Below are 72089 nucleotides of genomic sequence, written 5' to 3'. Positions count from 1 at the left end.
GCCTTGTTAGCCAGAAGATCTCTCAGCTCATCATCATGTGTGCATTGCTCGCCAACACTTTTAACTAGGTTGAATCTTTCCTCGCTTATCCTGGATCAATAAACCGCAACAAGATAAGGCTAAAGGACGCGTCTTTATCCCTAAATTTACTATGCAAGAAGCTAGGTAAAATATACACAACTTACTGTATTACGGAAGCCTGAGTTGGTGGTGCATTGTCGGAAGAAGCCTCCATCTCTAACGACACAGCTGTTACTGAAAATCAAATCACATAGACTCTTTTGAACTTTATGCTGAGAAAAGTAACACCTTATCCAATCTCTATTCTAAATATTTGACTATCCTATATCTTCTTTTACTTCCTCACACATCAGCTCATTGTCACCACCAACACATAAACATTTATGCAAAGTTCGTAGCTTTAGATTATAACTCGATCTGGGTTTTGTGCTTAATCAATCTGGGGCGTTGACTAATAAAAAATCAGGAGTCCTAATGAAGAATCCTTAACTATAATAAGCTAACGGAGAAACGAACGAAATCTGGGGAAGCAAACGAACACATAAAGTTAATCGAATAGGTGAGACGAGAGAAACTGACCTCCCTGCGATTGATTCTCGTAAACAGAGCAAAAAACTGTGACCCCTTTGGGCTTAAAAGAAGAAAAACAGAAACCCGGTTTACTAGGTTTAGTCGTTTAAAGACTGGTTTTAGTCGAACCAACCAATTTTCTTTTAGTCACGATTCATTTGATCAAACCGGTCAAGAACCGGAAACTTTCTAACTTATTGAGAGACTGTTTGGTTTTGGTTTGGCTTAAGAGATGGAGTTTATTCTCGGACATCCTTATGGAAAAAAACTATTCTCTTCATCCTCTCTGTGTTCTCAACATCCCTTTGTCTTTACAAAACCTAAACTAACTTTCCATTTATTTATTACTAGATTTCGACCCGCACAACCATGTGAATTAATGGTAAGTAAAGAAAATCAAATGTTTAGAATTAAAATAATAGGATTATATTTAATAAAGAATCAAATAATAATAAGGAATCAAATATCAGTTTGTTAACCAATTCGATTTTATAGGTTGTGACTTCTTTTTTAATATATAAGATTTTATACATGTATTATATAGTTTGCTAATGTTAACCCGTCTACCAATGTATTAGTTTTTATTTTTGAACATAAATATTTTATACTTACAAAAATAAAATATATAAAACATATAAATTTATCAATTTAATACAATTTTATTATATTTATCTTAACATAATAGTTTTCTTTAAATATGATTGATTGATTATATAATAGGTAAAATATGATATAATATGATATAATAATATTTTTTAAACTAATTTCGAAATTAGTAAAAATATTTAAATATATTTTTGAAAATGAAGATCTTGTAAAAAAATCTTTAAAAACAGATTGTTAAAACAATTTAAATAAATATATGTATATTCAAAATGAAAAGATATCAAAAGATATTGTGATTAAAGTATTTTAAAGTTTATATATAATATTAGTCTTAGTAAATAATTTCATAAATTTTCTAAGTGATGGTCCAAATTAAAAAATCACACATAAAAAAAAGTCATGACTTCTGTTTTAATATAATAGACTAGATACTGACCCACCCTTTCAAAGGGCGGGTATATTTTTTGTTTTAATTTTTTAAAAGAAATTTAATGTTATATTTGTATTTTTTGTAATTATATTTGTGTTTTTCTTTGTAGTCATATCTGTATATTATTTGTGTATATTTTTTTAGAAAAATATTAGTAAAAGTTTTGATAGTTGTATTGAATTTGTGATGTTATATAATTATAAATTTGTACCCAGTGTTTTGAAACCCAATCTGTACCAGCAGTTGAACCGATAAGTCCGGTGATTCGGTATATAATCTGATTTGAATTTTAGAAAAAATTATTATTTACTAATCCAGTAAAACTCACGAAAACCCGCTAAAACCCGTAACCCGGCTATCAGTTGAACTAATACGTAAGTTTTAGTTATTAACCTTTTTTCATTTTTAGTTATACTATTATAATATGTTTGTATTCTAATTAGGAAGTTAGATTCTGACTCGCCTTTTTAAGGGATTGATATATTTTTTGTTTTACATATCTTATTTAGAAATTTAATTTGTATATTTATGGTTTTCTTTGTAATCATATTTGGGTAAATTTTTTTTTTAAAAAAATGTTAATAAGATGTTTGATAATTGTATTAAATTGGTGATGTTGCATGATTAAACATTTGTACCATAGCCATTTTATACATTACTTTGTAATTTATTTTAAAAAGTTATTAATTTTTTTAAAAAATAACAAAATTAAAACAATTTTGTTTAATAAACAAATAGTAATTAAATAGATAAAATTATATGTTTTCATTAAGTTTTCGTGATATATAATGAAAATAACGTTATTATGATACATAATAATTTGTCATGTAATTAAAAATATGTTTTTAAAATTTTGAACGAATGTAAATGGAAAGACACACTTTAGTTATGTCATCTTATTCCATTTTTTTTATATTACACGTAATTTCAGCTTGTTTCAAATTTAAGTTCGTTCTTATTATTGTATATGGTTTCAAATCACGAAACTTTTTTCAAACCATATACCTAGTTGGTTGTTATTATAGTATATGGTTTTTTGGTTATGACTCAAGCACGTAGAAATATAACATATATAATTAATAATTTGAGATGATGGAGGAATATATAATGATCGGAGTGAAAGTAGGAACAGTTTTTTTTTAAACATAACTGTCGTCTTATATAAGAATTATTAAAGAAGTGGCTTCCTATAATTGTGGGAAAAAAACAGAGTAAATAAATGAAAAGTAATACCAATTATGTAAAAGGTTTTATATTGGTTGGTAAAATATTCTAAATCGTTAGATATATAGGTAGTTTAGTTGGTCAATTTTTCATTTCTCGTTTTACCCCTAATGAGCTTTTAAATATTAGGCAAATCCATAATGGCATGAAAAGTAATATTCCAGGAAAATGTAGGGGTAAATCCAAAAAAAGGATCCTGATTTAATAGTATTGATATCTCATCCACCTCATTAATACATTTACTTCTTCAATTAAATAAATCACACATCCCCATAGACCACAAGACAACCTTAACCAATCATGATCCACATATCTTCATCTCTCCAACAGGTTCCCTCTTCTCCCGTACAGATTTTCTTCTTCTCCATTCTCCATAGCGATTTTGTAAGTTCTAAAACAGGTATTTAATTTAAGTCCGTTTTTGATGAAATTATTTTAAGAAACATCGTGTAAATGTAGAGTATATCATGATTAGTGTTCAAAATATATGATTTCGTGGAAAAATGGAGATTTTATAAACGGTTTTGAATACTGTGTTATTTGATTTTAGGTATATTTTATGTACTTTTCTGATGAAATGTTTTTAAAAATATCATTTAAATGTAGTGTATATGATGGGTAATGTTAAAAATGTAAGATTTCATGAAAATGTGGAGATATTATGGACGACTATGAACACTGTGTTTATGAATTTCAGGTATATTTTATGTGTTTTTGATGAAATTATTACTGGAATATTATTTAAAATAAGTGTATAACTCGGCTTGTGTAGAAAAGTAATTGTTGATGAAAATTAATAGAGATTTAAAAGGAAGATTTTGAAAACTATGTTTATGGGTTTTGGATGGAGATATATATTTACGTACGTTTTTGATGATTTTTCTTTGTGTAATTTCATCAAGATAAGTATATATCACTACAAAAAGTCCACATTGATAGCACGTTTTACCGAACTGCTGCCGAAAATGAATTTGAAATTTTGGTATTATATAATGGCATTAGATAAATGCCATAAAAGAGTTTTAAGTAAGCGGGAACTAATTCCGCCCATACTTGAATAAAAATTAGGCAATCGCCAAATAGATATTTTTTCCCCTCGGTGTAATAACACTTTTGATACTTAACTTAGAAAAAAAATTATTTTCTACAGACTTGAAAAAAAAATCTCACGCTCTCTCAAAACAGAAACCCTATCAAAACACCATACTCTACCTCTTCCTTTTTATCCTCAGCCGCATAATAATGAGATTGACAAGAGGAGGATGACCGAAGTTATGAACGGATACAAGTTGAGTTGGGTCGGATTGAGGAAGAAACCGGATGACTTGAGTTTGTCTCGCCGTAGTTCTGGGTTAGGGCTCGAAATCACTAGTGGCTGGAGTGAGGGTTTGTGATGGAGTTCGATACGGCATCAGATCTACATGTATTCACCTTTGTTGGTATTAGTTTTCAAATTAGGGTTTTAGTTTGTAGAAGCTATGGCACTTCCATTACTTTGCAGCAGGAGTCTTGGGAGTGAGGAGAGCGGTGAGGCGGAGATGAGCAGCGGTGTTGAGGAGACATAGCTTAACTTGTACTTCCATGGAGTTTTTGTGTTCGTGCTCGAGGGAAAAGAGAAAGGAGAAGATTAGATTTGGTTCAGAGACGAGGGAGGAGATGGAGTAAGCTTTTCGTGTTCTGCCATGTGACCATGTCCATGTTCGTACAGTAAAGAGATTCACTCAAACTCGGTTTTGAGGGTAATAGGATCCAGCAAGGATGATAATTCAACCAAGTCCAAGAAGACAAAGAAAGTCCAGTTAGATCCTTAAGGTTTGAGCTTTTTGCTTTCTCCTCGCTTTGTTCCTCATGAAGTCCCCAACTTTATCGTGTTATGTCTATAAACTGTTCATCTTTTGTGTTCGTGCTAGTCCCAAGGGATTCCAAGTACACATTTATTCAAGACTCTGATGATTAGATTCAAGGTTCTTCTGCTAAAGGTGTCAACTTTCTGCCTTGGTTGTTCACATTGTGTCTTGTTTGCTTTAACTCTTGCCTTATTGGATATAGGTAAGAAGGGAACCAAGGCTAGGAAAAGTTCTCTGTCTAAAGAGTCTCAGCCACTTTAGCTTAAGAGTTAGTACATCTTCTACTTTCTCTACTAATGCCCTTTGGCCCTTGCTATATATGTTGTGATTTTGTTTGATGGTGTTTGAAGAGTTTTCGGAGATTGCAAAGTGCTTAATGGATTGTGAAGCTTTTGAGATTCTACAAGGAATCAAGGAACAATTGGCTGTGCTATCTGAAGATCATAAATTAAAGCTTATTTTGTAAGTAAACATTCACGACATTGTGTTCTCTGTTTCCATGCGGGAAAGGTCTTTGGATTCACTAACGTGTAATTTGTTTTTCAGGACTTTCGACAGAGGACTGGAGTATGCGAAGGATGGTCTTTGATACATGAATCCTCAGTCTGTTAGACATATTCTTGAGTATTCTTTTGCAGCTGTCTTCATTTATCTTTGATGCAGATTATTGATATTCTCATATGTGATTCTGTTATGTGTTTATAACTTAACGAGTATGATATCAGGCCTCTGAAAAAAGCATGGTGTCTCTGAAAGCGAGGTACTTAACTTAACCAAAGAGCTTCAGTTCAGACGACTGGACTAGTATCGTTGCTAATGAGAAAGAAGAGTGGAAATCTGATACACTCTGTGATCTTTATGAGACGCTTACTATCTGAATCTGCTTCTACGGGAGATGCCGCTGTGCCCTTTGTCGGGGCATCTTCGGCGGAAGACTGAGTGCGCTTGCGTTTAACCGTAGAGGTTGTCGTGATCTGTCTTAATTTATGTTCCGCTAAGAAACAAAGTCGCGACTGTTTTTGACAACCCCAGATTGCTGCGATTCCAGTTCTGGTTGGAAATTTGACGCCCATGTGATAAGTTGAAGGAACAGCCTTCATGGCGTTTAGCCATGGAGTTCCCATGACCGCGTTGTAAATAGTTGGGCTATCTACCACTGCGAAGTCAACTATCTTGGTGACGTTTTTTGCCAGGACGGGTAGCTGGACGGATCCTAGGGTCATGGATGTTTGTCCGGAGAAACCCGTAAGCGATTTCGGTACCGGGTGATTTCCCCGAGCTCGATGTTCATCCTATTAAGGGTGTCACGGAAAATTATGTTGATCGTGCTTCCGGTGTCGATGAGTATCCTTGCGACCTCGAGATCTCTTATTATGAGATCTACGACTAAGAGGTCACAGTGAGGCTGGTCGATTCCGCCGGCTTCTTCTTCCGTGAACGTCACCGAACCATTCCGACCATCTCGAGGAGGAGACCGTGTGGGGTACTTCGCACTCGACTCGGCTTTTGGTTGGTAGTCTTTGATGGCCGAGACCGAGTTCTTGCAGTACTGTGATCCTCCGATGATCATGTTTACCCTTCTGCGGTTATTATCGTTCCCCCTGTCATCCGGTATCCTCTCGCGTTTATCTCCTACCTGATTTTCCGCGGGAGGGTTTTTATCGGGTTTTGGCGGACGGTCGGTGTTGAGGATTAGATCATTGACGCTGGTTACTCCAGAGAGTTCTCCAACAAGCAGCTTCGCGGCCAGCCTTGCCCCCAGGACTTTACAGTTAGTCGTGGAGTGACCCTCGGTCTGATGAAACTCGCAATAGACGTTTTTGTCGTAACTCTGGTTGCAGTTCCACGTATTCCCCGAAGTTCTGCCTTGCTCCGGGTTGATCACGTAGTTGTACGCGCCTTGGAGTTCTTCTCCCTCGTGATGGACGTACTTGTCGTTACGAGAGGTCTTCTTCCTTGATTTTGGATCCGCGTCTTTCGAAGGGTTCTTTGTCGGCTTATGTTTTTGCGACAGGACTTTCGTCTCTTCTTCGATTATTATGTAGTCCGAGGCTTTGTGGAGGGCGTCCTGGATCGTGCGAGGTTTTTTGAGAGTTATCCACTTTCTGAACTTCGACTTGTACCATAGTGCTTTTCTAAGCGCGTTAGTAGCGACTTTGTTGCTGATTCTGCTGACCTTTGACATGATCAGTTTGAACCGGCTCATGAATTCTCGGAGGGGCTCGTCCTCTCCCTGGGCTAGGCTCCAGCGATCGACATCGGAAGTTTCTCTATCTATGAACATAGAGTACATAAGGAGGAATTCCGATGCGAGCTGGCGAAAGCTTCCGATGGAGTTTTGCTTTAATCGAACGAAAGACTCGAGCGCCGCCCCTTCAAGATTTTCGACGAACAGGCGGCAGTAGCCAGCGTCTTTCTCGCCCTCTTTGAGTGTAGCTCTTCCCATAGTGATATGGAATGCTTGGAGTTGCGCTTTAGGGTCGGTTGTACCGTTATAGATCAATATTTTGAGCTTCCCCGGATTAGACACCTTGGTTTTGGAGATGCGTGCAGTGAAAGGCGTTTTACGAGTCCCCTCGAGTAGCCTATCGATTTCTGGGGCAGCACTCGTGGCGTGGTGAATCTGCGATTTCACGGCCCTTACTTCCGCAGCGGTTTTGGTGATGTAATCGCGGAGATCGCGGATATCCGGATTCTCTTCAGCGGTCTTTCGAGCTTGTCGGCGTTCGCGGCGAGTATTCTCAGTTTGCCTTTCGGCTAGTTCTTCCTGTTCGACCCAATAGAGGTTTTCCTCTTCTTCCGTCATGGGTTTGTCGAACGGAGAATTCTCCCGAGCTGACTGGATGCGGGTTCTTCTTGGATGGACGTCGGCTTCTTCCTCGAAGTAATCTCTGGGCTCCAAGTCGATGCGCTCGACTTCATCCACCTCGGTGTCCTTTTCGGACGCGGAGGATTTTTTGAGTTGCTCTTCTCGACAAGAGATGTTTCGCTAGGGTTTTGTCCGTAAAGACGTTCCTGCGAAGTTCCAGGCCTATCGCGTGGGGTTGCGAACTCAAGTCTTTTCCACGGAGCTTCATAACTCCGCGAGGGAGGACTGCGCAGGTCCTTGCCGTTAGGGTTTGAACCTGTTTGGTTAAGGTTCCCACGAGTTTATCCTGCTCTTTCGACCTCTTCTCGTAGGCGGAAAGCATCTTTTTGAACTCGTCGAGCGTCGCGGCGTTAGTAGGTGCGTTGGCCGCGGTTACATCCGCTGTTGGAGTGTTCAAAGCGTCCTTGTTTGCTCCGTTGAGAGGAGTTTGCAAGTTTGTTGTATCGTCAATAATCATGTCTGGTCGAGCGTGTGCTGGTTGTGAGTAAGATTGATCCGTAACCCCCCTCCTTCTAGCGCCAAACTGTGGGAACCGAAATTCGCACCGTCAATAAATCGTATAAATTAGAAAACTAGGAAAATCCTAATTTTCCAGAGGTCCCGGATATCTGAGAAACCACACGCCAAACAATCAGAACACGAAAATAAAACTAGAATAATAAGAAATCGTAAAAAAGTGCGAAAGAAGAATTTATTCCGAATCTGCGTATGAGCGTTACAACAAGGTAAGAACGCTTTGGCTAGGAGAGCTGTCGGCGAGATTCCTCGTCTAATACCCGAAGGCGGCTAAACCCTAATTGAGTCGCAGCTCGAAATAACAAAAAACAGAAAAAAATCCTAAAATCGCTTCAAGTGCTAAGTCTGCTCTGAAAAAGTCTCTCCATATGCCTCTCGCCTTGAGCTCCTTATATACTCCCTCCTAAGTCGGTTTACGCCTTCCTCTTTTGCCATTAAGCCGTCATAGTCCGAAAAATGGAGATATTCCATTTTTCCGATCTTCATGATTATCTGTGGAAACTATCCATTTATCTGCAGAAACTGATGTTTATCCTCCAAGCATAATCTGTTGCAAGGTTTATGGGATTTTAAGAAATCGTAAGTGAGCCTCGAATCAAGTTTAGGACCATTTGAGCCGTCTTTTGGTTTGAGACGTTCTTTACGATTTCTCTGATAAAGTTAATTTTCCGCGGTTTCATCGTAAACTAAGCTGATGCTCCCATTTGATCGAGAATTCAAGAAATGTATAGCCGTGGCTTGCGGAGGTTTGTTATAAGGATAGTCGAGAGTGCATAGTTTTACGTCATTTCAGAAGACTTTGGACGTTTCGGAAAATGGTTGATGCACGTATGCTCGATCGCTATAGCAACCGAGCTCTTGTTCGTGACTCGGACGCCATTGCGACCAAGTTTGTGCCGTGGACTGAAAACCATCGTCCAAGCGTCCGAAACCATCGCGATGCTACAATGCTTTTAAGATGTTTGTTTGCGGATGTTTGGACCTTCGATAATATCATATCGATAAGATTTTCCCGCAAGTTTTTTTGTATAAGTTTTTCGTATAAGTTTTCCTTTCTTGAAAACGTAGAAATTCTTAAGTTAATAATTTTTTTACGGATATTTGGATGCCAACTTTGCCGTGTCCGATTTCGACCCCAACAAATACAGAATTCCATTACAAGCCAAAGTATGAAATTAGAGCTTATGATACATATCAGAGAAAGAAGAGAAGCTGGACAGATACAACACAGGATCCAGCCACTCAACAAGTAAAAGCTACCTACACCAAGAAAGAAGTTGACAAGATGATAGTTGAGATCTATGAAGCCTTACAGTATTCAGAAGATGATTACTACAAGAAGCTTGATGATATCTCCTTCCCCTTTGACAGCAGCATCAATGCTCTACACTCATGGACAGAGAGGATAGACAAGGAGATCAAAGCTATTCAGAGACAACTTGCAACTCGCCCTTCACCGTACAAATCGACCGACATGCCAGCACATGCATCGATCGACGAGGGCAGTACGACATTGATCGACATGGACATTTCGGAATCGATTGATACTGATACACCATCAGTCCGATAGGAACCCATCACGGATGGCATGAGTGTGATATTTCTAATACATGAGGAACTGACAGATCTATCAGCGTATGCCTATGATAAGTTTGGAAAGCATCAGTTCAACATTGAGAACTTTGAGAGGAGGCTACAATTGCTAACATATGAGATAGTAGATTTGCAAAAGAGATGGACCAGATAAGATGATGCCACAAGAAGCTTCACTGCAACTCAGTCCACAAATGAAGGAGATGTTTGCTATCCAGCAAACAACTGATTTCACCACCACTAAGCCATTCTACCTCCAAAGTCAAGCTAAATGACTATAACAAAGCGCTGAGTGGAAGGCAACTCACTATTAGGTAATACTTATTATTATCATTCATTACTAGTATTTATTTTCGTCCTTATATTTATGTAGGTCTTATAAAAAGATCCGAGTAGACGTTTGCTATCTCTATCGACCGACGCGACCAAGTCGACATTGATCGACGACACTACATCCGCCACGATTGACACTCATTCAACTACATCGATCGATATTGTATCGGTCAGGTATAATGTTCTAACTTGTTAATTTAACATTTTTATTATATGGTTTTTATAAACTTCGGCTGTTTTATACTGGGGACAGTGTAATTTAAGTCTGGGGATTACTAATGATTATCTACTATTATGAGTCTTATTTAAAAATATTTTCAAAAAGTTTTTATTGAGTCAAGAAGGGGCAATGATCTTATCTAGATTTATTACTTGTCATTTAACCACTTTCTAGACAAGTCTTAGATTTACTGATTACAGAAGTACTAGAGATACTAAAGTGGATCAACCTGCTAACTATGTTTGCACTTACTAAGAGTGTTTGAAGGAACTAAAGCTGGTCTCCAACCTAATATTGACATTACTTGCTTGTCCTGTGACTTGGCATACATGGGATTGGATTCTTCAAACAAGTCTGGAAGGTAAAGCCTTGTGTAGATATATCTCTCTCTCTCTATTTCGAAATTTTTAGATTAGATAGTTTTATATATGTATATTTAAAAAAACGAAAAAAGAAAAAAAAATAGAGATATTATAGCTAATATTTAGAAAAAAAATTCGAACATGACTTGGTGGCTGCAACCATTAAGGCTTGGATTCATAAGAATTTTATATGTAAAGGATTTGAACAGGACTTAGTGGCTACAACCATTAAGGCTTGCTTCATAAAAATCCTAGGATATAGGTCAAAAAGAAGTGAACATGATTTGGTGGCTAAAACCATTAAAGCTTGATTCATGGAAGCATGTCCAATCTTGGTCAATGAATCTGCAATAAAGTAGACTTTGACTGAGAGAGAAATTAGTAGAGAGGGAGGAAAGGAACTTCTTTTTACTTGAAGGTCCAGATACTTGTTTGAGCATCCTTGCATCATGTGATTGATACTCCGAAGGTAAAGCCTACACATTTATTTTATGCAAGAAATGAGGTTAGAAGAGGAGATTGTCAGACAAGATTGATTGAGTTGTTGACTAGGAGAACTTGGTTGTTATACTAGGATATGGTATAATGTACTTTTGTAGTTAGGATGTTTATGACTTGGCTTGCACTACTAGGAAGATATGACTGAGATTTTTAAACTTTTTGAGTCCCTGCCATTTTCAAACCTTTTCTAGAGAGACTACCAGTTATTTTGCTTGAGGACAAGCAAAAGGGTAAGTCTGGGGGAGTTGATATACCATGAATTTGACCTGATTTTAGCCATGATATATAAGAGTTTTATTATAGATTTAATCCATTTTAGAGTCTAGATAGCATATTTACAGGTTTAGGAGCAATTGGAGGAAATATGGTGTTGGATCATTTTGGAGCACTTTAGAGATTTCACCCGAGATGACCATATCGACCACCCGAGGTCGACACGGAGAGAAACATATCGATCGATACACACTCAGTGATATCGATCGATGGGAAAAACGCAGAAGCCCAGTTTGGTCACAACCGACTTGAAGCCCAAGATTTCATCTATTTACCAAGATACCCCTGATGAGTTTTAACCTAATTATTTAGTATTTATGTCTTGCCAACGTGTTTTGGAGGCAGAGACGGTTTTTCTTAGAGAGTTGTTTTGAGAGAGAGATAATTACTATTGAGAGCTTTCTTGAACACCTTTATTTATATCTATTTTATTTATGCAGTTTTATTTAATTGTTATGATGCTTTACTTGGCTATGTCAGAGTAAACACCCTTGTTAGATTTATGATTCAAATAGGTTTTGAGAGATTAGCCCCAAATATGAATACTTGAGCATGTGATATTCATCTTAGAAGATTGTTCTTAATGCTTGTATAAAAGTAGTTAACCTATACATGATGACAATGGATATTATCATTGAATCTATCTTCTCTGAGCTAGAATTTGCTAGGTGCAAGCGACAGCCAGGTCTAGCAAATCTCTGGTAAACTGTTATCAACCCGCGCTTAAAGCTTACTAGAGGCTCATCGATCGATTTTCCTATAGAGATATCGATTGACGAAAGGCTATGTCGATTGAATCATTGGATCTAGTAATAAATAATCCAGAAAATGATAGTGGTACGGTTATTGTTACCGTTGGGTTCTTTAATATCATGCAAGCATCTCACATAGGCATTCATACTATTATAATCCTGATAACCTGAATAGAAATCCTAAGTCTAGTGCCTTCATCATGCATATCTGTTAAACCCCCAATCAATCAATTAAGTAATTGTCTTGCTCACCAGTTTTAAGTTACTTGCAATTTACTGCTTTGAATTCTTCAATCTAACTTAGTTACAATAAGATCTAGTGAGTTCCCTAGCTTCATGTGGATTATATCCCTAAGTACTACAACTTGACCTCTTTTGATGAGAGTAAAGTTGCTCCAGGGTAATTTGCGCACGTATCACTCAAAAAAGTAGAGATTCCATCTTTTTGTTGTTGACATATTCTCTAAGATGGTTCACTTCATTCATGTCACAAAACTGATGATGTTATTATGGGGGCTGATCCTTTCTTTAAAGAGGTAGTATGTTTGCATGGCATGCCTAGATTAATTGTTTCTGACCGAGATACCAAATTTCGAAGTCATTTTTGCAGAACTTTGTGGTCTAAATAGGAACAAAGCTGAAGTTTTCTACATTTTTTCACCTTTAAATTGATGGGCAAACTGAAGTAGTTAATTAATAGATATTTGTCCTCTCTCTTACGTGCTGTCAATAAAAAGAACATTCAAACTTGGAAAGATTTCCTGCCACATGTCGAGTTTACTAAGTACTCCCCATTTCAGATTGTTTATGGCTTTAACCCTTGGACTCATGTGGACTTGTTTCCTTTACCTCTAAATGAACAAGCTAATCTTTCTGGCAAAGCAAAGCCGAGTTTGTGGTTTCTTTTCATGAATAGGTCAAGAAGAACATTGAAGAAAAGACAAAAGAGTATGAGAAATTTGCAAACAGGAAGAGGCGTGAGTTGATATTGGAACCAAAGAGACTTGGTCAACATTCACTTGAGGAAAGAAAGATTTCCAACTGAAAGGAAGTCTAAACTCTTGCCTAAAAATGATGCGCCTTTCAAAGTGCTTGAACACATTAACAACAATTCATACTAGATTGATCTTCAAGGTAAGTATTCAGTTAGCTCTTCTTTCAACGTTGCTGAATTGATTCCTTCCCATGCAGATGACTTGGATTTGAGGTCAAATCCTTTCAAAAGAGGAGGGGATGATGCAACCAGGGTCGAGCCAGAAGCTAACTTGAAAGAGGAAAGACTTAGTGAGTGGATGCAACCCTGTGGATGTTGCACCTGTGGATAAACATGAGTGGATGCAACAAACAAGTGACTATGAAGCTGACTTGGAGCTAAATGGACTTGGTGATACTTAAACTCGGACCCAAATTGAAGAGGAACCACACATGATTTCCTCAGCCTAAAATGATCCATTCTCTTTCTCTAATGAGCCTATTACGAGATCTCAGACCAAGAAATTAAAGAATGCAATTGCTTGTTTGGTTTATCTTAAGCTAGACTCAAATCGAGATGAAGATCAAGTCAAAGAACCAACTCAGTTCTTCAATTTTTCATTTTTAGTCTTAATTAATATTTCTAAATATTTTCTTATTTCTGTAATTTAGTACTTTTCACCTTCTTTTTGGATTTTTCGTTTTGTTTTTGTCTACTTAAACATCGTTTGTTTCAAAACAAAACAAACATCTTTTTGTCAAAAAAACTTCAGAATTCCTTTATTTCAGTTGTTTGAACATTGATTGCTTATGAAATGATCTCCATAAGCACATTTCTTGTATACTAGTGAAGTTGCCTTCACAAACTAAAATCTCAACAAGTGTTTGATCAATCCATAGATCTCACACTGTCATCAACCAACGATCACCCAACCACAACCAGATCAGTGTTACTGTGTTAGTAACATTATCCTTCATCAAATCGGTTCTGTTTGTGCTAGTAGCCTGCAGGATCATCACCACCTTATCAATCCGATCCTCAAGAACAATTAAGGGACTGCATCGTCATCTGGATTGCATTAACTCCTGTGAATATCTATCTTATTAAAACATGAACATTACAATTTCTTCTAGGTGGATTTTTAAAGGTGGATCCCATATATTTAAATTAAATGTCTCATTCTTTATATATAATACGTACCATAGTCTAACTTTCCATTATGTATTTCCTTAAATACAGTTCTTCTTTTTGTCCATATTCCATATATGATTTTTACATTTATTACATGTCGATTTAAATAAGATTATATACTAAGAATACTAAAAATATTAATCGTTCTATAATTACCCTATACAATTCATTTTAAATTGATCAGTATACTTTCATTGGCCATATTAATTTTATTAGTACGAATAACATTAGGTAGATAAGTCATAGACACATACATAAAGATATGACTATTCTTATAACTACGTTGGGCATAATTTACTTTATAAAACAAATAACACATAGCTTCATATATTGTATAGAGTATAGTAATATTGTATAGTATTATACTTATACAATAATACTAGAAACAAACCAAACTGAAATATAATATATATCAAAAATGCTTTGAACCATTACACACAAAATATATTAGATCTCAGAGATAAAACTCACTTTGAAATTACATAATAATTATTTTAAAATTTAAATTTCGTAATGTACAAAAAAAACATAAGTTTTATATAAAAATTTGTGTTACAATAAAAAGACACAACTCGCGCTTGCAAAATGTTATTTTTACATACGAAAGACAGTTTTTATATTGTTCTTTAAAAACAAAATTGAATTATACAACTAAACATATAGAATATATTTTAAAAATAAAACCCGTGCGGGTGTGCATATGTTTATATAATATATAAATATATTATGTTACACATATTTTCATATACAGTGAAACCTCTATAAATTAATAATGTTGTGACTACATCAAAACTATAATTTTTTTATTAATTTATAGAGATTATTAATTTATCGAGATACTAATTGAACCAAAAACTCAATTTGGAACAATGAAATATATTAATTTAAAGAGATATTAATTTATAGATTATTAATTTAAAGAGGTTTCACCGTAAATAATACCCCAATGTAAGTTTTGTATGATAAATGTTGAAAATACAAAATATATAGCATTATATATTTTAAATAATACAGAAAAAATCAAATTTACGTTATCATAAAATTTAAAAATCAAATTTAGTAATTAAACACATTGCTTATTTAAACACATTAGTACACATTGTTATTTATCAAAATTTTATATTAATACACATTAGCGATCATGTATAACATTTAGTAAAAACAAAAATAAAAAAAAATGTATTCCGCTCGGTCGAACGGGTAATGATCTAGTGTTATATTAAAGTTTAAACAATTTGGTTCACATGTCTTAAAACCTAGTCTGAAATTCGCTGTGGCCCGATTATTACAACGATCAACCGTGAGCCAACCACAAAGCCAAGCTACTTGCAAAAAGACAGGTTACACTTGCGTATACTTTGTCATTAGGTCCTATCTTTTCTTCAATTACTACCAATAAAATTTTTGTTCTTTTTAGGTGTCCAGAAAATAAAAAGTAGTCGTTAACTAATTTTTTTAAGTTCTCTTGACCATTCTACGTCTTTTTGTTACTTTGTTTGTTTTTCTCCGTTTCTGTTGTTTTCGGTTGTTTGAAAGTATATAAAAAGTTTCCACCCTTTTTTTACTCTTATAAACATCTAAAACTATGCACATCATCATTCCTATCTTTGTCTTCGCATTCGCATTCGCAAGTTCTTGAATAGAAACAAAACTAAACATTTTTTTCCTTTTAGGTTTAATAACTGAATATGCTTACTTTAATATTGATTGTGATGAAAAGAAATACTCCCTCCATCCCATTTTAAGTGGTGTTTAAGGTTTTTGCACATATATTAAGAAAACACAAACTTTTATATAGTTTATCTTGGTAACATAAAAATATCACTAAATGAAATTAATTCAACCAATAAGAAAAAAACTTAGCATTTTATAATTGGTCAAAAAGTTCAAAAGATATTAAATTCTACCTAGAATAGTGAGAACATCACATAAAATGGAACAAAAACAAAAACCTAAAACACCACTTATAATGAGACGGAGGGAGTAGAAAATCAACTGTGTTGTGAAAGTAATATTTCTGTTATCTTATTTCATCATAGAAGTGTTCCTTATATAGGAGTTACATGTCGGTTATGGGCTAATAAATAAAGGCCATGAATGGGCCAAGACTACAAGTACATAAACTAATGGGCTGGACATCCACATAAGCAATTATTCATAACACTCCCCCTTGGATGCCAGAACCATATAGAGCTTGTAGTGTGCTAATGCTGCCTCGTTAAAACCTTACTCGGAAAACCCAGTGGGACAAAACCGAAGTGAAGGAAAAAGAGTACAGCACACACTACTCCCCCTGGTTTGGACCTCCGTGTGGGTCTCTGAACTTGTGCATCCCAATCTGGTGCACATGCTCCTCGAACGTTGCGGTCGGTAGTGTCTCGGTGAAGGGATCAGCTGAATTCTTCTTTGAATGAACTGGTAGCTTCCTGAACGTCTTTATGTCTTCTGGAACTCCATTAAGATGTGGTCAGGATGTACTTTCTTGTTGCTGATCACTCTATGGACGGATGACACTTGACTGGCACACGGATTTGGTTGGTCATGGACCATAACCAAACGACCTCGTGACTTGCCTGGTGGGCGTCTGAAAGATATCCTGCATCAGTAAAAACTAACCAAATTCTCTTTGTTTGATTAGTATAAATAAAACAAAATCTTTCGTCCATTTCATAAATATGGTCGGACTTGTTCTATGGTTCTTGACCAGAACATATGGACTTTCTATACATGGGAGTATTACATTTATTCTCATCCATCTACCATGGATGGATCTCGACCATAAATTCTTTCAGAGATTCATGGTCCATTCGGATCATACAGTTGTCCATTGTGTGTCCCGTCCATAACTTTTATGAATGACAACCATATTATAGTTTTGATGTTTCTCAAAACTAAGCCTCTTTTGGGTCAACAAGTTGTTCGTCCCATTTGGACGGTTTGGACCGGAACAAGACCAAGGAGGACAAATCGAAATGGGGCCGGAACGAGGTAGAACATGCCTTGGTCGATATGGACCTTCGGCTTGGATCGGATGGTTTCATTTTCTCTTATAACCATCTCATTTTCCCATTCTCAATTCGTTGGACCAGTAATCTCAATACACAAAGGATTTTCTTTATATACTATATGCATGGACTGATCTGGATCATTCTTATAGAACTCCTTTTACTAAGTATCACTTAGTCTTATCCTTTATATGCATTATATGCCTTATATGCATCTGCCTTTCATTTCAGTCCATGAACAGCTCAGGAACGACACTGTTCTATGAGAACTTCTTTCTCATCTTTCAGGTATCTATATTACTTTTATATCCAGTGATATATATAATGCCTAATACGACTTTCTTATGTGTCCAGACCTTTATCAATTTTGATATTGGGTAGTAGCATCCACCACATAGGAGTACATCTCCTTGTTCCTTAGTTCTTGTGAGTATCCTTGTGTGATCAAGCCATTCCTTTGAATGCTTTAAGTATGGACGACCTTTTGTCTACATGGTCATGTCCTATATCTCACGGTTTCATCTCCTCACAAGACTCATATGTTCACTGGTTAGATGGCGTTTCTTATATGTATATGGCAATACACCCATCTCTTTCTTCTTTACTTTAACCCCACGTCCCTTTCTTTTCTTTATGAGTACTCTCACGTGGGTTCGTGATCCTCGCTTATATCTCTTATGCTCAAGTGCTTTCTCTTATGCATTTTATCACTTATGAGTGTGTATGTGTCGACACTTTATATATTGTTCCATCGCGTTCATTGCGTTCCGGATATGTTCTAACGCGTTCCATCGCGTTCTATTCGCGTTCCAGACATGTTCTAATCGATTAGAGATTTCATTATCCAGGACCTTTTGTTACCTTGCAGCTTGGCGTCCCAAGCTACATGGTTTGGTACCTTAGATGTTCAGCTGCGCAGCCTTATCTCAATGTCTGGTCTAGTTTCCTTAGTATGACCTCGGATCTATCATTATGAGCACCTTTCTCTTTCTATCAGAGGTTCCTTATATATGGAACATATTGGTCTATCTTGTATAGACTCTATAGCACTTGATTATGTCTCTACTAGGACTTTTATTTCGTGGTGCTAAGCTGGTATGACCTTAGTCATTCATTTCGGGTCTGTCTGGCTATCATTCTATGATTCCCTTTCTTTGTATGGGATTGGACGTCCAGTATACTCTTCTCTGGTCCGAGGATCTTTGCCAAGACAAGGATGGTCAATACTATTCCATTTCTCTTATCACTTTTATATTTACTTTACCAGCTTATTTCTTTCTCCTTGATGTTGGATAGTCGGATACATCTTGTATGTAATCCGTGTACCTTGGCAACAATCTGATCACCTATGTTTGGCTCATGGTCTCTTTGAATTCGTGGGAGAAAGACATTTTCTTATCCAACATATAATCCCAATCTCATCTTCTTATGAGGTTTCATCCTAGACGGCACATATGCTCGTGGTGGTTTATACATAATTTCTTATGATGGTCTATGTCTGGATCATGACCCTTTATCATTCTTAGATGGGATTATCTATGCTCACTTTATATGGCCTGATGCATTTCATGTCTTATACATGTAAATCGTGTGGTGTCCCCAAGCTTATAGACTTTTAGTCTTAGTAATTAATATGTCCTTAATCAGATATCTTTGTGACCTCTGTCTGGAGAGTCAGTGAACTAGAAGTTCATACATCTGATTGTCTTTAAAGGACAATACGTCTGAGCTGTTATATCCGCAAGATTATAGTGTGTTCATGTATCATGGGGTTATCCTCTCTCCCCCTCATGAACATATTGTGATTTGCGGATACTCATGAATTTTATAGTCTAAACCTTATAGGTTATGGCCCGTTCGGCCAAGTTATCATGTTCTCTTTGGCTATCATGTTCATGCTACCACACGGGTGTGTATTCTCCCCCTCATGAACATGCTATAAAAATTCGTTTGTGTAAGAACACTAAACCACAGCCATTTTCGTGATGCTTGGGACAAGTAAGCCTCATGAGTTTCCCTTTGTGTACATGTTTCACAACGTGAGATTTTATGGGAACAACTCTTTGTGCCTTTACAATATTAAACTTTGCATCAAGTTCGGACCAGGATAGCTAATCCGGTCATGCCATAAAGTATTTAAATTTCGTGGTCAACCATTCTGGTTACCTAGGCCTTTGTGCCTTATTATACTGATCCTTAGCATAGTTTTGATCAGTATAGCCTCGACCTCTTTTTTATGCCTTGGGCGATTTTTCTTTCAAAATCTGTAGGAACATTTATGTTTCCTTTGTTTGCCCATTGGTTCAATATGGAAACCATTCACTCTTTAAGCTTTATAACTCAATGGGTCTTTCATATGGGTGATCAAAATTCGTGCCCTTTTAAGACCATGCCTTAGGCAGAGGCTTTGACTATCAAGTCATATCACCTTTCATTTCTAAAATAAGATAATGGATTTATAAATAAAACATAAAGCAATTCATATAAATTTAGGAAATGACAATTCATAAATAAAACACCAAATCATAAAACAATCTGAAATGTCGAAAATCTGTTTAGTCATTTAAGAGATCATCTCTCTTATGATCAAAGTCACCATTATCATTCTCAACCATGTTGGCCTCTGGGTTCTTACTTTTCAAGCTGCCTTTGTAAATGTCAACAAGATGGCGGGCTGTTCTATAATTCTCTGCCCAGTGATTCCCCATTCCACATATGTGGCACACTGAATTGGTCGAATGTGATGGCTTGGATATACCACCACGACCACTACTTCCTCCCCTACGGCCATAGCTGGACCCACGACCACAGTTTATTGTGGTGTCCTTGCTTTCAGTCGTTTGGAGTGGTTGTGTCCACGCCCACCACGTCCTGTCCAACCACAACATTTTCTGTGTGGTTTTTCACTTTGGACATGGTTTCTTTATTTCTTTTCCTCTACTACCTTATTGATATCAGGAAATGGGGCTGTCCCAGGAGGCCTCAATGCACTGTTCCTTATTGTTTGTCTATCTTTCCTCGTTACTGCTTCTCCACATAGTCTCAATCTTGGAGACAATTTTGAACAGTGCTGAGTTATACTCATCCACAGATTGATAATCCTGGATTCTCAGGTTCAACCACTTATAGGTGGCTTTAGGAAGCATTGGTCGATTTTAAATAAAACCGGAACATGAACTGGTCGGTTTTAAAGCCTGTAAGAACATTGTTCCAGTCGGGTTTTATGGTCGGATATGAGAGATGCTATGTCCAGTTACAAGGTCAGTACATGATATGCAAATGATCAGTTCATGGACAGTAAACAATGGACAGAAAAATCATGGACAGTGAATCATGGACAGTGAATCATGTAATGATCAAATCCGATTTTAAGACTTTGAAAATATCTAGTCCAATGTGGATAATGACATGATGCATGCTTTTATGCAAGAATCAAACGATAATGATGCATATCCGATTTTAAGGGTTTGTAATTATCATGTCCGATTTTAATGGGGTTGGATAATGATGCATGTTCGATAATTATCAGTTCCAAATTCAACATGAGAATGAATCTAAAACAAATATCCTAGATTGACATGAGCTTGCAGGTTCTAAACAATCATCAAGAAATCGACAATGCACCAGTAAGAATACATGAAATCAAGGCAAGCAATTTCGATTTTAACTTAGGGTTTTCTACGTCCTTGAATTCTTTTACTCAAATTTCGATTTCTAGACAATGTTTCCATATTCTTTAATCAGATAAAAGGTAAATCTAGCAGCCAAGGTCGAAATTAAGCAAGCATAGCAATAAGGAAATCAAAACAAGGTGATTATGCAAAGTTTCCATTTTTCTTAATGTTTCCAATTTTAAGCAATATCAAGTTTTCCAATTTTTTTTTTCAAAACAATCACCATGGAAAACAATTAAGCAGAAGACAATTAAAAAACAATTTCAATTGTTAAACAATCCTAGCACCCGGGTTCTAGGTTTTACGTAATCAAACAACCAAACAATCAATCATTAGGTTCCATCTAACAACCTAAACGATTCTTTCAACCTAACAGTTCTATTTGGGATTCCAATTTAGGTTTCAATCTTTATCAATCAACCAATTCAATTATGGGTTTTTAGTATTTTGAGTTTTACCTAAACTTTGTAGAACCAGACCACCGAGAGCAGGAACAAGTTGGATCGCGAACTGAATGACCGGAACGGGCTGGAACAGATCGTGTCTTAGGTTTGAAAAAAAACATCTTGTAGCTTTTAGAGACGGTTTAGGCTTTGATTAAGGTTTTGATGGTGTTCCTTAGAATGGATGTAGAGAGAGCGTCTGAGATCGGATTGATGTAAGGTTTGCGGCGCTGGATTCTTCTCTTCACGAGCTTCGATTTGATATATTACTCGTCGTCTAACTCCTTACGGTTGGAGAGATAGAGCAATTTGAAGTTGCGGCCGAATTAGGGTTTTGAATCAAGTTGACGGCGCTCCTTGTAATAGACCTTGAGAACGCGTCCGAGATCGGATTGAGATGAGGTTGACGGCGTTGGATTCTTCTCGTCGAGATCTTGAATTGGATAGGTGGCTCGTCGTCTGATTCCTCACGGTTGGAGAGATACGGCGGTTTGAAGTTTCGTCTGAAATTAGGATTAGGGTTTCCAAAGTAATGTCGACGGCGGCTATTGTTTCTGCGCGTGACAGCGCGTCTGTGCTCCGATCTGCAATCCGTTTGTGACAACTTGTTCGTATCGTCAAGAGCTTCACGTGTATAACTTAATTGTCTTCTGGTTCTATACAGTTTGGGAGATACGCCTCTCTGAAGTCTCGTCAGTTTTTAGGTAGCTCGGGTTTTAGGGTCTATCGTGCTGATAACATGTTGTGAAAGTAATATTTCTGTTATCTTATTTCATCATAGAAGTGTTCCTTATATAGGAGTTACATGTCGGTTATGGGCTAATACATAAAGGCCATGAATGGGCCAAGACTACAAGTACATAAACTAATGGGCTGGACATCCACATAAGCAATTATTCATAACAAACTGCAAATAAAAAATTGCGAGAACACTGTCGAAGAAAACGATAAAATACTGAAATATTTATATTTTAATAATCTCTTGACCCAAAAGAAAATATTACAAGAGTAATCTTTTTTTTTCAATTTGTTTTGATTCCATTTAAGCCCGAAGGCAAAGGGTACTGCTGAGCATTACACGTGTGACAATCAAGAAATATGTGGCAGAAAAAATACATGCAATCGGAATTTCCATCGCCGCCGGTTGATCTCTTGCCAAACCACCGGTTCTTCCGTCATGGTCTCTACCACTACGCTGCTATTCTTCATCTTTGTACCCTTATACTCCTGTCTTCCGCCATAACCGCTGCCTGAAATCAGTCTTCTTATCATTCCGGTTGATAAAGCACATTTCTACTGGTCAAAGAACAGATTCTTCGTTGGACCTTTCTTGATTAGAATGCCAACTCTACTGGATCCTTCTTAAATCAGTGAAAACCTCCAGCACGTCTTCTTCTCTATACTGGAAACTTTACTCATCTATCATCAATCGAATCCATATATATGGATGAGTGAAGATTGACTCCAATCTAGAAAAGGATCTGTGCATAACCATTGTAGAAAGATAACTGATTCAAGCACCACGGGATTTTGAAAGAAATTGCGTAAAAGGAAGAAATCTAGAACTAATACAGTTTGATCAAAAGATCAGAACTTTATTAAGATCAAACCAAATTGAAGATAGAAGATCAAAACTTGAAGAACTGCTTCTATTGGTTTGATTAACACCACAAAAAGTCGCCTTAGCGAAAACGAAAGTCTCTATTACGTATTGAGATCAAAGAGAGAGAGAGAGAGAGAGAGAGAGAGAGAGAGATGAAGAAGAAGAAGAAGTTTGTTATGAAAAAGTATATTTCCATTTCTGATCTTACCGTTTACAAGCTAAAGATATTATATACAAAACATATTTACTAAACCGAAATAGATACACTGAACCAGCGAAAGGAAACTAATTCAGCTAACCCAATTTATCTGGTTTACTTCAATAGTCCCCCTCAAGATGAGCTACTAAAGATGTTGATGAGGCTCATCTTGGATTTAAGATGTTCAAATGAAGCAGGGAACAACGGTTTAGTTAGGATATCAGCAACCTGATCTTCAGTCTTGACATGAAGCGTTTTGAGAAGACCTTTATCCAGCTTCTCTCGAACCGTATGACAATCAAGTTCTATGTGTTTGGTTCGTTCATGGAAGACGGGATTAGTTGCGATGTAGATTGCAGCTGTACTGTCTGAGAAAAGAACCGGTACTGCAACTTGAGCAACACGAAGATCCTTAAGCAGAGCAACCAGCCACATCATTTCACAAGAAGCGAGAGCAAGAGCTCTGTATTCAGCTTCAGCGGACGATCTGGATACAGTAGGTTGTTTCTTGGAACGCCATGAGATCAAAGAAGATCCAAGAAACATTGTAAAACCTGTTGTTGATCGTCTACTATCTTGACAGGAGGCCCAGTCAGCATCTGCAAAGCCTCGAAGTCGTAGATCGGCCGTAGCAGAGTAAAACAAACCCTGTCCAACGGTACCTTTGATATATTGTAAGACCTTGTAAACAGCCTTGAGATGAGAAGTGCGAGGAGCAGCCATATATTGACATAACTTGTTGACAGCAAAAGTTATATCTGGTCGCGTGATGGTTAAGTACATAAGGCGTCCAACAATTCGCCTATACATACTAGCATCATCAAGAATCACTCCTTCACTCTTTGACATTTTCAGATTAGGAATCATCGGAACAGAGGATGGTTTGCAACCAGACATTCCTGTTGATGAAAGTAAGTCCAATGCATACTTCCGCTGACAAAGAGAGATACCTTCAGACGTACGAGCAATTTCTAAGCCCAAAAAATACTTAAGAGCTCCAAGATCATGAAGCTTAAAACATCGTTGAAGATTTTCAGTAAGCTCAGAAGCAAGTTGAGGACTAGTACTGGCTATTGTATATCATCAACATATACTAATACCACCAAGAAATCATCACCCATTTGTTTGATAAACAACGTGTGATCTCCATGACCTTTGACAAATCCCATAGAAAAGAATGCTTGAGAAAGATTCTTAAACCACTGGCGAGAAGCCTGTTTAAGGCCATAGATAGACTTATGTAGCTTAAGAGCTGGACAAGGAGGTAGAGAGTCCCCCTTACTAGTATATTTCTCAGCATATCCTTCGGGTATTTGCATATAAATCTCTTCTTCCAGTTCACCATTGAGAAAGGCATTAGAGATATCAAGCTGTGTTAAAAACCATTGCTTTGAAGCTGCAACCTTTAACAACAGTTTGATAGTAGCCATTTTAGCAACTGGAGAAAACGTGTCATTATAATCCAACCCTTCCTTTTGAGTGTAACCCTTAGCCACCAATCTTGACTTTCTTCTCTCAAGAGTACCATTAGCATAAAACTTTAGAGAATGAAGCCAACGACATCCTACTGCTCGTTTTCCTGGAGGTAAGCTTGTCACAGAACAAGTATTCGTTGCTTCCATAGCATCAAGCTCTACATCAACAGACGCACACCATTCTTTGGATTTACGAGCTTCAGCATAAGAGGATGGAATAGGGATACTAGTAATATGATTTATGAAAGAGAGATATGAGGGTGCAAGCTTTGAGTAAGAAAGAGAGTCTGAAATGGGATAAAGGGATGTTGAATTCAAAGCAGTGCACTCAAAATCTTGTAAATAAGAAGGTGGTTTTCTTATGCGAGTAGAAGAAATTTCTGAGGAAGAAGGAATGGTTTGTGTTTTAGAATGAGGAGGGATACCTGAGGGTGGAGAATGGTGTGATGTGAGACTGTCAATAGGAAACGCAGGATGATCTTGAGGTGTCTTCTTCAGAGGAAAGATATCTTCATGAAAAAGAACATTCCGAGATAGAAAAATCATGTTGCTTTCCAAGTCCAACAACTTGTAACCCTTAACTCCAGGAGGATAACCCAAGAAAACACAAGCCTTTGAGCGAGGTTGAAACTTATGTCTCTGCTTTGGAGAGGATGAAGCGTAACACAGACATCCAAACGTACGGAGTTGAGAATAAACTGGTGCTTTACCAGTCAAGATCTCGTACGGTGTCTTGTTAGAAAGGAGTTCAGATGGTGTTCTGTTGATGAGGAAGACCGCAGTGAGCACACAGTCACCCCAATAACAGAGTTCAACATTAGACTGAAACACCAAGGCTCTAGCAACATTGAGAATATGTTGGTGCTTGCGTTCAACCACTGAGTTTTGCTCTGGGGTGTCTGGACATGAGTGATAAGCCATGATACCCTTCTTCTGATATAGTTGAGTAAACTGTAGTTCTGGAGCATTATCAGAGCGTACAGATTTGACCTTAGTGTTGTATAAGTTTTCAACTTGTTCAATGAAAGAAGGAAAGACTGTGAGAACTTCATTCTTTGTACGAAGAAGAAAGATCCAGGTAGCTCGAGAATGGTCATTAACAACTGTTAAGAAATATCTGTATCCATCAATCGTTTCAACAGCAAAAGGACCCCAAGTATCAATATGTAACAACTCAAGATTCGTGTTACAAATATTATTGGGAGAAGAATAAGAAAGCTTCCTCTGCTTTGCCAAATGACAAGTATGACAATAAGCAGAGTCTTTATTCTTGTGTTTTGTTGTTCCTAAAGCATCAAAGATTACGTCCAGTCTTGAATATGAAGGATGACCAAGACGCTTGTGCCACACCCCAACATCTACAACCGAGTTCACTGAAGCTTGTATACTCTGCGTATCCAAGACATATAGATTCCCAATACGTCTACCCTGACCAATCGTCAACGCCCTGGTAGGATCCTGGATCAGACAAGTAAAGGGATCAAATATAACGTGAGACTTCAGATCACTCATCAATGAACTGATGCTTAGGAGATTCAATCGGAATTCCGGTATATACAACACATTGTGAAGACAAATGTGTGTATTAAGCTGAACCTTGCCAACACCACTGATCTTAATAGTAGATCCAGTTGGTAAGTTCAGATAACTCTCAACTGATGTATCAAGAGAGATAAACAGTTGTTTCTCATGAGTGACATGGTGTGTAGCACCAGAGTCAATCACCCATGTTTGAGAAGACAAGTTATGCTGTGAAACCATCAAGATACCAATAAAGCAATATGTTGATGGTGAGAAAGAGATACCAGAGTTAGAAGTACTCGCTTCCATAGTACCCGTTGCAGGTGAGGACTGCAACTGAGAAGTGAAGAGAGCAATAAACTGTTGTATCTGGTCCTTTGAGAGACTACCAAGCATGTTGTCGATGTTCACATTCTTCTGCTCAGTAGGTGCAGTGATCTGAGCAGTAATCTTTGGAGTAGCATTGGATTTATCCTGAGGTTTGAACTTAGAGACAAAGCCTGGAGGGAATCCATGCTTCTTGTAACAACGATCAGCAATATGTCCAGGACGTTTGCAGAAAAAACATATAGGTCGTCCTTTGTTTGGACCATTCTGAACGTAACAGATAGCCTGCTCAGTCGCTGGAGGAGTTTCAGAGACTTGAAACGCGGATGGAGAAGGAGTAACCTTAGAGAATTCCTTCTGACTATCATCCTGATCCAATATGTTATACACTTCCACCAGTGACGGCAAGACTTTCTTCATGATGATTTGACGACGAATGATTGTGTAAGACTCATTAAGCCCTGCCAAAAACTTAACAATCTTTCCACGCTCAATTTTCAACTGATGTTTAACAGCATTACCACATATACAAGGAAGTTCAGGTTCATCAGAATTCTCAAGACTATCCCATAGAGTTTTAAGAGTCGTGAAATATTCTGAGAGAGACATTGAACCTTGACGGAGATCTTGTATCTGTTGAGTGAGATTAAACGTCCTTGGCAGATTCGTCATGTGAAAACGACCTTGAAGGTCACGCCATATGTCAAATGCATCGTTTAAGCTTAAGATACTGCGATAGATCTGGCTTGAGACGGAGTTCAACAACCACGATTTCACCATACTATTGCATCGAGACCAAACGCGAAAGCTAGGATGAGATTCTTCGGGACGAGTAAGAGTACCATCAACAAATCCTATTTTGTTTTTAGCATCTAAAGCAATCTTCATAGCAGCACTCCAATCATCGTAGTTAGATCCATCAAGTTGAATGGATACGAGTTGTAAACCTGGATGATCGGAGTTAGTCAAGTACAGAGGGGACTGAGTCAGATCGGTGAGATTCGCCATGGAGAACGCTTGCGATGTATCGATTGGTGTAGAAACAGCAACCGGAGAGGTTCGCAGAGGAGAGCGAGGCACGGCAGTCGATCTGGATGAGATTCGAGTCGAACGACGAGGAAGTTTCTTAATGGACACCATCGGAGCTCAAATTTCGACGATCGGAGTCGAGATCGAGCTGAGAAGAGTAATAACGAAGCGGAATCAAGCGATAACAGAGCTTTGTGATGGCTCTGATACCGTATTGAGATCAAAGAGAGAGAGAGAGAGAGATGAAGAAGAAGAAGAAGTTTGTTATGAAAAAGTATATTTCCATTTCTGATCTTACCGTTTACAAGCTAAAGATATTATATACAAAACATATTTACTAAACCGAAATAGATACACTGAACCAGCGAAAGGAAACTAATTCAGCTAACCCAATTTATCCGGTTTACTTCAATAGTCTCCAAAGAGAAAAAAGAAACTCGTCTAGCGAAGAGAAGAGTTAATCACATGGATTGAATATTTTACAAAAACAAAAAAAACAGAAGTCTCATCTCCTTCTCCGTAAAAGATGGTAGTGAGAGAACGGAGAAGAGGAGATTACAAAAGTAATCTGGAGAAGACAATGTAGCATTGAAACTCGATAAAAGAAGTGAAGTTCAAAAGAATAAATAAAAAAGGCATAGTTTCGCAGAGGCCTCGGCAAAAGAACTGAAACCGAAGAACTGAATCGAAATCGACCCAAAATATTTGAATTGGAATCGAACCGAGAACCTTAAATACCCAAATGATTTTTATATTTCTATATCCAAAATAACCGAACCAAATCAAACCGGAACCGAATCGAGAACCGAATGGATACCTGAATATATAAAAGTATAAATTATATATACATATAACATAACTACAAAATTCATTAAGTTTCCCTATATGTTAATGCTTTTGCTTCTTTTTTGTTTTTTCTTTCCAATCTGCCTCCCACATGCATTATCGTAAATATTATATCAACAATTCAAGATACACATACACACATATTTTATGTATACATATACTCGTTAAGAAAATGAGTACTTTATCTTAAAAGATAGAAGCTTCGTATCTGTTGGAGATTTTTTATTTGGAGAATATAGTTTCGGGGGAGAATATAGGAAAAATATATTTCCAGGACGATTACAAGAAGATATACAAAATCATATGAAAGTTTCAGGTAAGTACATCTCTTTCAGAGAAAAGTACTGATATTATATAGAATTTTAACCAAATGGTGGTAATTTGGTAGTAAAAGGAGAATTTGAGGCAAAATATAAGTCTGTCGATTATGAGTCTGTTTTATTGATAGAAAGATGTTTATCAAGTTTAAATTGTAATGGACCAGCGAATAATACTCGAGTGAAGCCTGATGATAAATGACATTTATAAAGTTAATCATTTCTTACTCAATTACTCTCGTTCATAACTGTCGCCATACATAATAACGTCAACAGAAGTGGTTCCACATTTTGTGCCGATTATGATCTCGATTGATACAGCTGATGAAGAAGAAGCATGCTGTAGAAGTTGTATGCTCTTATTAAAATTTTTAATAAGATGATTGGTAAAGCAGTAGCAGTACATAATTTTAATTTTTTTATAAAAGTTAGTATATAATATATTTATTTTAAAATAATATATATTAAATTATAATATACATATATATTAAATTATAATATATATATTAAATTATAATATATATACTAATAATATATTTGTTAATTAAAATAATGAATCTTAAATTATAACATAAGTTAAATTAAATTTTAAATATGAAATATTATTATTTAAACAATAAATGTAATTGTTTTTTAAAATATAAATTTATTTTTGGATATAAAATAATTTTGAATATTATTAAATAAAAAAAATAAAATATAAATTTATTTTAAGATATAAAATAATTTGAATATTATCAAAAAAACAAATAAATTATCATTATATATCTATATATATCTTTTTATTTTATATATTAATATATAAAAGAGGTATAATTAAGTTATTTTATTTACTAATTTCAAAAATTATGTTTATATCGAAAATTTTATTTTAAAAACCTAAAATTTACAATTAAAATATATATATTTTAAAACATATTATTTCGCATTTAAAATATAATATAATTATATAAATTATATTATATTTTAAATGTGAAATATTATTTTTAGAAAAACAATCATATTGTAAATTTATTTAGAAATCAAAATTTTATTTTCTGGATATAAAGATAATTTATGATATTATTAAATCAAATAAATAAACTAATTATATTTTTTAAAAATTTATAAATTGTAAATGCAAATGCTTTTCCAAAAGTTTCATATGAGATCATTTGTTATAGAGTATTTGGAGAGTATTAGCATTTTATAAATGTTTTTCTAAATATTTTTTTAACAAATGTTGATAGGATAATGTAGAGCATAATGCTAATATTAATGCTCTACCAATCAAGGCCTATAATTTTTAAAGGTAGAAAGAAATGTATGAATAGTTTTATTTTAGTAAGTGGATCTAGTGGCAAAAAAAGTAATATTCCAAATAGTTGTAGGAGCAAATAATACGAACTAGATCTTGATCCGTGCGACCGCACGGGTATTAATTTTCAGTTTTAGTTTTTATTTATTTATACTAAATAGTATATTTATAATATTTGATCATTTTATATTGACTAAGCTAGGGATGCGTATTTAGGTATCCACTCGAATTCGGTTAAAATCTATTCGGGTTTGAGATTTTTGAGTTTAAAAACTCTAGCTCTATTCGGGTATTTATAAGCTTTGGTTCCGATTTGATTTGGATCTTTGCGGGTTTGATAACCCGTTTAAACTATTTTTAAATTTATATATATTTAAATATCGTTAAATCTAAAAAATATATATAACATGTAAATTTGAGTAATGTAAGCTAAAGTACGTAAATTAAAAATTAAAATAGGTTTAACTTGAATATTTGGATGAAGAATAAATATATATTTTAAGTTTTTTTGGTGTTTTGATTATTGTTTATCTACTTTAGATGTTTACTTTTGACTATTTTTATATTTCAAATATTTTAAACAACTTAAAATAGCTTATATTTTGGATATTAACTCGAAAAATAGCTAACATATTGAAGTATATAAATATGATTTAAATACATTCGAATATCCGAAATATTTCGTCCGGATAAGGTTTAGTTATGGTTCTCTAAATACCAAAATGGTAAATCTGTTTGGATATTATCTAGTTTCGGTTCAAATTTGGTAATATTATTTTTGTTTAGATTTGTTCAATGAAGAGTTGATATTATAATTTCCATGAATTGTTTGTCCAATAAAAATATTTTTTTTTTTGAATTTGACACTGATTTAATTGAGAAGTTAATGAAATGTATTTAATTCAAATTTAATTTTAAAAAACACATTAATGTAAGTGGAAAAGACAAAACATTAAAATATGAAGTATTATTTAATTGTGTATTTAATTCAAATTTAATTTTGGAAAACACATTAATCAAAGTGGAAAAGACAGTATTAAAATAGGAAATAATATTTAATGTCAGTGGCATGGCAGTGTAAATAAAACTGAAAACTAAGGGTTATTTTATATGGGTACTTCTCTTTTAATAATATAGATGATCCTGAATTAATGATGAGTTGATTATGAAATCAGACATTTTTTTCTTTTTTTTTGCATCATTATACACATGCCACTTGAGACACACTTCTTTCCTCTTCCCCCAATGTGTTTATACCACTATACCCTTGCGCTCTAGTTAAACTGAGGAATAGATGAATTTGTTATATTAATATAATAAGAGTGTGTGGGAACCAAAGAGGGGGACGTGTTTCCAAAAAGTGGCGTGTTTCCTTTGGTTTGGGAGACATACTATTTATCCTACCAAACGTTTTTATTTGTTTTCCTTAAAATTTAGTATATATAAAATAAATAATTTCATAACTGATTGTAGTTTTTTTTTTCTCTACATTTTAAGATCCACTAACATATATATATATATTTTGCATATTTTAAAAGATTATATAAAATGTGTGGACATGAAAAATGTGGATAGAAAATATGTTCATGTACAAAAAAATAAATGAATAGAAAAAATAAAAAAAGATGTCCACACCGGAGCTCAGATCTGCTGGCCAACCTGTCGTCTGTACTCGGACCTGCTTGCCGTCTCGTCGTTCCCTCCAGACCAGAGCTCTCGGATATGCTCGTTATCTCTTCTGTTCACAGAATCTCAGATATTTGAAAAGAAAATGAGCACCACAGAGATAACAGAGAGTCATATTTTCTTTTTTTCGGTATTATTAAATCACTTTCTCACCCATGTATTTGTTAGCTAATTTTTTGTTTTATAACAAACATTTATCTCTTTTTCGGGTGCAGTGAATTATAATTTCTTTTTCTTTACATTTTAACATCCATTCTGATATATTTTATATAATTTGTAAAAAAGATGCACACTTGAGTTTTAGACATAGAATGAATACACACTTGAGTCTTAGACATAGAATGACTAGTATTGTGAATATGAATGGATGTGGATATCGATCTGTGGACAGTAGACCAAACATACCAAACTAAAAGTTTGAACCCTTGGAATTGCAACCCACAATTGACTAAATTAACCAAACTTTTTTTTGAGCAAAAACTAACCAAACTAAACCAAGCAATAACTAACACAATTTGAAACTAAACAAACCCAAATCTCCAATAACGAACACATTCCTTGAATCTTAAAGATTCAAAAGACAATATGTCTATGAGTTACCGTAAGCGAGTCTCTTTGATATGCATATGTGTGTACATGCTTGTGGATGCTGAAAATGGTTATCATTTGTGGATGTGGACGAAAGTTCGCCATTGCCATTTGTGGATGTGGATGACTGATGGAATATCAAGAAACTATAATCTTCTAGTTAAGAATTGATATATCCAACTAACTGATGGTCCACAAACTGCTTCATTGAGTCAAAACATATCCTAAATCCAATCAACCAAAAAAAATTTCAATAAACAGATGAGGCCAATTTTATTAATCATGAAGAAGCGTTTATAGTCACAAACAAGAGTTTACATCATCCATAAAATCTCTAATAAACACACCACAAAACATAATCACAAAATATAATAGACAGGAGAGCTTGTCGTCGTCTTTTCTACTACGGAGGTCGGACCTGTTCGTCGTCACGTCCTCTCCAAACCGGAGCTCGGACCTGCTTGCCGTCGCATCATCCTCTCCAGACCGGAGCTCTCGGATTTGCTCGTCATCTCTCCCGTTCACAAAATTACAGCTTAAAACAAGAAAAATATAAAAGGTTAGAGATTTCGAAATTCCTTGAAAGTCAAAAAAAAAATTAAGGAATTCAAAATACAAACCTCCAATGTCGATCTGCGGTGAAGAAAGAACTAGGGTTAGTAAACGAAAGATTAAATTTGGGAAAGTAGATTTGACTTTCAAAAAATGGAGTCGGAGAGAGAATATAAGTTGTTTTTCGAAAACACAAAAAAAAAGAGTTGATATATCAATTTTTTTTAACTATGACGAAAGTGACAGCTTAGTTAGGAGTAACTATAGTTTGAATATGGTGTAGTTAGTTTGAGGACAAGAAAAACATTGAACAAGAAGAAAGTGTTGGCAACAAGTGTCTTTTTATGCAATTTCAAAGACAAAAAGTGTGTTAGAGAGTAAAAAAATCATTAATGATATTGATTATTAAGCAAACACCCTGTGGTTGAAATGCAGCAACCAATTAAAAATTATAATTCATTTTTAAAAAACCAAATCAGATCATCTTATCGATCAATACAATTTATTAAATCGTTATGGTAACTGGATGTACTACAAAAGTACAAAGTATTCCTCAATTTTAGTAGATATTATGTCTATCTGTATTTTATGTATAGTCACTATTTAATTTGTGTTCTCGTCTTATAAAACGAAATGTTCGTCCGTCGAACACATTTGTTTGGATTGTTGTTCTGTATCATTCGTACCCAATAATTTACTATTTTTTTTAATATAAATCATTATTCCATATTTCCCATTAATTTTAAAAGAAAACAAAGACATTGATGATCTTCATGCTGAATGTTTCGGATTTTTTTTCTCATTATACATCATCTGAAATACAAATTTTTAGCACTGTTTGAATGCAATAAAATTCGCAAATATACAGTAATATCTTTTTTTTGTTGTCAAAATACAGTAATATCTATATGATTTTGTTTTCGACACTAAACCTAAGATCTAATTCTATTATTTTACTAGAACAAAAGTAAAGAAAAGCAAAGATAATGTAAGGAAAGAGACGATGGAGAATAAAGTGGAGATTGGAAATGTGAACCCATTCGTTGTTGGCAGTGAGTGAGATGGAACATCACATGCACTTATGCTCTCTTTTGTCCCTTTCCTCTTGGAGCTTTCACTTCTCAAAAATCTTCTTCTCTGTTTTTCCTTGCGAGTCTAAGCCAACCCCACTTCGTATTAACTCTTAAACTCCTTTTTCATCAAAATCACGACTTATAAGTGATAACTAGATTTTGACCCGCCCTTTTGAAGCGCGGAATATTTTACGATAAAAAATTTCACTAATAATTTAACAAATATTTTGGTTATTTTTAAAGAGTGTGTATTTAAAATATTTTTGCATTTAAATCAGTATTTTTAAATTCAATCTCTGACAATTCAATTTATGTTTTTAAAATATTCATATTAAAAATCACTAAAATCCGAGACTAACCGATTGAACTGATGGATGACCGATATGTAATCTAATTGGATTTAAATTGTAATAGTTTCATAATTTGCAATTTTATAATCGAAATTTTAAAGTTCACTATTTTGCAATTTATGAAATTATGACATTTCTACAAAATTTTAAAGAGAAAATGATAGATATAAAATAACTAAGATTAATTATTGTATTATTTGGAAACATTGATAATAGTATAAAAATATATTGTTTGGAAACATTGATAGTAGTATAAAGAAATAATTATTTTGTTTGGAAACATAGATAGTAGTATAAAGAAAGGAATATTAGTGACTTAATATATGTTTAATTATAAAGTATAAAGGTGTATTTAATTTAAAAACTTACAAAATAAATGTTAGGTCCAACAAAATGTTTCTGTTTTAATAAGATAAATAGATATGCTAATTTGATCTACCATGCCTATATCTCAACTATGCTTGGACAATAGTGGCAATTTCCAAAAATTATCGTAGTCACCAAGACCGGATTTCGTGACGTCAATCAATATGAAAAAAGTTCCTAATTGTTTTGAAATTAGTTATTTAAATTTAAAAGATTATATTTGTTTTCTTACCATTAGATTGTGTATTGCTGTCATTGTTGAATCTATCTTATTAAAACAGAAACATTCTATTAGACCTAATATTTATTTTGTAAGTTTTTAAATTAAATACATCTTATACTTTATAGTTAAACATACATTAAATCACTTTATGTTCCTTTCTTTATACTACTATCCATGTTTCCAAACAATATACTTATTTCTTTATACTAATATCAATGTTTCCAAACAATATATTTATTTCTTTATACTACTATCAATGTTTCCAAACAATATATTTTTATACTACTATCAATGTTTCCAAATAATACAATAATTAATCTTAGTTATTTTATATCTATCATTTTCTCTTTAAAATTTTCTAGAAACGTCATAATTTTAAAGTTCACTATCATAAATTGCAAAATAGTGAACTTTAAAATTTCGATTATAAGATTACAAATTATGAAGCTATTACAATTTAAATCCAATTAGATTACATATCGGTCATCCATCAGTTCAATCGGTTAGTCTCGGATTTTAGTGATTTTTTAATATGAATATTTTAAAAACATAAATTGAATTGTCAGATCTCCGGATTAACCGGTATAATCACAATCGGGTTGAATTTAAAAATACTGATTTAAATGCAAAAATATTTTAAATACACACTCTTTAAAATTTACCAAAATATTTGTTAAATTATTAGTGAAATTTTTCATCGTAAAATATTCCGCGCTTCAAAAGCGCGGGTCAAAATCTAGTGTATTATTATCTCTAAAACATCCTCAAAATATCGTAAGCAATCTCTTGAATTATTACGACCATCTCAAAAGTTGCAACTAGTACTGTTTTTGGGGAAGTATTATATAATATTCAAACCGACGCGTATAAACTATAGTGAGTCTGTATGATAGGTGCGTATAGTATATGATAGTTGGGGTTTGTATAAATTAAAACGAGTTGGAAGTGGGATTTATAGGGTGATGTGGGTCTAGGGATTCACCCCAATTCCACAATATGCAAAAGAATATCACTTATCGTAATGAGTGATGTTCCTCGATCCCTCTGAAAGATTCACCTGTTACATTCTCCTTTATTGTCTCTATCTTTTTCTTCTTGCATTTTTCAATATAAATATATACACTTCAGTTTAATGTAAGTTAATCGATTAGGGATCTAGATTTGGTTTGCCAACTTGACCCGCCTTCTTAAGCTAAATTTAGGGCTGGGCAGGAGACAGCATTTCCGTAAATTTGAAATATTGTATGTTTGCTCTGATTCGTACAAAATATTAAACATTTTTTTCTGTTTCATCCTTCTGAATAGTGTTAGTAGTTCATATGTTTTCAAAATTAATACATGTAACCAAATTATTTTTATTAATTTTATCGTTAAACCACCACTCATATTTAAGCATGCGTACTGTTTTTGGTCAAGAAAATACATATTTTAATAAGTTACAAAAAAATAAATATTTTAATATGCTAATACGTATTGTTGGAAGAAAAAAAATAACAAAACAAAAGGCCAACAAACAAAAATTCAAGTACGTAAGTATTTAGAAGTTTAGTTTTGTTAAGACTAAACTGAATTTTCATCATCTATCCAATCTTGAGAAAAAATGATTTTTTTTGGTGGTTTTCAATTCAAATTAGGAAAAACAAGAGGACTTAAAAGATTTTCCAAGAAGATTAATGTATATTGAACTCATCGAAACATTGAAGCTTTATTTTTGCTTGTGTTTGCAATTTATTTTCTGTTATTATTTTCTTATGATCGGATTTGATTTGGTATTCAAACTCTAAAGTCTAAGAACATTTCCAATGCAATTTTTCTATATTTTTAAAAAATAAAGTAATTCTATTATACTGTAATTTTTACTACAATAGTATGTCTCTGTAATAAAATTATTTTATTTCATAGGAAAGTATAGAAAAAAAATACTACCTTCTTTAGAAAATCGTATTTGAAAAATACTATATTCTTTAGAAAATCGTATTCACGACTCAACAATAAGGCAATACAACCCATCAAACAATTGGAACACAAAGGTGGAGACCATAGAATTTCCAAAGACGATGTTGCAATCCAGATTCGGGAGGCTCCGTTAGAACGGATGGCTGACAAACAGGTATAACTATTTCTATTTGCAAAAGGATTAAGAATTTTTAATACTTTTTAGTTGCTTACATTGATTCTGGATTGAAGTAGTTTTTTCCTCCCAAGGACTGACATATTTTACACGATGTCAAGTAGAATTGTTTCCAATTACCAAAAAAACGTAGAATTGTTTTCTTATTAATTTTATTATTAATTTACATGAATATCTTAAAATTATTGTCGTCATTGAATCTACACAATTAATTGATGGTATTTGAAATTTTGAATTTAAATATATATATATATAATAAGTGTAATAAGTGTAAACGTCCAGTAAATATTTAATTACCGTTTTTAAATAAAAATGTTTGAGATTATTCCTATGGGATTTGATTGCAAAAGAATAAAAATATAATTTATGTAAACTAATAGAGGTAATTTATAAAAAGAAAATGTAATATTTTGTAAGTAAAGTTGTTTTTATGTTAATTAGGGACACGAGTTATAGATAATAGGCTGAATGAATTATTTATTAGATGTATATAAGGTATTTATACAATACATATAAGTAGGGTAAACTGTAGAATTAAGTATTTACATAGAAGTCTTTAATGTTTAAAGTATTTTCTTAACACGCCCCCTCAAGATGGTGGAACCTTGGTGACACCAATCTTGTCTCATAAGATCTGAAATTGTGTCCGTGAAAGTGGTTTTGTTAACCCATCTGCAAGCTGATCATGTGTTGAAACATATTTTACCCGAAGAGCATGGTTCTGAATCTGTCTTCGAACAAAGTGATAGTCAAGCGCAATATGTTTCATAAAGAGTGGAAGACAAGATTAGCACAGAGGTACGTAGCACCAATGTTGTCGCAGTAAACTCTAGGTGTGGACGGGAGAACGACACTAAGTTCTGTTATGAGAGAGAAAATTCATCTGATTTCAGCTGCAATATTAGCTACAGCGTGATACTCAGCCACAGTGGAAGATCGAGCGACACCATTCTGTTTCTTCGGGGTCCAAGAGAGAGGATGAGTGCCTAAGTAGACAATGTAGCCATTTGTGGAGACATAGTCATCACTATCGCCAGCCCAGTCAGCATTAAAGAATGCATGAAAAAGAGGAGCAGTCTGTTTCCGTAGATAAATTCCATGGCTAAGGGTGCCATAAAGATATCGCAAGACTCGCTTAACAGCATTCCAATGGTCAACAGTAGGACGATGCATAAACTGTGAGAGAAAATTTACCGCGTATGAAACGTCAGGTCTAGTAGAGCTAGATATTGGAGACTACCAACAACTCGTCTATATTCCGCTGGATCAGATAAAGGAGGACCCAAATTCAATGTGAGTTTCGGTGAGGCTGCAAGTGGAGTCGCAACTGGTTTCGAATGTCTCCATTAAGCCGGACCGGCGACGAATAATAAATAGGTACGTACCCCCACCCCAGGCAGAGTTAGTGAGCCGTGTAATAGGCGACCATTTCGCGCGGTTCGGGGGGCACTTGAGTAAGCCGCCGGCGCCCGACTGCGTCTTGACCCCTATCCAATTTTTGGGCCAATTCCCCCTCGCTATTGGGTTAGCCATTTTCGTTATAACTTTCCGAGTCCGAGGGACTATTGCTGTAGAATTTATTAATAGCATTCAAGGTTAACCATTCCTCTCCTTTCAGTCGAGACTTCTCCTGGTGGACCTTACAGTCGAGTCACTTTGTACCTCTTCTCAAATTAGGAAAATACGAAGTTCGAGGAACGCCTTTCGTTCTCTTTTTTTCTTGGTCGGCAGGGTCAGGGCCTTTCTCGCTGGGCGAGCGCATCCGATTCAAAAGTCCTTTCCTAAACCACTTCCCGTTCAGTTGCTGAAAAAGAAATGGGGATAAGCTTTCTAAATGAGATTGAGTTGATTGACCGACGAGCTACGCCCGGAACTGGCCGAATCTTCCAGCATGTCCGAAGTATACGTAAACCACTGAGAAGAGGCCTCAGTTTGGTGATTCACTACCTCCCCAGACGAACCGGAAAAAAAATACCATAAAAAGGGCTCCAACAGGGGCAAAGCCTGACCACCCAGTAGGTGGATGACTTCGATCCGTAGTAAAGAGATTACTACGGCGATGAAAAAGACCAAGAAGATTAAGACTCCTGCCATTAAGCGCTTCTAGCACCGGTAGCGCCTGTTGCCTAGCTAGTAGCTCTCTTGGTTTGGCATTAGCAGCCGTTCGGAATCGTAGAAGGAAGACTCTATCCCGCCGCGGTCAAATACCCCCGGCAATCTCCGGAATGCTAGCTGGTACTTAACCTCATACTATTATTAGTAGGCTTCTAGAGAAGCCAACTCCTTTCTAGCATACCTGTCCGTTGCAGCAAATCAGTAATATACTTCCGCTGCATCATATGCAGTCCATGAGGTGTGCGTATGGTTTCAATACCGAGGAAATAGCCAAGATCCCCAAGATCTTTAATCGAGAATTTCGCAGCCAGAGCATCAATGACCTGTTGAACCATCGCAAAACATGTGCCAGTAACAAGTATGTTATCGACATAGACTAGCAGGTACACAAACTTGTTCTCATGTCGCAAAATAAAGAGCGATGTATCAGAAACAGAGTTGTAGAAGCCTGCGTGAAGTAGGAAGTTCTTGAGTTCAGAGTACCATACCTGGGGAGCCTGTTTTAGACCATAAATTGATGTGCGCAACTTACAAACATGAGTAGGACGATCGGCATTGTGGAAACCCGGCGGTTGACACATGAAGATTTCATCATCAAGATGTCCTTGTAGAAAGGAGGTTTTGACATCAATTTGTCTCACCGGCCAGTCCATGTTAACAGCAAGACCCAGAATTATGCGAATTGTCATTGACTTAATAACCGGGCTGAAAGTGTCGTTGTAGTCGACCCCATGCTGTTGATGAAAGCCTTTCGCAACTATCTTTGCTTTGTAGCGATCAATGCTGCCATCAGGATTATATTTAATCGTAAACACCCACATGCATCCAACAATATTCATGTGTCGAGTTGCTTCAACAAGATCCCATGTGTGATTTTCATTTGTGGAGTTAAACTTTGAAGCCATCGCTTTATGCCATCGCTCATGCTTAATAGCTTGTTGCCAAGTCGTGGGAATCCAGTGAGGATCAGACAGGAGTTGTACGTTAAGGTTGTACTTAGAACTAGGCTTTGTTATATTGTTCTTGGACCTGGTCATCATAGAGTGTCGAGCAGGAGCATGCTTAGTAGGCGCAACAACAGTAGGCGCAACAACAGTAGGTGCAACAACAGTTGGAGCAACAACAGTAGGCGCTGAAGGTTGTATCGGAGAAGCAATCTCAGCAGGTGGTGCCGGAGTTGCTGTTGCAGCAGGAGGCGCAGTTGCAGGTGGTTGAGATGCAGGCGCAGTTGCAGCAGGTTGAGATGCAGATCCTATTGCAGTAGGCTGAGACGTAGGTGCAGTTACAGTGGCTTATGTCGGAGCTACATGTGAAGTATCACACGCAGAAGTCTGGTCGTTCACTGCCGCTGGAGGAGATTGTATGAGTGATGGCGTAGGGATAACAATATAAGATTCAGGTGGGACAACGAGTTTCTAAGGTGAGGGTATGGGTGCGGGTTGAATTAGAGAGTGATAGGGAAAGACTGATTCATTAAAGAAAACGTGCCGAGAGATATAGACACGGCCTGAAACAGGTTCAAGACATTGATAGCCACTCTGAGTGAGAGAGTATCCAAGGAAAACACAAGGAAGGGAGCGGTTCTCAAATTTATTTGGGGCATAAGGACGTAACCAGGGAAAGCACAAGCAACCAAAGGTTTGAAGTTTATGGTAGTTTGGAGGTATCTGAAAGAGTTTTTGGAAAGGGGACTGATTGTGCAAGACTGGTGTGGGCATTCGGTTTATCAAGAAGACGGAGGTGGCAAAGGCTTGCAGCCAGAAAGTGAGAGGTAGGTTAGTGACTGAAAGAAGTGAAAGGCCAGTCTCGACAATGTGTCAATGTTTTCGTTCTGATTGACCATTTAGATCAGGAGTATGAGGTGGGATGGTAAGATGGCTGATGCCATAAGTCGCTAGATATGATCTCAAAGCAATAAATTCTCCCCCACTATCAGAGTGAAGTGTTTGAATTTTGGTTTGGAATCGATTTTCTACGAGAGGTTTAAAGGATAGGAAAATAGTTTTGACTTTAGATTTGGCAGTAGGGGGGTAAAGCCAAGTGTGTCGAGTGAAATGGTCTACCAGAATAAGATAGTATTTATAGTTTTTAGAGGATAAAACAGGAGATTGCCAGACATCACTAAAGACATATTGTAAGGGTTTTGTGGATCGAATTGTACTCTCATGAAAAGGAAGCTTATGAGTTTTATTAAGAAGGCAATCATTGCAAGGGAAAATATTCAAAGAAGGTTGAAAACAAGGCAAAGAAAACTGAGAAACAACTGTTTTGAGAATAGAAGAGGAAGGATGGCCAAGTCGCCTATGCCATTGATTAAGGGTAGCTTTTGTATCTGGGTAGGATGCATAGCTTGCGGTTGGGTTCAGAGATGACCATGGCCACTCATACAAATCATTCCTCGTGCGACCTTGAAGCAACCGGACCTCCAAGTTGAGATCCTTCACCTGAAAAGAAGCACTAAAAAAATCCACAGAAACTTGACTAGCATTGCATAGCCGATAAACTGAGATAAGGTTCTTATTAACATTCAGAACACACAAAATATCATTGAGTTTAAGTGACTTTGATGGCGTAGGAAAGTTACTAGAACCAGTATGTGTAATTGCAAGACCTGATCCATCGGCTATGTCAACCTCTTCACCACCATTGTAAGGCTGATGCAGGGCGAGATTGCAGAGATCGGAAGTCAGGTGATGTGTAGCTCCACTGTCGAGAATCCACTGATTCGGAGCATAGGCGGTGGCATGAGCAACATTAGATCGTGGTTGCCATGGAATCTGCGACGTCTGCTGTGAGAGAGACGCACCTTGTGTAGAAAGTTTAGAGCATCGGCGAGCACTATGTCCAAATACACCGCGCAGTTGGCATCGTCCCTGATAGCCACCACGTCCTGCTTTTGGAGTTGTCGGAGCCCGAAATTGCTGCTTCTGCTGCCATGTTTGGTTACTACGATAACCACCACGACGCGAGTTCTGATTGCGATTGTGCGCACTGCTATGTTGACCAGAGGAGCCACGTTGATGAGTTTAGTTGGCTGTGACTGGAACAAAGGAGACTGGCTGCTTCGAGTACTGCAGCTTCGTCTCATGATTAATGAGCTTCTCGTGAAGCTCTTTGAGAGAGGGTGGAATGTCCTGTCCAGCAACTTGATCAGCGATGATCTTGTAATCCTCATGAAGACCTTCAAGAAGTTGTTCGATCTGATCCTTAATGTCGACGGCTTTACCCAGTCAGGCGAGTTGATCGTATCTCGCCGTAAGGCCTTGATAGTACTCGTCAATAGACTTAGTACCCTTGACCCACTTTTTGATTTGCTGTCGCAGCTGTTTGATATGGCCTCGGGAAGGTTTCGCATAGGTCGACGAAAGCGTAGTCCAGATCTCGGCGGATGTGTTGGTTGTGGAGAACAAAGGCTGCAGCGTGGAGGTAATGGCGCCAAGGAGTGCGCTGTATATGAGACGATCTTGTCTCTTCCAGAGTGCATAAAGCGGATTTGCGGTGGTTTCTCTATCAGTAGTGATTGTCGCAGAGGGTATCTCGACCGAGCCATCAAGATAGCCTGCGAGATCATAGCCTTCGAAAAGAGCGTGGACCTGACAAGGTAGAGGTGGTCGAAGCCGTGATGGTTTCAGACATGGATGCTGAAAAGTTTGAAGGTCCAGACATTGTAAGGTTGAAGAAATTTTTTTAAAAAAAAATTAGAAAGGCTGCTTAGGTTAAGAGCCCTTGCTCTAATATCATATAGATAATAGGCTGAATGAATTTTTTATTAGATGTATAGAAAGTATTTATACAATATGTACAAGTAGGATAAACTGTAGAATTAAATATTTACATAGAGGTCCTTAATGTCAAAAGTATTTCCTTAACACAAGTTACTTTTCACTATAAATGTGATGCAGATAAATTTAGTTTGCCTAAAAAAATTTATGTTAAAGAGTGGTTATTGAAATTTGTTATAATTTAATAAAATATTAAGAGTATAAAATTTTTGTTAAGAAACCTGATATTTTTTCTTAAAAAATAAGATGTCAAATTGTTGTTTTATGATATATTTCGTAAATAAGTGTGTAAGGACCATTTTTAGTACAAAGGCATCTTGAACATCTCTGTACCAAATATTAACAAAATAATACTAGTACATAACATAAACCCTAGTGACATATATAAAAGTTAATGAATAGTGGCACAAGTAACAATATTACAAATAATATAAATTAACGAGCTTAAGAAAACATCTGTCAAGAATCTTTGTGCTTCAATCTTTGAAAGTAAGACGGTAATAATAGCTTCAGTGGCCAACAGCTCTTTGTCTGTACACTGCTGGTTTCATAAGGATTCTCTTTTTTAAGAAGTGAAGAAACAAAGAAAGAAAACAAAATCAAAAGAGCTTAATCAAGAAAGATATGTTTGGCAATTATGACCAAGAGAAGAAGATGCCTAGCATCAGCTCTCGCAATACCAATCCACTGGTCTCTCTCTCTCTCTCTCTCTCTCTCTCTCTCTCTCTCTCTCTCTCTCTCTCTCTCTCTCTCTCTCTCTCTCTCTTCTCTCTCTCTCTCTCTCTCTCTCTCTCTCTCTCTCTCTCTCTCTCTTATATATGTATATATATATTCCCCAAATAAATGAGTCATTTATCTTTTGTTTCCTAGCTTTTGGATCCGAATAATATCCATTTGTTCTCTTGCCTTTAGTTAACCACACGGTCTAAAATTCTCCCTCTCTTCTCAGGCGAGTATGCAGAGCAAGAACATGAGCGTGGCTCCGTCTCATCAGCAGCCGCAACAACAGCAAGCGCATCAACCGCAACCGCAACTTAAATGCCCTCGTTGCGATTCCTCTAACACAAAGTTCTGTTACTACAACAACTACAGCCTCTCTCAGCCGCGGCACTTTTGCAAGGCTTGCAAGAGGTATTGGACACGAGGAGGGACCCTCCGTAACGTTCCCGTAGGCGGTAGCTACCGGAAGAACAAACGTGTGAAGCGGAAAGCAACTGCAACCTCAACCGCTGCATCCACGGCCTCGAAGACTACTTCTTCATCCCCTAATAACCGTCATCATCAGATCTCACATTTCTCTTCCATGAATCATCATCCCATGTTCTATGGTTTATCAGATCATGTGAGTTGTAATAGTCTTCCAATGATTCCTAGCCGGTTCAGTGATTCTTCGAAGACTTCATCAAGTGGTTTAGAGAGCAAGTTTTTCTCATCTGGTTTTAGTGGCCTTAGTTCTCTTGGTCTAGGGCTACCTCATCATATGAGTCATGACCACACCATTAATGGTGGCTTCATCAACAACTCTACAGAAAACAAACCCTTCCTTCTCTCGGGTCTATTCGGGTCTTCGGTGTCTTTGTCTTCCTCTAGTCTCCTCCAGCATCCACACAAGCCCGTGAACAATGGTTGTGAGATGATGGGACAATCACATCTCCAAACCCTAGCATCACTTCAAGATTTGCATGTTAGGGAAAACAATGAAGATGTGAACAAAGAAGGGAAGCTTGATCAGATCTCCGGAAACATTAATGGATTCATGTCACCATCCTCTTTAGATCCTTCAAACTACAACAACATATGGAATAATGCAAGTGTTGTCAATGGAGCATGGCTTGATCCGACAAATAATAACGTTGGATCATCCCTTACCTCCTTGATATAAACCAAAACTTATTGGTTATAGGATCTATATAACTAGCTGGGGTTTTATCTTCATCACTTTTTTTCTTTGTGTTTTGAGATGTGAGAAGAAGCTTGGATCAGAGAGATAAAATCAGGGGATGTGTTGATGTTAGCCACTATAAACTCCCTCGGATCCTCTTCATCTCAACATCTTCCTTCACATTAAGTTGTTCAAGAAAAACAAAAGGGGGGCTCAAGATTGGTTCAAGGTTTACTATGTTAAGTTCACTCAAGGTAAATTATATGTGCACGTAAATAACATGGTCCTGACTTTCATCATCTTTATTTTAATCTATGTAATTCTAAGGTCCACCACATGGGTTGGTGTTTCTTTTCATTGGAATTAGAAGGGTAACTTGGGTTAAATTGAGTTTCTCATGGGGTCAGAGAACTCAATAGTTTTCACGTTTGATTTCTTTTTAGTTTCACATTTCTTCTTTGGTGTGGCTTTCATTGGGTATACAAACAGAGAGAGGAGTGTGGTTTTGCATTGTTATAACTTTGGTTATTCATGTATCAGTTATGTTATTACGGCTCTTTCGGATACATGTCTATGTATATTATGTAATTATATCTACATATAATCACGATGGATGTGGGACGAACGTACATGTGGATGACTTGATTAATTGTCCAAAAGGAAAGCGTCCTTTAGCTTATGAATATGAGAAACTTCGCAGAAACGACGTCAATGGATACAATTAGTATATATATGTATATACTAAGACCGACAAAGCGAACAAGCATTTTATTTATATAAGACATCCTGCTCGTAGTTATGTCATATTGATGATTTTGTCTATAGCATTTTGGCTACAACCTAGCCTACAACTCATGGTTCCATGTATATATGAACACAAGTTTTGGTCCAGGCTTGGAATTTAGTGATGTGTCTTTGTAAAGTGGGCACGAGTTCATACCACCTCCTTCATGTCATTTTCTTTGCAATGACTCTTTTCGTGCAAGAGTTGGAGATAGATCTATTCGTCAAAGATTTGGGTCGGTGCCGTTTGGAACTTTTTTTTTGAATTTATGTGGATAGTTTATGAATTAAATCTCAATCGTCACACCATTGCATAGTAATGATTTTCTGCTTATTGTTATATCGCTGGTCCTCTTAACTCATGGAGAACATCAGAAGAGAGCTACCCGATTATCAGCGCGGGATCTGCACAGACGTTTTAGCTGTTATTGAATATTCATTGTTAACATCTTTAACAAATCAAAATGCCAACGATTATGGTATTTTTTTTTTATGGTATTTTTTTTTGGGATCAAACGATTATGGTATTTAATGTTTCTAAATAATTAAATTATAAAACTACCTTCGGCTTATTCGTCTCATGCCATTACATATCGTTCAGGTCACTAGTCCATCGGTCCATGAATGAGCTTCTAACAGTATAGCCAGAAAATTCCGTCCCATCCCATTCTCTTCAAAATTCCGTTCTATATTTTTTCCTCCAACAAATTTTTAACATGAACAATGACGGATACAAGGTGAGATGATTTTGCAAAATACAAAGCCAACAAGAACTAAGTTCTTATAGACACCAAATTTTGGTTTTCCACTAAATTTCCATACGGGTTCACATGTTCCGAACTATCGTCCATGCTATGGATCAATGATTCTATATTCATTTCCACCATCTCCTTATTCCTCAATTTCCATGGGTAATGTAAATATTCCAAACATTGAAACAATTGGATTTCATGGATTCTCCACACAAACAACTTTTGGAGGCATACGCGAGGTTAATGAAATCACTCCCAATGCAGAAGATTCAACTCCTACTCGTCGAAAAAGCCCCAAATGTACTACTGCACAAAATTTGTTGCTGTTAGGTGGGTGGATTAAATATGGAAAGGACAGCGTTGTTCGCAGAAACCAAAAAAGTGAATTATATTGGAGTGCTATAACGAACATTGCTCATTTTATCGTGTGTATTTCAAGTTTCGTAATGTAATTTTTGTAATAATATTTATTTACTATTATTTTTAAAATAGTTATTTACGAACATAAATTTAAAATCATGTCATTTAATTTTTATGTCAACTACAACCAAAATTATTATTAATATGTAGTTATTAAACTAAAAATAAATTAAAAAAGAAAGTGGAGTAGAGTGTTGAATTATATTAAACAAATTAAACCATTATAGAAATGAAAAGTAAGTGAGTGTTGAATAATTAGGTGGAAGAAAGAGAAGATGATGTAAAGTGTTAAAAAGAAAAAAAAAAGGTGTTGAAAGTTTTTGCCATTGTAGATAGCCTAATAGAAGCAATATTAAGGGAACGAGAGTTCCTGAAGTCTCACTTGAACCAGCATATATACAAACTAACATTACAATACACACACACATATATCTTAATAATAAATTAAATATATAAGAACACAAGCTTTATTTTCTCTCTCTAATATGTATTCAAAAGATACTTACTATTATGATTTGTATTATTAATTTTCATATAATTTTATCTTCGTATTTTGAGAATTTGATTTTTTTTTTTCATATTCGTTCTCATACCAAATTTTACACGAAACCAATTCTTTTTATTACCTTTTTTTATTTTTTTGTTTTAATAAAGTTTTTTTCTTATAAAAGAAATGTAAACATTTTTTTGGAAATTACAGATTATATACTAGTCTCGTTCCAGTGAGATTTGACGCTTTGGTATGCTCACATCCTATTCAATAAAGTTTAATTTGAAATTATGTTTACCTACCTCTAAAAGACAATAGAGGTAATCACAGTCGTCTATGTTGCTGTTGCTGACTTGCCTCCGTGCATGTTAGCAATCTTTGGATAGATCTTCCAAACCGTTTACACGACCTAACTATGTACTCGCATCGACATTTGTTATATTTTGATGGTGGTGATGAGAACCTCCCAAAGAATATAATCTGAAATTGTTAATGGATAAGCCTTGCATCAGTGGCGGAGGCTGGATAACTTTTTACTAGGGTCAATTTGATAGCAACTACAATTTATAAGGGTTAATATGTTAGTTCTTTAACATTTCATCAAATTTTAGAAGGCAAAATATAAGTAAATATTTTTCATATGGGTCATTTCACCACCCTAATTGCATGCTGTCTCCGCCAGCGTCTTGCACCGAATGAGTTCGAAAGCAACAAATGATCAAGGAACGTGGATCGAAAGGTCATACATAAGTTGCAGTTGGCTTCTGATTTACCCTAAACAGTCTCCCCTGGATATAACACACCAAGTTTGATTGAGTAAGACTGAAGGATATTACACACCAACAATCATAAGAGTTTTGACCAATGAAAATTGCATATCATGATCAAAAACAGGTTTGAGAATCACTCTCACGATTTCCAAAAATAGTCCAAAAATAAAAATTCACTTTTATTTTATTTCATTGAGAATATATTTATAAGAAAACTAAATTTGCTAGAGAAGCTAGATATTTAATAGATGGAAAATGATAAAATAAATGAATGGAAGAGATATAAGATTTTTGAAACAAGAATTTCTTGCATGTAAGAGATATAAGCTTTTCAAACAATTAGCCACCTAATTTTCGCCACTCTCTTTGGATAGTAAAAAAACCATTTGATTTTGAATTTTTTTGGGCTTGTAATTTGATAAAAATGAGGTGGACATGTTAGCTAACATCACGGATCAATTTCTGAATGTCTTCCATACCCCTAATTTCATAGATGAGCCCAATCACATTAGGTGGAGCAAAATGCTTGTTTTAATATTGTTTTGAAAAAGACATGAAGCTAAAATCCTTAAGCATATTCCAGCTTAAAAATAAACATGATTGTATTCAATACAGAAAATTGAGTGAATTTGTTTCTGGTAAATTTTTTAGATGTTGGATGAATTGAGAATTTTACTATATTTTTAGTTAATTCACTCTAGAATCTCATATAAATCTACTAGGATAGGCCTGCGTTACGCGCTGGATTCGATGGCTGTATGATGCATATATCTATATTAATTCATTTCATATTCTTTATGTTAAATTTTGCAAGAAGAAATTATAATAATTTTGATGTTTCTAACGAATTTAAGGGGGTAGATGGTTTATTAATTTTTAGATCATGTACGTTATATAGTGGTAGTTGTGTTTTTTTATTATGATTTTGGTGCATACAGAATACTATATATAGTTTTGTGAGGTATTTGCGTTCAACTATCTAATGTAAAATATCATTGTCTCGGTTTCGGCCTTTCGGGTTTGCAGTTGGAAGTAATGATTGTGTGATTGTCGTTGGTTTCTGATAATAGTGTGTGCGCGAAAGTGATTGCCATTGGACAAAAGGCAGAGGGTATTGGTGCATGTATCAGCGAGTTTGACTGATTGCAGTGTTAATATAGTTTAACATTATTGTTAATCTGGGACCAGATAAGGACCTTAGCGAAAGAAAAGATGGGAAATCTGGTTAAAAGGACTCGAGAAACCCATGAAGATCTCTGCAAAAAACAAGAATTAAACCTCTGCGCTCTCCGTCTCCTGAGCATCTGGAGTCTGAGAATGTAGCTCTTGCGCGCGATGGGAATTTATAGCAGGTTTAGAGGAGAGCTTCGTCAAACAACGATCAAAGCTACATTGGTTAAAAATAGGTGATCAGAATAATAAATCTTTCAATAGCGCTATCACTGCAAGAGAGGCGGTTAATGGAATCAAAGAAATACGGTACCGAGATGGAACTCTAGTAAGTGATGAGAATGGAATAAAGGAAGAAGCTGAGAGTTTTTTTTTAAGAATTCCTACAGCATCAACCTCCTGATTTCACAGGAATGGATGTGGAGCATCTTCGGGAGCTTCTATCCTTCCGTTGTACAGAACAGGAAGCCCAAGCTCTGATCCAGACAGTAACACCAGAAGAAATCAAAGCTGTATTGTTTGCTATGCCAAGTAATAAGTCGCCAGGACCGAACGGATATAACACGGAGTTTTATAAATCTACTTGGGGAATCATTGGTCATGAGTTTGTGGTCGCAGTTCAGTCTTTTTTTGTCAAAGGTTTCCTTCCAAAAGGAGTTAACTCAACCATCTTGTCCTTGATACCAAAGAAAACAGAAGCGGTAGAGATGAAGGACTACAGACCGATATCTTGTTGCAATGTTCTTTACAAAGTCATCTCCAAACTCATAGCCAATAGGCTGAAGCTGTTACTTCCTAAGTTTATCTCAGCGAACCAGTCTTCCTTTGTTAGTGAGAGGCTCTTGATTGAGAATCTTCTTCTAGCAACAGAAATTGTCAAGGATTATCACAAAGAGGATATATCTTCTCGGTGTGCCATCAAGATTGATATTTCTAAAGCCTTTGACTCTGTCCAATGGTCCTTCCTGTTGAACGTTCTCCGTGTGATGAACTTCCCTCAGCAGTTCATTCATTGGATTGCTCTGTGCATAACTACACCATCGTTCTCTGACCAAGTTAACGGTGAATTGTCTGGCTATTTTCAGAGCTCTAGGGGTCTCCGTCACGGCTGCTCTCTTTCGCCGTACCTGTTCGTAATTGTAATAGACATCCTTTCTAAACTCTTGGATACGGCAGCAAGTGTTAAAGGCTTTGGGTACCAACCTCGCTGCAAGAACTTGGGTCTGACTCATTTAATGTTCGCTGATGATCTAATGGTTATGACTGATGGGATGGTAAGGTCAATGTAGGGTATTGTTTCTGTGTTTGAAAAATTTGCAAAAATCTCAGGTCTCCGAATCAGCATGGAAAAATCAACCATGTACATGGGCTGTGTAACAGCAGATATCCAGATGGAGATTGAAAGTAGATTCCAGTTTAAAATGGACCAGCTTCCCGTGCGTTACTTGGGATTACCTCTTACTACAAAGAGTATGAATAGCAATGATTATAAACCACTGGTCGAGACAGTCCGAAATCGTATTAGCTCCTGGAAGAACCGTTTCCTATCATATGCATGCAGGCTTGAGCTTCTGGGCTCGGTACTGTGGAGTATATCAAGCTTCTGGCTCTCTGCTTTTCGGCTTCCTAAAGCATGCATCCGAGAAATTGACAAAATATGTTTGGCTTTCCTGTGATCTGGAAGTGATCTAAATCCCCGGAAAGCAAAGGTGGCTTGGGAGGAAGTGTGTCGTCCGAAGGATGAAGGAGAGCTTGGCCTTAGAACATTGATCGATATGAACAATGTCACCATGCTCAAGCTTTTTTGGAGATTGGTCTCAAACAAGTCATCACTATGGGTGCGATGGATCAACTCAACAGTGCTGAAGAATGAGTCTATCTGGTCTGTGAAGGGTGATGATAAAAAAGGATCATGGATGTGGAGGAAAATTTTAAAAATTCGAGGTCTGGCTCGTCAGTTCTGTAGGGTTTGAGGTCCTAAATGGCAAATCAACTTCCTTTTGATATGATCACTGGTCCCCACTGGGTTGTCTGATGGATCAATTTGGGGCACAAGGTCAGATAGATATGGGCATTGGTCAGCATGATACTGTCTACACAGCTAGGACAAAGAGAAGGCGTCGTCGCCATCGTTCGGAAGGGCTTCTTAATGTAGAATAATAACTCCTATCATTACCTAGGTCTGAGGAAGAAGATGTTGTACTCTGGCGTGGAAACCAGGATGTCTACAAAAATCAGTTTATAACTCGAGAAACCTGGAATCACGTATGGCCAGCGAGGGAAAAGGTGGCCTGGTATAAGGGTCTCTGGTTTAGCCAAGGAACACCAAATTTTCGGTTCTGTTCTAGGCTTGCTCTGCAAAATAGACTTACCACAGGTGATCGAATGGTAATGTGGAATCAAGGAATCAATGGGAGTTGTGTGCTATGTCAACAACAGCTTGAAACTCGGGATCACCTATTCTTCAGGTGCACATATAGTTCGTCTCTGTGGTCCAGGCTTATGCATCAGCTTATGGGGACTCAATACACTGAAGAGTGGAGTAATATCATTCTCTTCATGTCGCAGTCTCAGCTATCTCGAACCCAGATGTTCTTTGCGCGATATGTGTTCCAGACCACTCTCTACATGTTATGGCGGGAACGTAACTCTCGAAGGTATGGAGAGAAAACGCGTCCACATGAGATTCTGTTCAAGATCATTGATAGACAAGTTAAAAAAAGAACGAGTACGGTACGGACACAAGACAAGAACCTGGCTAATGCCTTCCAAGCGTGGATCGCATATGTGAGGACTTAATGTTTATTTCTTAGATTGTTAAAAAACATTATAAACAAAGTAGCTATTGCTGTAAAAAAGTTTATTTTCTTTTGAATCAAATTTAACATTTTATTCAAAAAAGAAAAAAAACATTATTGTTAATCTTAGTTTGTGCATACTTATTGAAAGTATTTTTTTTAGATAAAGTACGTGGTTAAATTGGATAAGCGTTTGTGGATTGATTTATTTTAATTTTTGGTGCAAGCGTGTTTGTTGGACGTTTAAAGATTGGAAGATAAAGCCCGGTAGTGATTGTATGTATTTACATTGTATGCATTTACAAAATCTGTCAGCAGTTGTTGACTATTATCTTTTGTTAGGATGTTCTTATTTGGACTGTTCAAAAAAAAAAAAAGAGGATGTTCTTATTTGGGTTCGTGAATCATGTACGGACCTTTTGGGATGGAATTAGGATGTTCATTGTTTATTTTTATTCTCTTCGTGTTTTTTTTTAACGACAATTTGTGTCACAAATTCTCTTCGTGTGTTTGTAGTAATAATTCGTTAGTTAAGTCATCTTTTTTATTTATTTATTTTGTTAAACCATCTTTAATTTTTAATCTTTACTCGTTGCAGAGATAAACGTTCTAATAATCATATTTATGAACATATTCTGCTAGCATTTTTTATATCTTTGTTTATGTGGTAAATGTAGGTAGTTTGTAATATATAATTTGTTTTTTTTGACTAAATAATATATATATATATATAATTTGTTAATGAAGTTTTTTTTATGTCGGAATGAAGTTTTTTGTTAATGAAGTTTTTTTACTTAGGATTTTAATAGCTAAGCAGGCTATATGTGCAAAAGGAGAAAATTGATATACATACTCTAATAAACAAATGACGTTCATATTCTCATACTTTTGGCAATGTTTAGCCAATTACGAATTTTTATTGAACTTTTACACTTTTAAATACAGTTGAGTAATTAGTAAAGATTTATTAACATTTGAATTTTTAATTTTTTTCAAGTCAGTAAATAACAAATATAAAATCTATTAAATTTTCATGATTTCATAAAAGAAAATTATTAATTATTAATTTTTATTTACTCTCTCTATTTCATTTTAATTGTCGTTGTAGAATAATTTTTCTTTTCAAAATAAATATTATCATTGTGGTGAATGTATATTGCCTTTTAATTCACTTAAATTAGTTGTTTTCATTGTCATGTTCAAATTAATATATTATCAATTATTTTCCAACATAATTACTTTGAAGTATTTATAATATTTTGACATTTTATTATTTCGTAAAGACTTTTAATAAGATTTATACTTAAAAATCTATTAAAAATTAATAAATTTATACTATTTTTGTATTGACATATGACATTGTAGTTTCTTGTTATTTTTTTTTGTTGTGTATGCCATGCTACAATTTGTTGTCAATTTTACAATATTATGATCTACAACACAATCATTGAACGAATCAAAGATATTCACATTAACATAGAAAAGCAGAAGTTGTAATTTTGACCATGGATAACTTAACCTTGTATCTTATCGAGGATATCCTCTTTAGATTGGATCATATATGTGTGGCAATGATGAGATGCACAAATAAATTTCTTCACTTATAGATCTGACCCAAAATTTGATACAAGAAATGCTGCCATTAAGGATATGAAAGAGCTTGGGAAGATGGGTGTTGGTGAGTTTTGTGCTCTTGCTGATCTCTTGTTTCTTCTTCTTATGTATTGGTTTATTCTGTACACTTTGAATCTGTGAAGCAGCTCTCCTTTGCGCAGTGTTCATAACTGGCTCCACCCAATCTTAAGAAGCTTAATCTACACGTCAAGCAGGTCGCTCGGGATGTCTATGTCGTGGAGCAGAAACTTAAACTCGTCATCAATCTCGACCTGAGGTTTGAAGTTGTTAGGGTACACAATATTCTCTTGTGAATCAGCGCTTGATAGGAACCATATATGTGTTGAAGCTTTCAGAGCATGCACAATACAAACACAATCAAGAACCAAACCATATATATCCACACAAACACACAACTTGAGATAATTTCTTGTCCAACCAAAACCAACCGGATCTAAGGTGACGAAACACTTACGTAAACATTATCCAAACCAACTGTATAAAACACAAGCAAACCTTCAAATCCTCCATGACATTAGGGTAAGCTACTTTCAGTTCAGCAACTGCAGACATTCGGGTAAGCTACTTTCAGATCAACAGCTGCAATCCGATCAGCATATTTGACATCGTGCTTAGCCTGTGACAACAGCATGGTTGTTGTTCAGAAAAAAAAAAGAAAGAAACATTAATCACACGTAAATTTTATACTTTGTAAGAGAACTTCCTCCCATCATACGCTCTTCCTCAAACCATAAAAAAAAAGCCTTGTTGGAAAGGCTAATAACATAACAACTTCCGTTTATTTGCTCTGGTGTAAAGGTTATTTGTTCTGGTGTAAAGGCTTGCCTTGTCTTCAAGAGCCAAATCAAATTCAATTTTCACATATATGAATGATATGACACGTTTGATATGAGCATCAAGAAAACCTTTTCTTATGTTGTTGATAAACGGAAACTGCTAGGTGTCATGGAGAAGTTGACAGGGAATTGCAGGCGCCTGTTAGATAAACCAACTCCGACCACCACCATTGCTAAGTAATGTCCTCCCTCCTCTGCCTCTAAGTGATTTCCTTCCGCCGCCGTTAGTGGCTGAAGCTCTAGCTACGGATACTTCCGTAAGATCTTCAATACGCGTATTACCCATGATCCCTCTGTTTTTATTCTCTCATTCAATCGCTGATATGCTTTCTCTTAAATAAGAAGCCAATTCAGGCATCCTCAAGGCTTCATGAATTTGGCCTGATGATGATGAGTACGGAAGAATCTTGGAATTGAATAAGAAGCCATTGTTTCGACGAGAAGAAGGTTTGGTAAAGCAGCAACTAGAACTCAGGGCCGGCTCAAAGTGTTGGTAGACCTTGTGCTATATATGAAATAGATCCCTAAATATTTTGTTTAAAATAATGCTAAAACCAAGAAAGTAATGATGTGTTAAAATTTGTGAGTTGAATAATATTAACTAGCTTAAAGTCACGTGTTTGTGGTTTCTCTTTTCCCCAACGCCACATATATCTTTCTTTACTTCACATTCTTATGTATATTTGTTGGATAATAACAGTTTTTGAACAAAAATTGGACCCTGAATTTTAAAGAAATTATGGTAAAATATATTAGGACCCTGTGCTACTGCACCTCTAGCACACCCTCAAAGCCGGCACTGCTAGAACTCGAAGCATCATAAGAGTTATGGAGAATCCTAGCGTGTCTCTTTAGTCCACTACTCCCGAAAAGAAAAAACCTTTTAAAGAAACCGAAGCAAAGATTGAAGGAAGAGATAAAGTTTTATACTTTCTGAGATTGGGACGGAGTTTGTTGACCCAACAGAGACGGAATGACTTTCCGGTGCGATGAAGAAGGCATTTGGATCAAATGGAGCTCCAGTCACGAGGACCGTATCTGTTGACATGGTTGATGAGTACTTTTTCTTCTTCTGCTTTCCATGGCCTTTTAATTAAAACATACACAGTCCAATCTACTCACACTAACAAGACGTTGTTTTGGTTTAGATAATATAAGCTTTTCCTTAACATATTTCTCTGACATGATCATTGCATAATTATATGCACATGGAGGACATCGTTAATCCTATTATATTAGATTGTTTTTGATAAAATATAAAGATAACTGGCATTTTAATTCAGTCCAAATATATTTATTAAAAATAACAACATGATCTATGAATTCTATTTTTTTATTTATAATATCGTTTCCAATCTACAATATTGTTTTCTTAAATGGTTCATAAAATTTAAATAAATTCATGGAAAAATTCCATGAAAATATTCCAACTAAATTTCATTAAGCTTTTTAATACTTAAATTTTTTTGCTTTCCAGTTTAATATCCCAACTAATTATTTTTATCATTTTAATGTACAATATTTTTAAAATGTGACTATTTAATATCCAAATTTTATTTACTTTAATAAAAATACTACGAAGTTCCAAAATAAATTTAAAACCACTAAAATTCACAAACAAAAACTCAGAAAATTATAATTTTATTTTTTTTGTTTGAAGAATACAAGTAACTAAATTTTGCATAATCTTAAATTTTGTAACAAAATTTTTAAGTTTTAAATATTGAATTTAGTTTGTTTTTTGAAAAATAAGTTTTTCCCTCATAATTAAACTTTTTAAAATCTTAAATTTTATCCATAGTGTACTTACCTTCTTTCCTAAAACTTAAAATCCAAAAATTTTAAAATTTTCCTTTAATTTTGAAGATCTTAAAAATTTTGTTTGAAATTTATTAGTAATTTTAATTAAAATAAACAAAATTTGGGTATTAAAAAGGCATCATTTTAAAAGTTTACGTTTAATGTGAGAAAATAGTTAGTTGGAATATTAAAATGGTAAGCAAAAAGTTGAGATATTAAAAAATGTAACGAAATTTCGTTGAGTTATTTTTATGAAATTTTCTCTTAATTCATATAAAATAGTTTTTTTTACAATTTTCCGCCCGTAGGGCGGGCCGACCATAGTGTTCAATATTTTATCGCATCTAAACCTATTTTATTAGTATGCTAAATATCATAATTTCTAAAACTAAAAAATTGTTTTTCAATTTTTGACTTCAGATTCATAATATTTAGATGAAATTTCTATTGTTTTGGTTTTTTTTTTTTTAACACTGGTTCATTCAAATAGAAATGTTTCAAAGCAAACAAAGGCCAAAAAGACCAGAACGAAAGAACAGAGTAACTAAAACAAAGTGGAGACCAAAAGGTACCACGAAAAGAGAAAAGACAGACAAGTAAGTCTGACAAACACCTAAAAGGCAGAAGGATGAAGGAGACCTCCAAAGCTGCGTAGATCACGTAAGCGAACAGAGTAGGTTAAGCTCCTAAAGATTCTTGATGCACCATCTCGCGGAGCCAGAAAGGGGCGCCCTGAGCCACATAGGATTGGGTACGGTGGTCTCTTATAATGGTGACAGCAATGGAAGTAGCCACATTGTTTCTGCTTCTCCATATGTAGCACAAAGACCATGTACCCAAACGTGGTAGTAAGCCAGCTAGAGTGTCAAGTAGGTCATGCACTTCTGGGAAGCGATCAGGATATAAAAGCGTTTCCCTCAGCTCAATGGATGATGATTCAAAGAGGACGTTCCTTTGTTTCATGTTGACCATGCTTTCAACAGCCCATAGAAGAGATAATAGATCAGCCCTTCTCTTTGTAGGAGAAAAAGGATATGCACGACGACTGTGATGTAAGCTTTGTCCTTGATGATCTCTTGTTATCCAGCTAGAGCCACTGATAGAGCCATTCGCCACCCAGGAACTGCCAATGTTACATTTCACTATACCTACATCAGGCTTGTTCCATGCAACAGCCGACAGGCTGGGAGGTGCGGTAACAGGAGGGGCTGTAGCGTTGTGGCTTTCATTCACCGTGTTCCAAATCTCAGCTTCTTCTAGGGCTTTCTCCACCGATGTTGCAGCAGAGATCCTGGTCCTTTCAAAGATCAAGGCATTACGAGATTTCCATAGGTGCCAAAGGATCTAGGGAAAGGCTCTAATGCCACTATCAGTATGGAAGGTCTTTTTAGATTCAGCCACTAGAAAGTAGATGTTAAGAAAGGTAGAGTTTTGTGAAAATCCAGAGCTGGGAGGTTGGATCTTTGCACGCCTCCAGGCTTCTTCTGCAACTGGGCAGAGAAACAATACATGACAGATAGTCTCCGAGGCTAAGCCACACGCTTTGCAGGTAGTGTCAGAACAGAGACCACGAGACTGGAGTCTCTCAGCTACGGCTAGTGCGCCTGATAATGCTCTCCAGATGAAGTGGTGGATCTTTGGAGACGTTTTCAGTTTCCATATGCTCCGCCAAAGATTTTGTTCTACTGGAGGTAGAGGGTTGTCTTCAGCAACAGTTGAGAGCCAAGGAACGTCCTCTTAGAGGATTGTTTTGGTTTAGTAAACCTCTTTTTTACGGATATGTGAAAAAAATAAAAATATCAAGGGCCACTAATTGAGTTTCTACAAAATTTAAGTATCAATAAACTGATTTTTTGGATAAATATCATATCGTTTCTAAAACTAAATTGGTTCGTCTTTTTCAATATTTGAGTTCAAATAATATTTTAATTATAATCTTGAATATATTTGTTTTAATAAACCTCTTTCAGATATATGTAAAAATATAAATATTAATGATCATTAGTTGAGTTTCTACAAAATATGAGTAACGATAAAGAGTTCTAAAGAAAATTGATAGATTAATATCATATCGTTTGTAAAACTAAATCGACTCGTCTTTTACTGTTTAAATTCAAATACTTTTATATTAAGGTAAATTTGTAAGTAAGCGTTTCAACAATGTTAAAAATGGCCAATTGTTAATTGATGTATTTTTATTTTTTTGTGAAAATTAATTGATGTATTTACAAAATGAAAATACGAATGCCAACTAATTGAGTTTCCAAAAATATACTCTATATGTTTCTATATAAGTGTTACTTTGATATTTTTTCACACAGATTAAGAAAGTGAAGGAAATATATGTAAGTTATTATTAATTACACCTCTTTGACCAGTAATATTAGAGATATGTAAAATTATTTATAAAATCAATACAATTTGCAATTAATTTTCAGTTGACAATAATTATAATTTGCATCTCTTTAATATTATTTGAGAAGTCAGTTTCTTATGTGGCGCGCTCACGTTTACTTTCACGATGGTTGATTACAGTGATACCATTAGATAATTATAATTTGCATCTCTATATTATTACATTTAAATATTATTGTTGAAATATTTACTTTTCTTTTGAAAAATTTACAAATAACATATATAATATAAAGGAAACATGTATAAAGTAAAAAAAACAATTTAAAACGAAAATATATGTATATATAATGTGATTTTATCAAAACGGAAATTTCACAAAATAGTAATATTCCATTTTAAAAAAGAAATATTTTAAATAACATAAAAATACTTTTGAAGTGATAAAATATTTTCTTAGATGAAAAATTTATATTGTTATATAATGTGATTTCATAAAAGAATTTTCACACATATAATCGTGATATAGAAAAAGAAATATTATTTATTTTAAAATATAATTTAACAATATAAAAACATATATTTTCAATGTAATAGAAGTATTTATATATATATATCCTTTTCTTAAGTAACATTAATTGATATATTTTTATTTGACTAAATTTTTTTTTATAATTAGTATTGAAATATTCTATTTATTTTTTATATTTAGTTGACTATAATATATTTCAGTTAGAGCAAACAAATATCTAAAACTGTATTTTTAATTATATAATATGACTTCTCAAATACTATCACAATATTTTTATTGCTTATTTTTAAGAGATATTAGAAACTAAAAAGAAATTAAAACTAAACATCTTTTGATCAAATAATTACAAAATATTTAAAATAACATAGCACTATATACTCTGACAAGGTAGGTATATTACATTTTATCACTACTGAAATTATTTATTTTCTTAATATTAAATTTACTTTTAAATTTTATGTTTTAATGTTTGTGAAAGTTAATATAACCATAATAAAAATACCAAGACAAATCTGAATTCTCATTTTATGATTATTTAAAATAAATTTTAGCTTAGTTACAATTCAATAAATCTAAGGAAAAAATTATTTAGAATTTATAAAACATTTTAATTATTGTAATATTGATATGTATTCATGAACTTTCAAAAATGTAACAGTTACTTAAATTGTAATTTCCTATTGATCATCACTTATATCTAATATTTTTTAATAATCAATATATAATTTGATAAATACTATGAAAACACATACACATTTAAATGATAAATAAGACTAATTTGATTTAACTTAAATATAATAAAATAATTATATTTAAGTTTGAATTTGAAAGAATATATTTAACTCAATATATTCACAACATGAATGACTCAACTATTTCAACTTAAATATAAACTCATAAATTTAACTGCAATAAAAATATATAATTTTAGAATAATAATTTATTTTTAAATATAGATTATAGGATAACTCAAAACATATTAACAATGAAAATAAAATATTAACCAACTGTTACAATTTAGTTCTTTGGTAAAAATATAATAATATATATGCACAATATATTATCGTTATATTAATTTATGTAATTTGGAATCAGACATTTTAGTTTATTTTTATTTCAATCTAAGCACAATATATCTTAAGTTATACATAATATTCCTAAATATATTTATATATCTAAGACAACAACCAACCTAAATATGAATAACAAAATTAAAAATTTAATATATTTAGTAAAAAATATTATATTTAAATTTAGAGAGACATATGCAATTCAATATATCCAAATGATAACTAAATTAACCGCAAAAACGATAAACCAACTAGATATAACATATCTAAAATCATGTCTAATTAAATTAATTTAATATAATTATAATTATTATAATATTATGCATAAAATTTATAAATTAATAAAATTAAAATTAAATAACAATCAATTATTATAATATATTTATTTTATAAATATTTATATTCGTGCATGAGTACGGGAAAATCACCTAGTTATAATTGTAAAGTGATATTTTTTGTGTAACAAAAAAAAATTATAATGACAAAGAGAATAATATGCTAATAATTATATCATTCTAAAACTAACAGAATTCAGTTTTAAGTGTTTGATTTCCCATTGTTTCCAACTGCATGCCAAGGAATAACTTGGATTATAGTCACTATAAACGTACTAGTAATATAAGTAGAGTGAAGAAAGTCCAAAAAGTAAATAAATTGCCTTAATTCACTCTCCCTCGTAAATACAGCCAATGACCTTCTCGTGGTCTTCTGTGCCATAAAAATCATTATATTACATTCAAACACCAATCTAGGGCCACACATATATATATATATGTATATATCTATTAGCATTCATATATAAACCTCTCTCTCCTTGCGTGAGTGGTGAGATGGGTATCCCTATAAGGTGCAGCGTCAAACCATCTGCAACATTTTGATTCGTTTTCTTTAGTGTTTTCCAACATCTGTCTCTTCTTCACTCGATCTCCTTTTCTTTCCCTTTTCAATCTCCCCAACGACCCTCCCTTCATAACTCTCTCTCTATCTTTCTCTCCCCGGGAAATATGGATAACCTCTTGCCCTTTTCCTCTTCTAACGCAAACTCTGTCCAAGAACTCTCCATGGATCTTAACAACAATCGCTCGCACTTGTCAACAATGGCGCAGCCTCACGACTTGTTGCCGCCTTACTCGTACGTTGCATGTCCGGTACTTGATCAGACGGGGGCCATGAATCATCAGACTTTTCACTTATCGGATGCTTTTCCTCACATATCGGTTGTGCAAACCGGAAGTGAATTCGGCTCTTTGGTTTATAAGGCTGGTGTGAGACAGGAAAGAGGTGTATTTCTTGATCCACACTCGACTAAAATGGCTAGGATCAACAGGAAGAAGGCGATGATAAGATCAAGAAACAACTCTAGCCCTAATTCTAGTTCGAATGAGTTGGTTGAGTCAAGGAGACAAGTGTCTCTTACCATGAAAACCAATGCCGAGATTGCCGCTAGAAAAGATCTCTATCGATTCTCCTCATTCGATAACAAGGTTTGTATTTCTTTGGTCCCAAATTATAGAATATACGCGATTATATATATAACATGATGATAGTTTTTTTAAAAAAATTGTTGTTGGGTCGTAAGTAGAAACTTAGGGTTTTGTTGGTGAAGCACTTGAAGAACAGTGATGTTGGGTCACTTGGGAGGATCGTTCTACCAAAGGTGTGTAAATTCTTACAATTCCCGTGTTCTTTATGGTATAATGTTAAAACAATTTTGTAGAGGTAAAAACACTAATACGGTGATTGACAAATGATTAAAAAGTTAAAAGTTTTGGATGAGCACGAAAAATGAAATATGAATGAAAAAATCAAAACTGGTTATAGTTCCTACAATCTAATAATTCGTGTAAGAACTTAGAAACCAATAAATGAAAACATGAGAAATATACGATTTTCTAGTTGTAGTTAGCTAAAATGGTTAAAAATGTCATACCAATAAAATAAAGTGGTTAAAATGACTTGATTTTGAAATGGGTTGAACAAAAAAGGTCGTCTATATTCTTTCCTAATTAAGGGAATGTAGGAAACGAACATAAAACCATTATGGATTACTTGGTAATTAAGGGAAAGTAGAAAACAAACATAAAACATAATACCATTATGGATACTTGGTAATTAGTTACTCCTTGTTAATCCATGTTTCATCTATCTTAATAAGAAAATAATTAGTTGAGTAAAAAGTAATTAAGTAAACCATGGGTCTCGAGCGCAGAGAGAAGCAGAAGGAAATCTTCCGGAACTAACTGATAAAGAAGGAATGGTATTAGAGATGAAAGATGTTGACTCTGTGCAGTCTTGGTCTTTCAAATACAAGTTAAGTCTCGTTTCAACTCTTATATATATATATATTGATAAAAAAAAAGTTTATGCTTCATTTTTAATCTACCAATAGTTTAACAAACCTTTTAAGCTCTTTAGTGTTTTTTTGTTAGTGGTAAGTTTTATAGTTTGGAATTTGTTATATCGGTTTCAATTTAATATTATTGGAAAGAGAGAAATTAAAAGGCTTGCATTAATGTGAAACACAGGTACTGGTCCAATAACAAGAGCAGAATGTATGTCCTCGAAAACACAGGTAGTTAAGGAACGACATTATTCTTTCAAAAAGTATAGCGTTTCTTTGAAAACAAAATCTTAATTATAATTTTTTTCTTTTATGTTGAAAATTAAAGGAGAATTTGTGAAGAAAAATGGAGTATTGATGGGAGATTATCTTACAATCTACGAGGACGAAAGCAAGAATCTCGTGAGCTCTCTTATTAACTTCTTTTCTTATTTTATTTTGGAAAGGACAACGTTAAATAATGATTGATTAGTTGTCCAAAATTAGATATTTTAAATGTGTCATTGAATTTAGTTTGTTAAGTATCCAGACAAAAAAACTTAATGGCATTTTTATGATTTTATATGAAGTTTTTAATTAATGTTTCTGCTATTTGACCATTTAATAATTTTACTATCTTGTTACATCTTTGCTATTTTAGTAGTTAAGTAGTTAGTGATGTTTTATCTTTTCCAAAAAAAAATTTTTTGAGCAGCTAATTTATTTGGTTTGACTACATGAATTGTACAAACGAAACAGTTTTTAGGATTGGTTTTCTATTTGAGTTATTATATATATATATACACAGTTTTGTTGATTTTGAAGTTAAATTTTGACTAGAATGGTTTGTCAGTCAAGTTAGGATTAAAAAATGTAGTAGTTTTGTTATTTTCATTTATCTCCAAAAATTATTTTTACAGAATTAATTTTATATTAATGCTAAAGTTTGTTTGTTTACGTATGTAAAATTCGATGTTGAATATGGAAGTTATTAGAGTTTTTTTCATAGTTTATACTCTGATTTCAAAAAGATGTATGTTTTAAAAAACTTTACACATTAAAAAACATATAAAATTTTGATTACCAATATATTATTTTTTTATAGCTAACTATTCTCCATAATTTTTAACCAATTTCAGTAACCATAGTTATATTTTTGAAGTTTAAAAATTTAGTATTGATTAATACATTGAAAATGTAAAAAAAGAGTATTTTGTTGAAACAATTATTTTGAGTATTTGGTTTGGTTATTAAATAATTTTCTTATATTTATATCTCCAAATTGACCAAAAGATCAACTGCTAACTAAAGCATCTTATACATGTGTATATTTGTTTGGTTTTATTACAGTACTTCTCCATCAGAAAGCACCCACACAAACAAAATGATGATAAAGAGGATGAGTCGATGGAAGTCAACGACGTGAACTACTATGAAGATATAATGTTTGATTACATACCAAATGATGAAGACGATTCCATTGCGATGCTCCTAGGAAATCTAAACGAGCACTATCCCAACCCAAACGATCTTATGTCACTCACTATCGATCTTGATCAGCATCAGCAAGCCACCTCCTCGTCGCCACCTGCTGATCACATGAGCTCGAACGATTTCGTATGGTAATGTGATGGAAGTTGATATAGATACCCTTTGAGATGAAGATGATATACAAGAGATAAAAAGAAAAGAGTATCATATTCATGTCCATATTTGTTTGATAAAATGTGTTTGTTGCCAGTCTATTATTTAATTATGAAAAAGACTTATTTGTGTTAGCTCCAAATAAATTTATATATTTTTCATTTGAGTTTTATACTCCATAAACATAATTCATTCACAAGATGAGAATTCAATATTAAAATTAGGAAAAATTGGAAAAAAGACACTTTCAACTTTTGTTTGTTCTTTTAGGACTTCTAATATTTTCGGTAATTCTGAACATGTTTTAACCTTTTCTCATGGAAAAAGTAGTAAACTTAATTTTAAAAATGTAAAAAATATAAAAACTAATAGAAACATAAGTATGACAATTTATATGTTTAATTATTTTAGAAAATATGGAGTCATATTTTATTTTATCGCTTAGCTACGGTTAGAATACTCATTATGGTATTCTACTTAGTCAAAAAATTGGATACTAAGTTTTATACAAGATATATCCCGGATATATAACGTAAACGTAAACGTAAACGTAAACTAAACTTTTTTGCATATTCTAACGAAATTAGAATTCATTACGTTATAATCAAGAAACATGTCTTTAGTCTACCTACAACATGATAACAACATATAACCACAATTCTTTGATATACTTTATCTATAATATGTGTCATAACCTGTTCTTCATTTTACCTTATGTGACGCTCAAGGAATAATAGGTTTTCCACCTACTCTACGTGTTATGTGTGAGTTAGGATATGTATTCTAGGCAAATCCAAAAACTATGAAAACTTCCATATTCGGTTAAAGATGTTTCATAAATCTACACCCTAAATCTACTCTAAAATATTTTAGAGAATAATTTCTCCCACGTTTTTCTTTTCCTCCCACTATTTTTTTCTCTTCAATCTTTGTTTTTTTCTCTTCTTCATCGACATAATCTTTTCTTCATTCTATTAATATAACATGGTTCTATCTATGTTAAATCTGGTGAATGGAAAATATGAAAAAGAATTCGTTTATATGTTTGTGTGTTACGTTCTCTGCTACTGGTTTGGAAGAAAAAGAACGGGTCAATTTGATTTGAATAAACAGCTTTGTGATTCAAGAGTATTATTTTTTTTCCAGCCCTGTAGTTAACGGTTCCAAAAAACAAAACAAAAACTAGTAGGTTCACCTCTAGTTGGTTTTAATATTTTATCTATTAACAGTAACACCAAACAACAACATATTATATCCTTTTACAGTCAGTAACACCAAACCACGAGAATATTACATTCTTTGAGGATAATTCATTTTTCTTGTGTATTGTTTACTCTGCTCCATCTGTGGATTAGTCAGTTTCTCGCGAACGCAGACGCAACACGAAAGAAGTAATGCCCTGATGATCGAAGTTTTTTTTTTCAAAAACAAACCTGCAACTTTTTCATTTGGACCTTTTCTTCGATATATTAAGTAAGAACATGTAGGCCTCTCGGTAAGCTTTTGAAAACATGAAAATGGATTTTATAACATCTACTAGCAACATTTGTAACCAAAAATCTGAACAACTCTTATTGGCAACTGGTAATCAGCTTGCATTGCAGGATCCATCATTAAAGAACATCATAATGGTGAGTCAACCTTCAAGAACCAATGGAGCAAAGACACCAGGAGTTGTAAAGACAAGAATAAAGCTCTTCCATTCCACCAATGCTGACCGAACCATCCTTTTAGAACACCATAGTGGTGAGTCACATCTTCTGTCTTTCCAGCCAATACCTTGGTTTTAAAAGGCGAACGCTCCGGTCGCCATGGCGAGTGGCGACATGAGGCGACAGGCAAAACGACTCATCACCCCAATGCTTCGCGAGGTACGTATGTCGAACGCCTTTCCTCGCTACACCTGCATACAGTGAGTCGAACGTTGCGTCGCTACGACATTGTTGATAATCAAAAGTTTCAAAATCGATATTGTTAAGTAAAAAAGCATATATGTGTAAGATACTCCAAATATAATCTAAGTATACTGTAAATATCCTCTAAATATACGCTAAATATACGCAAAAAATCCTAAGTCAATGTACTATATGATAGGTCTTCATCCCTTTACTTCTTCACAAGTTCTCTTCCTTTCTCTAAGCTATTGAAGGCGCACGCTCTTGTTTACTTTATCGGTTTGTTTTCTTAGTTAAAGTTGTGGTGTTTAACACATCGTGCTGATCACATATAAGACTCATAGTGTCATATCTTCTTTATCACATACCATTCATGTTTTCTCCATTCACGTGGATTTCTTATGTATCACGTATCATTCATATTTCTGTTAAAGTTTATTTACTTAGCTTGTGTTTAGAACCTTATATGTTTATGTAGAGTTTGTGGTATTATATACATAGCTTAACATTCTTTTTAGTTTATGTTTTCTCAATTTTATGTACTTAGTTTATATTCTTTGCTTCTTCTTTGAAGGTTCATCATGTTTGATATTGGAGGATCATCCCAAGGAGGCGCAACAAAAGGTGGAGCATCTCAACAAGGGGCATCGAAAGTTGATCCAGGTCGCAAGTATGAGACCTCTCTGCCTAATAACATGAACAAGTGGACGTGCATCTTTTGTTTGAAAGAAATCAGTGGAGGTGTCTCACGTCTGAAACACCATTTGATTGGAGACAGCACAAGCGTGATCAAGTGTCCAACTTGTCCCGAGCACGTGAGAATTGAGTTGCGTGACTACGCAGCCAATAAAGCTGCTGAAAGAGCAGCTCAGACCATCAGCTGCGAACCTGTCCTGAATGATACCGATGATGAGGCTGTTGAAGGTGAGCCTAAACAGAAAGCTAACTCTAACAAGAGGAAGAAGAGAGGTCCATTGGACAGGTATATAGTTTTTGTTCTTGCTTCTTGGTTTGCTAGATTATTGGACAAACAAATATTTATATGTTCTCTGTTCTTTGACAGGTTTGTCATTTCAACTCCTCCGGACATTTTGCAAGGAAGGATGGACAGGAAGCATGTGTTAGGCCCTCCTGACAAAGATCTAAGGGGCAAAGTGTGTGCTGCAATAGCTAGGTGGTTTTATGATGCAGGTATTCCGTTTAATGATGTCACATATGACTCTTTCAAAGAGATGACAGAGTTCATTGGGCAGTATGGGAGCTCGGAGTACTTCTCCTTCAACAGGAAGTCGCAAACACTCATACTATGTTGCTTCAACACAAGAACGAGTGGGCTGCTAAAGGGTGCACTATCATGTCGGATGGATGGCATGACTCAGTGGTCCAGAAGGACATAGTTAACTTTCTAGTTAACTCTCCTAAGGGCTCTGTTTTCATAAAGTCTAAGGAGGTCTCAGAAGTGGTGAAAGATGCAACAATGCTGTTCAAACTGCTTGATGAGATGGTTGAAGAAGTTGGTGAGAAGAATGTGGTTCAAGTGATCACAGACAATGCATCTAATTATGTAAAAGCAGGTATTGTCTATCTAATCTAATTTTTTAAGATTAATTACATTCTAAACATTTTAAGTGTTAAACTGAGTTTGATCATTGATCTGATGAAAAACATTCTAAAATTGCACGGAAATTGCTAGAGACTAAACGACTAAACCTCTACTGGACCCCTTATGCAGCACATTGTCTTGATCTTATGCTAGAAGACATTGGGAAGTTGGAGCCGGTTAAGAATGCCTTGAAGAAGTGTATCTTCATGAATGGATACATCTACTGCCGTGTGCCACTAGTGAATATGATGAGAAGGTTCACCAATCAACACAATCTTCATTGGCCAGCTGTAACAAGGTTTGCCACCTCGTTTATCACCATGTCTCAGTTCTACATTCAGCAATCAAATCTGAAGAAGATGGTTGCATCTGATATTGGAACAAGAGCAAATGGCCAAAGGAATCAGGGACAAAGAAGCTGAAACAATACATTCTACAAGAAAGCTTCTGGAGGAATGTTAGCTACGCCCTCAAGCTCATTGGTCCACTAATGAAGGTGCTTAGGATGGTGGATGGTGATAAGAAGCCGTCTATGGGATACATATATGCGGCTATGGACAGAGCTAAAGAGGTTATTGCAAGGAGTTTCAAGATGAAGCAAGAGAAATATGAGAATGTGTTTGAGATCATTGATCGAAGGTGGAATTGTCAGCTTCACCAGCTTCTTCACGCAGCTGGATACTTCCTGAATCCAGCTATCCATTACGCCAATCCTGAGGACGTTTGTTGTGAGGAAGTTGAGACCGGTTTGTACAACTGTATCAACAGGCTTGTCCCGAACAGTGAGATTCAAGATAAGGTGATGCTCGAGCTTGATTTGTTTAAGAAGGCTGCTGGTCTCTTTGGGCATAACATGGCAATAAGGCAAAGAGAGATGAAAGCACCAGATAAAAGATTAACCCATACACTTTACTTTGTTTTGTCAACTTTACTTCTAAACTAATCTTATAATTTTTTTTTTCAGCTGATTGGTGGTCTATTTATGGATCATCAGCTCCTAATCTAAGAGACTTTGCTGTGAAAGTACTTAGCTTAACTTGCAGTGCATCTGGATGTGAAAGAAACTGAGGTGTTTTTGAGCTTGTAAGTCGTTTTTATATTCATCTTATTTCATAGTCACATTTGATCTTAAGCTCACTAATGATTTGTTGATCCAATCTAATATAGCTTCACAAAAAGAGAAGGAACCGTTTAGCTCAACATCGTTTGAATGACATGGTGTTTGTCAAGTACAACAGAGCCTTGCAGCGTCGCATGAAGAGAAGTGACGCCACTGATCCTATTATCTTAGAGGAGATTGATGAAAGCAATGAATGGTTGATGAGAAAAATGGAAGGAAGCTCTGACAATGATAAGCTAGATGATCATGTCTTCGAGAATGAAGATCTGACATGGAGTGCTGTGAGTGAAGCCACATGAGCTGAGGAACCTACCTATGCTACTAGAGGAACAAAATTTACAGCTGCTGAGAAGGGAAAAGGGATAGCATCTTCTTCAACTCAAACAAGAGAGAAACGATATGGTCCAGGTCCCTCTGTTCTATCTCTTGTTGATATTGATGAGGATGAACCGGAAATTGATTTGGAACTAGAAGCAGGTGGTTTCAGTCAAGATGAAGATTGGGAGTTTCCAGATGACTCTGAAACTGAGTTTTAGAGTGTTTGTGTTATGTGTTTTGCTTTGAATTGGTTTTCTTTACTTTGGATTATGTTTTGGTTTTGGTTTTATGCTTTTCATTTGGTGTTTTTGCTTTATGATGTTTAAGTTATCAATAAAACAGATTTTGGTTTTCTATTTACTATGTTTTTTCAAAAGTTCATATAATTGATGGATGGTATTAGGAATAGGTACCTTTTGAGCGGCTGATACATAAGGCGATCGCCATGAAACGCCATGGCGAGTGGCGAGTGTCGAGCCCCCTGTCGCCACTGGTCGCAATTAGACATTTAAAACCAAGGCCAATACATCACCTTCAACAACAACCAGACAAGAGTAAACTTCAACAAAGTAGCAACAGATTATTTATTAGACTAGAAGACGATAAACAATACCAATGATGATCATGTAGACAATCAAAACACCCATGCTTGTTTTGTCAAGTTTGTGAATTCATTTCAATGTTGAAATAGCATAGAGATACAATGTTACTTGGGTTTAAGACTGCTTAAGCAAGCAGAAGTCTACGTAAGGATCCCCAAAAGGATGAAAAAAATCCCTACATACAAAGCTAGGGTTAATTCCAATTGTAATGAATAAGACTTAAGCTAGAAGATATAGATCATAAGACAGCTTTTTGAAGGTGTATGGAAAGTCGATGCTGTAGCAGAGCTAAAGTAGTTCATGAAGTGTGACATGAACTACTACATCAGAGAGGCGGTTCGTGAGAAGCACGTATCAAGACCGATGCATTAAAAGAAGATTTAATGAAGAGGGATATTAAAGGAAGACTTGAAGAAGAAGCAATCGATCTAAAAGAAAAAGGAAGATTGGCTTATTCGCTGAAGTAAAAGAAATGGAAAGTTTCCATTGGGTAGATAGATTAGATCTAGGGCTTCCTCAAAGATATATAAAAGGGAGTCGTGGCACTGTGTTGCCGGCTAACACACAGGGAGAGCTTTTAGCAATAGAGAGTTTTGTACGTCCTAAGAAGGAGAAGCAAAGCATCTAGGGGTTAAGAGCTTAGGTGGTTCAGAGTCTGTCTTAGATCTCTGAACGAGTTGACTAGCAAACAAGTCGAGGTTTGTCTTGAGCTTGTTTGATTTATTGCTTTTAAGAAGAACTTGTAAGAGCTTTTGAAAGAATAAATATAGTCGTATTTCTTGGAATTGAATAACCCTGTACTACTGTGTGTCTACATAGCGTAGCTTGCTTATCTTACATTAAGAATTGGTATCAGAGCAGGTATCTGTGCTTTGTTTATTTAAACAGGTAGATCCTGCGGAGTAAGATGGATAGCTATCGCGAGTTGGTGATAAGTTCCAAGGTGATCCTTGAAGTAGGAAACTATGGATTCTGGAAGGCGCGCATGAAGGCTACAATCAAGGGTATTGACCCATTGGCGTGGAAGGCTGTGGAATCTGGTTGGAAATCACCTGTTGCAAGAGCCGAGGATGGGACAGATGTTCCGAAACTGGAGGAGCTCTGGACTGATGATGAGAACAAGATGGCTAAGTTCAATGCTCGTGCACTAACTGTCATACATTGCAGTGTAGCAAGGAAGCAATTTGAACTAATTCAAGGATGCGAGGCAGCAAAGGATGCATGGGATATTCTGCAGAAGCATTTTGAAGGAACCTCAAAGGTTCAGAGTTCTAGAAAGGATATGCTTGCAACAAGATTTGAAGAGCTAAAGATGGAAGAGAATGAATCTGTTGGAGATTTCAGCTCAAAGATTAGCTCACTGGCACAAGAAGCACTTACACTTGGGAAGAAATACAAAGAGAAGAAACTTGTGAAGAAGTTCCTGAGGTGCTTGCCGTCTAAGTTCATGGCATACAAAGCAGCTATGACCGTCTCCTGTAACACTGACGAGATGACATTTGATGAAGTGGTTGGAATGTTACAAGCTCATGAGATGGAAGTGGCTGGTGTGTCTGGTGGAATGAATGAAAAAGGAATTGCGCTTGCATCAGTTGAAAAGGAGCATATGGATGATAATGATCCTGTGAGTCTTCTGGTCAGAAGGTTTGATAGAGCTCTACGAAAAGTGGAGAATGGGCAGAAGAAGTTTGGCCAAGGTAGGAAGACGTCTGAGCCAGAAAAGAACTACAGGAAGAATGATGCTAAGTGCTATGAATGCAAGGGGTATGGTCACTTTTGAACTGAGTTTCCCACAGTGAAAAGAAGAGAGATTCAGTGCCATAACTGCAAGGGATATGGACACACTCAAGCTGAATGCGAGTCGAATGGTAGGAGAAAGCCGGAAAAGTCCATGATAGGAATCAATGACAGCGAGTCCGACAGCGAGAATGAAGAGGAAGTGAATAACTTTGTGGCGTTTCTAGGAATCGTGGAATGTGAGTCAGGATCTGAGAGTGATGTTGAGCAAGAAAATGACTTAGATGAAAGCTACAAGGAAGTTCGAGAGACGCTAGTGAAGCTGGGAACGGAGAATTTGGCCTTGGCTAAAGAGAAGGCAAGACTGGAAGTTGAAGTACAAGTGTTGAAGGATGACCTCAACAGGGAAGCTGAGTTGGCCAAGGAAAGTGTGAATCTGATCAAAGAAAAATTGGTCCTGTCTAAGCAAGCGGACGAGCTCAGAGAAGAGTTACTGGCTGAAAGAAAGAAAGCAGCTGATCTTCAAGCTGAATTGGATCAGCAATATCGGAAGATTAAGATGCTTACGGGAACCAAGCAACTTGACAAGATTCTGAGCAGTGGAAGAACTGAAAGCTCATTGATGGGACTTGGTTACACTGGAAGACAGAGTAGCTCAACAGGTACAACGCGCTTTG

General features: G+C 35.2%; 5 protein-coding genes and 2 pseudogenes across 6 annotated transcripts in view; 4 read left to right on the top strand and 3 right to left on the bottom strand.

Moving 5' to 3' along the window:
• LOC108805122 (tyrosine--tRNA ligase 2, cytoplasmic) overlaps positions 1–647 on the bottom strand; it is a 5072-nt gene extending 4425 nt beyond the window's left edge. The window contains exons 1-3 of the mRNA XM_018577090.2: positions 601–647; positions 186–255; positions 1–90 (exon numbers count right to left, since the gene is read on the bottom strand). The exon at positions 1–90 is cut by the window's left edge and continues 55 nt beyond it. Of these exons, the coding sequence (XP_018432592.1) occupies positions 1–90; positions 186–235 (140 nt within the window). The 5' untranslated portion in view covers positions 236–255; positions 601–647. The remainder of the gene's footprint in view (positions 91–185; positions 256–600) is intronic.
• Positions 648–4432: 3785 nt separating this feature from the next.
• Positions 4433–5356, top strand: LOC108858358 (DNA-directed RNA polymerases IV and V subunit 4-like; annotated as a pseudogene).
• A 561-nt stretch (positions 5357–5917) lies between these two features.
• LOC108858356 (uncharacterized) lies at positions 5918–7504 on the bottom strand. Its single transcript, XM_018632299.2, has one exon. It carries the CDS (start codon positions 7502–7504, stop codon positions 5918–5920), a length of 1587 nt encoding a protein of 528 aa, XP_018487801.2.
• A 29344-nt stretch (positions 7505–36848) lies between these two features.
• On the top strand, positions 36849–45372 carry LOC108861675 (dof zinc finger protein DOF1.4). 2 transcript variants are annotated; one of them, XM_057010513.1, is made up of 2 exons: positions 36849–36965; positions 43833–45372. In XM_057010513.1, the coding sequence occupies exons 1-2, from the start codon at positions 36951–36953 to the stop codon at positions 44763–44765; spliced, it is 948 nt and encodes a 315-aa protein (XP_056866493.1). In that variant the 5' UTR covers positions 36849–36950; the 3' UTR covers positions 44766–45372. The 2 variants fall into 2 exon arrangements, with proteins under 2 accessions (XP_056866493.1, XP_018491104.1); XM_018635602.2 differs by lacking the exon at positions 36849–36965 and adding an exon at positions 43362–43573.
• An 11525-nt stretch (positions 45373–56897) lies between these two features.
• On the bottom strand, positions 56898–57879 carry LOC108858355 (uncharacterized). Its single transcript, XM_018632298.1, has 2 exons — positions 57824–57879; positions 56898–57510 (listed from the first exon to the last, which is right to left on the bottom strand). Exons 1-2 carry the CDS (start codon positions 57877–57879, stop codon positions 56898–56900), a joined length of 669 nt encoding a protein of 222 aa, XP_018487800.1.
• A 3298-nt stretch (positions 57880–61177) lies between these two features.
• LOC108861040 (B3 domain-containing transcription factor LEC2-like) lies at positions 61178–64163 on the top strand. Its single transcript, XM_018634873.2, has 6 exons — positions 61178–61657; positions 61756–61830; positions 62383–62483; positions 62699–62745; positions 62843–62916; positions 63844–64163. The coding sequence occupies exons 1-6, from the start codon at positions 61178–61180 to the stop codon at positions 64117–64119; spliced, it is 1053 nt and encodes a 350-aa protein (XP_018490375.1). The 3' UTR covers positions 64120–64163.
• A 3717-nt stretch (positions 64164–67880) lies between these two features.
• Positions 67881–69291, top strand: LOC108858354 (uncharacterized; annotated as a pseudogene).
• Positions 69292–72089: the final 2798 nt, after the last annotated feature.

Source organism: Raphanus sativus, chromosome 5 (genome assembly GCF_000801105.2).
Source record: "Raphanus sativus cultivar WK10039 chromosome 5, ASM80110v3, whole genome shotgun sequence".
Classification (NCBI taxonomy): Eukaryota; Viridiplantae; Streptophyta; class Magnoliopsida; order Brassicales; family Brassicaceae; genus Raphanus; species Raphanus sativus.
Note: the sequence above shows the minus strand (reverse complement) of the source record. Positions and strands in the feature narration are given on the sequence as shown.

What these genes read in the sequence shown, in the direction of transcription:
- LOC108861675 (XM_018635602.2), top strand. Translation starts at nt 43,508, where the DNA reads ATGTTTGGCAATTATGACCAAGAGAAGAAGATGCCTAGCATCAGCTCT. An exon ending in CTCGCAATACCAATCCACTG is followed by an intron (nt 43,574 to 43,832) that starts GTCTCTCTCTCT and finishes CTCTCTTCTCAG; the next exon opens with GCGAGTATGCAGAGCAAGAA.
- LOC108858356 (XM_018632299.2), bottom strand. Translation starts at nt 7,504, where the DNA reads ATGACGGAAGAAGAGGAAAACCTCTATTGGGTCGAACAGGAAGAACTA.
- LOC108858355 (XM_018632298.1), bottom strand. Translation starts at nt 57,879, where the DNA reads ATGGAAACTGAAAACGTCTCCAAAGATCCACCACTTCATCTGGAGAGC. An exon ending in CATCTGGAGAGCATTATCAG is followed by an intron (nt 57,511 to 57,823) that starts GCGCACTAGCCG and finishes TGAAAGGACCAG; the next exon opens with GATCTCTGCTGCAACATCGG.
- LOC108861040 (XM_018634873.2), top strand. Translation starts at nt 61,178, where the DNA reads ATGGATAACCTCTTGCCCTTTTCCTCTTCTAACGCAAACTCTGTCCAA. An exon ending in TCTCCTCATTCGATAACAAG is followed by an intron (nt 61,658 to 61,755) that starts GTTTGTATTTCT and finishes GGTCGTAAGTAG; the next exon opens with AAACTTAGGGTTTTGTTGGT. An exon ending in TCTTGGTCTTTCAAATACAA is followed by an intron (nt 62,484 to 62,698) that starts GTTAAGTCTCGT and finishes TGTGAAACACAG; the next exon opens with GTACTGGTCCAATAACAAGA.